The following is a 72,089-nucleotide window of genomic DNA, read 5'->3' as shown; positions in this document are numbered from 1 at the left end:
ACCATTGATGACATTGTGGTTCTGTATCTTCAAGAATAAACTGATCTCATTGCTTTACTTGAATTTCATTGATCCATATTTTATTGACTTGCTCAAATAAATTTATGATGTCTAGAAAACTGTTTCTACCATTACTTTTAGCATTATAATTTTATTTAATAGAGCTGTTTTCTACAGTGACCAGAAAAACTGCAGAAGAGAAATCCTAAGCATTATAAAATAATTCATATTTTGGGAAACTTAAATGAGGAAACCACAAAGAGATCACTTACCCTGATGGGCCTCAGAGAACAGTGGTTAAGAACATGAACTTTTGCTGGACCACCCAGGGTCAAGTCCTGGCTCCACCAAGCACTAGCTTGTGACCTTGGGAGAAATGCTTACACATTCAGTGTCTCAATTCTTCATCCTATTGATTTTTATAAATTTTACAAATCTTAGAGACTTTGTAAGTGTGGATGTTAATAGTTTTTTCCATTACAGGAATATGATGTAGAATAAATCAGATGATCAGAGCAACATGAATAGAATAGAGTTTATAATAAATGTGTCTCAACAAATATATCACTTTTATTCTTTTAACTTTTGCCTATGGATGTGGATGGCAACCTTCCTAAGACCTTGTTCTTGCCCTTTTTTTTTCCATCCCAAGAATTTTGATGATAAAGAGGCCCTTCTAGACACTAGGCAACCCAATAATTGAAATGTAAATGTACTGGCCACACCCTAGAAAGTTAATCTGGTCCTCAAGCAACTGAAAGCACACCTATAATAGCTCTATTTTTGCCTTGAAATGCTTTATTTTAAAAAATGTACTAACATTCAGCAGGGAAGCAATTACAGAAGCCAGACCTTCCACCTTCTGAACCCTGTAATTACCCTGGGCCCATAGTTCCAGAGGAATAAAGACTAGGAAAGCTATCAACGGAGGGGATGGGACATGGAGTTCTGGTAGTGGGAATTGTGTGGAGCTGTACCCCTCTTATCCCATGGTTTTTGTCAGTGTTTCCTTTTCATAAATAATTTTTTTTTAAAAAATGTACTAACAACTGAAATTCTGCCTTTAAAAAAATAAAAATCTGTAAAATAGAGAGCAGTACTGCTTGGTCTTTTTATTTGGTGTTGGGGATCGAACCCAGGTCCTTACAAATGCAAGGTGTGTGTTTGTGTTCTGCTGAGCCAAGTCTTTTACTCTTCAGCTGTAGACCTTGGGTTAGCTTTCATCTACTCTGGCACTTTTCCAAAGCAATTAAATTGAACATTAGCAAGGGTATATACTTGAGAGCACTAGTTTCACTTAGAGTCCTTACATCTTGTTTAAAGCATGCGTTTGAAATGTTTACTCTTACTAGTTGGCTTGGATTTTGTCTTGTTTTTCTTTCATTGTTGATTCTACTTCATTTCTACTCTCATTGTTATCTCTACTCAGCTGTGTTTTATGATTGGAGTCAAGGCCTCTTCTATATGCTTTGAGTATTTAATTCTTCTCTTTTTGTAAAGTCTCCAATTTTCCAGCTATCACAATGTTTTTTAGGCTTAATTCAGGTTAAAACATGAGATAGTGAGATAGTCTCATCCAAGAAGCTGTCAAAAGGCATTCCAACTTTATTACTGGACAGATAGTCCATTAATCGGGTCCTATAAGAAAGTGTTTTGAAAACTATGAAGCAGGAGGCAATAATTATGTAAAAAGTACCTACTCCATATCAGGCATCATCTAGGACAGCACGGATTTTTTTTTCTTTTTAAATTTGTGCTGCCTAATCCAGAAGCCATCAGCCCTGGGCGGCTGTTGAGCCCTTTAATTTAGCTACTGTGACTTAAGTGTTAACTGGGCTTAATTCATTTAAATTTAATTGTCCATAATACAATTATAGGGCATGTTGCAGGTGTTAAAAAATAAGTAAGACACCTTTTGGGCCAAGGATATTACAGTGGCAGAGCATATCATTTGCATGCAAATGATGTCAGGTTTGATTTCCTAGCAACTCATGTACCAGACCACAGTGATACTCTTATTCCTTTATATCTCTCTCAAAAAAAAAAAAAAAAAAGCAGAAAGAAAGAAAGAAAGAAAGAAAGAAAGAAAGAACTGGTAGAATAGCTACCTTAGATAGTGTGCTGCTTTTCCATGTAAATGATCCAGGTTCAAGCCTGATCCCTACTATACTGAAGGAAGCTTTGGTACTGTAGTCTCTTTCACTCTTAATAATAATAATAGTAACTAGTCTGGGAGGTGGTGCAGTGGATAAAGCATTGAGCTTTCAAGCATGAGGTCTTGAGTTCAATCTTTGGCAGCACATGTATCAGAGCGATGTCTGATTCTTTCTCTCTCCTCCTATCTTTCTCATGAATAAACAAATAAATAAATTCTTTAAAAACTAATAGTAATAAAAAGAAATCAGAGGTCCTTACAAGGTAAGTAGTATAATTCTATGTCTTATAAAGTAAGACCCTTTTAACTAAGTAGTATAAATCAGCTCTTTATGATTGAGGGAAATTCTCAGAAAAGTTAATGAACTTTCTAAGTCACAAAGCTAGCAAGAGACACATAGCCAAGCAGAATGTACTAGGCCTCCCTACTGTGTACACATGGGCTTTTTTCCTTTCACATCAAACTATGCACCTCTGTGCTGTAGGTGTTATATATCTTGTCTTATACTTCTCACATTACTATTACTCTTTGGGAATCCATTATCACATCAACCCAAATATTGCTATGTGAGGATAGACTCACTCTAACTCATCCCATCCAGCAAAACCAGGCTAGTTAAAACATCTTGTACCTAGGTAGAGAATTCACTGTTCCCTGTGGATAACCCAGCATCCCCTCCCTTTTGAAGACTCTTGGTTGGAGGTGGGGTTGAGGGGTTGGGGGAGGGTACTCTCACACTTGTTTTTCCACCCTGGCTGCTCAGACAATGGGCCATGACCTCAAAAGAACAGTCAGCTATCACAGCAAGTTGGTAGTTTGGCTCCAACAGCTCATTTCTTGCAGCAAACTTCCACTGCATTGATTTCCCAACACATGTTTATAGATGTGCTCTCCTGAGTTCCATACACACAGAGCCATTTCCCTTTTGAACAGCTTGTCTGGTTACATCTTGTAGTAATTTATCTGCATGCTCCCTGCCAACTGGTTCACAGGGAAAACATGTTTGATGCATAACAATAGATCATTTGGGGATAAATCAAACTCTTAATGAAGTCCTGCTTCCCTTCAGCCAGGCGTTTCACTCAGAGGAGCCTCTCTGGGGTTCCAGTGACTTGAGGAAAGGAATGTGGGCTGCCCTGATCTGTGAGATGAGTAGAGAGAGCTGATTTTCTCCACAATTGGACACATGGTACATCATGTCTGGGGTCCCCCGTCTCATGGAAGCCAGTTGAAATCACTGAAGTTGGATTGGAGATGAGAGCTTGGAGACAGTTCAGATTAGACCTATGTTTGGAAGAAATGAGAGTTATATTTTGCCCAAAGCCTCACACTTTCCTTGGAGGGATGCCATGGCTGCCCACACACCCTTGTCTTTTCTTGTTTCTGTAAAGAAAGAAAAAAGAAAGAAGAAAGGAAGAAAAAAGAAAGAAAGAAAGAAAGAAAGAAAGAAAGATTACAGGGAGATACAAAGGGAAAATAAGGAGAAAAGGAGAAAAGTATGAGTTGAACAGATAATATAAGAAGAAAAAGGAAGAAAGATGAATGAAGGACTAGTTGGAAAGCAGCAAACAGGAAGGATAGAAAAAAAAGGTAGTGGGGGAAATAACCCAAAAGCATCCATTTGAAACCATATGTATTGGGCCAGGGAGATGCAGAGCAGTAGCACTTAGGTCTTGCCTGTAGAGTCCTAGCTCTCATTCCCATCACCACTAATAGCCAGAGCTGAGCTGGACTCTAGTCACAGTGAAAAAAAAAAAAAAAAACCTGTGTATCACAAATATCACCAGGTACAAGTTCTAGTTGAGTGAGAAGACATGTGAGAAGACACAATCCTAGATGTTTCTCAACTCTCCCAGAGAACAGGTGAAATAAAATGATAGAGAAGCAATCCATGCCAAGGTGTTCACTGAGCAGTTAATTCCTGCCCAGCCCTCACTCTGACAATCTGCACCATACTCAGACTACCCAGCCAGTATGCCATCTGCTGCACAGTCATTTAGCTCTGAAGATCCAGGGATGGAGGACTTGGGGGCCTAGGAGTGGAGGAGAAAGGCACCATGAGAGAGTCAGCATCATACATAGAAAGATTATAAGCATGTTAGCCTGAGGAAATGCATCAACCATAGACATGTTTCAATGCCAAGGAAAACACATCGTGCACTTTTGAGTCTGAACTCATGAACTCCCACAAGGAGCTGGGAAGGAACTGGTATAGGCTTTTTCATGGTATTTTCATGGGGGTGGGGTAGGGGGTTGATAACAGTGAAAGTTGAATTCTGTGATTATTTTCTAAGAAGAAAATTGAGCTGTGCTGGTGCTTTTCTTTAAACATAAATGAGGAACTCTTTCATCAAGTCAATCCTTTTCCCCAGTCTTCTTTGGATCCTACTGCCTGCAGGATTAAGTCCAAACCCTTTGTCCTGAAATCCAAGGCCGTCAGCAGGCTGGCTCCAGACAGCCTTATCAACAGTGTTTTTTCCAGCATGCTCTGCTGTGAACAGTCAGCTTCACTAAGTCTGGTCTGCTCATGACCCCTGCACCCCAAGTCACATATACTGTCCCTGAAAAGACAAAGGCACACTAATTCAACTTCCAAAGTTTTTGCTCCCATAGTTTCCCTTCCTTCCTTCCTTCCTTCCTTCCTTCCTTCCTTCCTTTCTTTTTTTCTTTCTTTCTTTCTTTCTTTCTTTTTTTCTTTCTTTCTTTCTTTCTTTCTTTTTTGTTGTATGTTTGTTTCTTTCTTTCTTTTTTGTTCTATGTTTCTTTCTTTCTTTCTTTCTTCCCTTCTCCCTTCCTTCCTTCCTTCCTTCCTTCCTTCTTTTCTTCCTTCCTTCTTTTCTCTCTCTCTTTCTTTCTTTCTGCCTCCAAGGTTATTGCTGGGACTTGGTGCAGGCACTATGAATCTACTGCTCCTGGTGGCCAAGATAAGAATTGAAATTACATAGGCTGAATTACACAAAAGCCTGCAGGGAATACCTCCCAACACTTCATCTGCACGATTCCAGTCTTTAGGTCCATGGTCGTTCAACAATTTGTTTGGCTTTGTATGTTAACTCTCTTTTCAGTCACCAGGTCTGGATGCCAGCACGATACCGACCAGACTTCCCTGGACAGACGACCCCAACAATGTGTCCTGGAGCTCCACTTCCCCAGAGACCCACCCTACTAGGGAAAGAGAGAGGCAGACTGGGAGTATGGATCGACCAGTCAACTCCCATGTTCAGCAGGGAAGCAATTACAGAAGCCAGACCTTCCACCTTCTACAACCCACAACGACCCTGGATCTATACTCCCAGAGGGACAGAGAATGGGAAAGCTATCGGGGATATGGAGATCTGGTGGTGGGAATTGTGTGGAACTGTACCCCTCTTATCCTATGGTTTTGTTAATGTTTCCTTTCTTAAATATAATAATAATAATAATAATAAAGAATTGAAATTAGAATAGTAATTGGGAAAGGAGGGAGGAGATAAAGAGGGATAGAGAAAGATAGATACTTGAAGACCTGCTTCACTGCTTGTGAAGCTTCCCCACTGTAAGTAGAGAGCCAAGAGCTCAAATCCAATCCTTGCTCTTAGTACTATATGTCATAACCAGGTATACTACTAATTGGCCCTGATAGATCCCATGGTTTCTTCACTCTGAAATAGTTTTGTTGCTTTCTTCTTTTCTTCCAGATTCCATGTAAATGACACCTTCTATGGTCACCGGGTGTCTTAGTGCACCACACTGGGCACACACAATTTTCCAGTCTCTTAATGGCCTTTCTCCACCACCAAATTCAGCTCCCAAGGCTTTGGGTTGTTGTGATGCTGAATGATTATGTAAACTCTCCATTTTTCTCCCCCACTAGCTGGCAAGTCACTTAGTTTTCTAATTCCAACATTCTGAGTGAAGAACACAATTAGCTTTGCTTGAGATCATGTTTCCCTGTCAGGCCAGAAGTCTCTGGCAACCTTCAGGATAAACCCCCTTTGAATCAGTTATCATCCTGGGTGAAATCAGTCATGGCTGAGAAGTGGAGGGGTAGAGAAAGAGGTAGCAGCTTAGAAAACATGGCTATCTAAGCCTGTTCCCTGAGTAGAGGCTTTGGACAAGAACAGTCCCCCTCCCAATTTACTTGTCTATGGAGAAAGACATATTTTCAACAGGGTAGAAAACAAAATTCCTACAGGGATCAGATAAGCAGCATAAGTGAGTGGAGCCATCTGGTATAGAGAAATGGGAAATGGTGGCTTCAACAATTGCTAACATGGGATCCTTGCCAAATCTCTCTCTCTCTCTCTCTCTCTCTCTCTCTCTCTGTCTGTTTGTCTCTCTCTCTTTCTTTTTTAAAGAGAAGCCATAAGTATGGATTTTAATATGATGTTTCTGAGCTTTCAGAAGTTGTACAAGCCAAACCTGACTTATCTGTGGGCCTTGTTAGACCTGCAGTCTGTCAGTTCATGGAGCCTGATTTAAAAACCAATATATACAACACAGACTTCCTTGTAAGGTAAAGAACCAATGATGGGTTTATTACTGGAATTCATTCCATTTTCATCACGGTTATTTGCATGTTAACCCTTCATTAGTTATCTATTGACTGACATTAAAATATGTTGCTTGTTTTGTATGACTGAGATTACCACTGGCATTTGCTTTGTTTCAGAAGTCCTTTAATTTCTTGCCCAAGTTCACAGGAAACTACCTCTACTTATTCTCAGGGGCATTATAGTGGGTTGTTGGAAAAGTCATGGCACATTTTTGCCCAGAAAAATACATCATGACTTTTTAGAATCAATAGGTTGAAGCTTCATGAAAGTTCACTCTGGGGGAGATAATCCATTGTTAATGACCTTCTTCTCAAGTTTCTCAAAGACCACCCAGACCTCTAGTTGAATGACAAAGTCAGGACTAAAGCCGAAGAAAGTAAGCAGGAAAAACCAAATCCTTTGCCTGCAGAGTGATAGAGGTCAATTGTGTTAGTTTGGTCATAGCAGCCAGAGCATTGGGTATACTGATATGCACCAGGATTTGGTAGAGAGAGAGTGAGTACAAATGAGTGATCACTAAGTTGACCAAGTTTATTCACTGGATTAACTATATTTTAAGTTTTGTGATACCTGGAGAAAACATGTTGTACATATCCTTTTGTGTTTACTTGTTAGAATAATTAGTTCACTCTATTATTGTGTATATTGGCCTATACTATGAATACATCTACTTTGCATTTTACTAATAAGAGTAAGGTTTATTTTCAATTTGGAGCCACTAATAGTACTATTTCTCTGAAATTTTCATCGGCATTTCTACTTTTACATTTACAAATGAAATTGTTAGATCATAGGATATGCAAATGTCAACAAATATCATGAAATAATTGTCCAAAGTAGTTGTACCAATTTATACCAGTGCATAAGTATTCTTTTTAATTTGCATATTTTACTCACCCTCGTGTTCCTAAACTTTCTGAGCTCACCCATTCTGATGTGTGTTTGCATCAAACGATTGGGAGCAGACCAGCTTTATTTATTTATTATTATTATTATTATTGCCTCCAGGGTTAGTGCTAGGACTCTGCCTGCACTACGAATCCACCACTCCTTGAGGCTATTTTTTCCTTTTTGTTGCATTGTTGTTTATTGTTGTTGTTATTATTGCTGTTGTTGTTGTTGGATAGGACAGAGAGAAATCGAGAGAGGAGGGAAAGACAGAGAGGGAGAGAGAAAGATAAATACTCCCAGGCCTGATTCACTGCTTGTGAAGCAACCCCCCTGCAGTTAGGGAGCTGGGGGCTCAAACCAGGAACCTTATGCCAGTCCTTGAACTTTGTACCCTGTGTGCTTAATCTGCTGTGCTATTGCCCAGCCCCCTAGTTGTTTTTTTAAGGGTATCACACTATGCAAATTTCTGGGTACATGAGAACAATTTTTTTAAAATTAATTAATTTATTTTGTGAGCAAGGGTTTCACTCATGTGCAGTTTCACTGCTCTTGGTCTTCTTTTTATTCATATGGAGAGACAGAGAGAATGAAAGGGAGTAAGAGATAGATAGATGATAGATACATAGATATACAGCTGATAGATAGATCATAGTACAGGGGATTCCTCCACTGCCATGACACTCCCATATGATGTTGGGCTCAAATCTGAGAAGCACATGTAAGATACATGTTCTATTGGGTGAGTTATCCTCCTGCTTCCTCTTTCATGTCTTTTCTGATCCCATTAGGCTTTATTTATTATCACCATTTCCAATCCACAGCCCTTGAGATGTTTACAAAAATTATCAGATATCAAGAATCACTTAAACCTCATCCTGCTAAACCATCTAGGGAAGTTTCATGGCTTATAAGAGCCCCCAGCTAGTTCTGGTCATCAAGACATTTTGAGAAATAGTTGATGGCAATAGGATGTAAGAGAAACAGATAAAAACCATCTCAAATTATGACCACTCCATTGAAGAATAATGCCTAAAAACAGCCAATAACATTCAGTACCACTAAATATTCTCCTCTTGTCATCTCTTCACCTTGCCCACTATTAGTCTCAAGAATTCCAGAAAATGTCAAGGCTAGGGACACTTATGACCCAAGAAATCATCAGATCTGCGAGACCAAGGCAACTACAGATGGGACTCCAAATTCAACATATGTAGAATTTTTTTCTTTATTATTTTATTATTTTATTTTTTAAAATTTTATTTATAAAAAGAAAACACTGACAAAAACCACAGGGTAAGAGGAGTGCAACTACACAAAATTACCACTACCAGAACTCTGTATCCCATCCCCTCCCCTGATAGCTTTCCTATTCTTTATCCCTCTGGGAGTTTGGACCCAGGGTCATTATGGGGTGCAGAAGGTGAAAGGTCTGGCTTCTGTAATTTCTTCCCACTGAACCTGGGCATTGGCAGGTCGATCCATACTCCCAGCATGCCTCTCTCTTTCCCTAGTGGGGAAGGGTTCTGGGGGATCTGAGCTCCAGGACACATTGGTGGGTTGTCTGTTCAGGGATGTCCAGTTGGCATCATATTAGCATCTGGAATCTGGTGGCTAAAAATAGAGTTAACATATAGATTCAAACAAATTGTTGACAATCATAAACCTAAAGGCTGGAGTGGTGCAGATGAAGAGTTGGGGGGGGAGTCTCTGTTTTGTAGATAATTAATAGTCCTATTTTAATTATATTCCAAAGGGCCCATGACTATACTAGTTTTTATTTTGCCTGAGCCTGACATCTGATATGGAGGTGGATCTAAGTTATTGTCTAGGAGATGATGTCATGGCTGAAAAAAGGACTAGAAAGCTGGATCAGGGGAGAGAAAAACTCCCAAATATGGGAAAGGTATATAAATACTGTTGACTGTAAACCCCACTGATTTGATATGATCCAGGGCCCAAATTCAGCTTAAGAGCCTATGTGACCTCTGCATCCTTGTAGATCTTAGCTCACATTATGTGGTGGTCATGAGTAGGAATGTTCCTAGTTGCCCCAATATCAGGACCCATCTTTCTCAGGTATAGCATAGAGTATGTTGTCCAGCCTTCCTTTGGAGGATGGAACATTCTCTACCGTTGTTGATCCAAGTTGAGGGCAAGGTCCTGTGGGGGTCCACAAAGGGGTCCGGTTTATTGCTCCTGACAGAGATGACTGCTACCAGAGAGAGAGAGAGGAATTTATTTGAGGTCTAGGCCCATCATGTCTGTTTGGGAAACTCAGGACTCCCCAAATAGGACCCCAGCTGATGGGGTGGCCTGATAGTTACTAAAGAGTCATCTTTAAAGTATGCCAGTCTCTTGCCCTTATTCAGCTTTTGTAGTCTTTACTTTGATAAGGTTAGTTTTGAAGTGAGTGAGAGAACTTTAATAGGAAATAGGTGAGTAGGGTATCTAAGTTTAAGTAGATAACTATTTTATTATGAACTTTATGGTGTGTCTTTTTAGGTCTTTCTACTTGCTGCATATACTGAATCACTGCAGACTATTGTGCCCTATTACTTTCAGGTGTGTATTTTGCCCTAATCTGTGGATACATGTGAAGATATGCCCTATCTCATGGTTCCTGGTCTATACCTAGGTTTTGGGACTTTGTTAGGAAGTGAACCATCTGAAATGAAATTAGAGAATCCTATGAAAGGAAAAGTCTTGCCCTAGTAATGAGCCTGTAGAGTTGACATTCCACATCTGACATCTCTAGACACAGTCTTAAATGAAGCATGCTGAGGTCTTACTCATTGCATTGATTAGGTTGGGATCATCAGATGAAATATCATTTGGTATGAATTGAGAGAGTCATTCAGGAAAGTGAGCCCCACCCTAGAGGTTCGAGGACTGGGGGAAATACAGGCTCTATAGAAGAAGCAGGAGATTCCTGCTGTCTTAACATTAAAGAAGGCAATAGATAGTTATTGCTGTAATAAAATTATTTGGCAATTGGGTTAACTTTGAAAATCTTATTGTTAGGATTTGCTGTATCATACACAACATTACCATAATTTATGCCCTTTGACATTATTTGTGTATGGCTGTGACTTATAGCGTAATGCCACCGGTTGCTTCTGTTCTCCCTAGTCTAAACTTTTAAGAGAGAGAACATACCAAAGACTCAACCTATAGTTTGTGCATTTAAAAGTTTGAGACATTCAATCAATTTTTATCCCTCTCCTATTAATTAAATACTGATTTATATGACTACAAGTTAATAGTGTACATAAACACCATTCCCACCACAAAAGGCTGTGTCCTATCCCATTCTCCCCCCTCCCCATCCCCCAGTGAAGTTGAACATCCACCATCACCCTCAGTCCATAGATTTTTACTTTGATGCCTTACTCCAAATTTAGTCATATCTTGCTGTTAGCTCCCCTTTCTGTTCTTTCTCAACTTCTTTTTATGAGTGGGATCATCCCATACTCGTCTTTATCTTTCTGACTTATCTCACTTAACATAATTCCTTCTAGCTCCATCCAAGATGGGTCAGAGAAGGTGGGTTCATTGTTCTTAATAGTGCTGGGCCAGTCACTCGAGAGAGACAACCCAGGAACCAAGCTGGTGGTGGCAAGGCGGTTCAAAATCTTCATTCATTCCCACTCCCAAGCTCTTAAAAGCTGGAAAACGGAAGTGGCAAGTCAGAAACTAAAGTGGCTTGACAATACCATAATACATGGTTAGGAAAGGGGCAGAGAAAGGTAAAAGGGGGCTGGGAAATGTAGCAACTGTTGCAAGGGGTTTAACTGGTAGGATTAATAATACCCTGGAGACAGGGAGGGTCTTGAGAGTAGAAAAAGAATATATCAAATGAGCAGAATGGGTGGGGAAATAGGGAGGAGACCTTAAGTCATTTGTTAGACAAAGCAGAACACTGATAGGTAGATAATAAGAGAGTGGGGCATTGTATCAAGGAATGCAGGGTGAATCAGGGGAGCTAGCTTAATGTTTTAAGCAATGCTGAGCCCCTGGATGCAGAAAAATGCAGGTCTCTGGACAGGGAGTAAGCTAACAGGGAGGCAGAAAACTGAGGTCCATTATTCTACCAAGCTCAACCTCAGAAAGAGAGAGTCTGTCAGGGAGATTCATTTCCTCAGTTCCCCATTTTTCAATGGGAAAAACCTCACCACACTCAACCTGGCTCTCTCAGTACTCCCAGCATCTCCTCCTTTTTTCTTTATTTAATGGCAACTAGTTGCATAGTATTCCATTGTGTATATATACCACAGCTTTCTCAACCACTCATTTGTTGTTGGGCACCTGTGTTGCTTCCAGATTTTAGCTATTATGAATTGTGCTGCTATGAACATAGGTGTACAGATATCTTTTTGGTTGGGAGGAATTGTTTCAATGGCGCCATTAAGTACTGAGTTTTCAATGACTTTGTATTCAAATGGCCCTTGGCAGAAGAAAGATCCCCTATCCCTGATGTGGATACATTTCACATGCTCCCCAAACAAATGGACAGTCTTTTGAGTGGTAGGTAGAGAGAATAACGGTTATGCAAACAGACTCTCTTTCCTGAGGCTTAAATGTCCCTGGTTCAGTCCCCTGCACTACCATAAGCCAGAATTGGGCAGTGCTCTGGTTAAAAAAGAAAAAAGAAAAGAAAAAGAAGAAGAAGAAGGAGAAAGAGAAGAAGATTCTACAAATGGATAGCTATGTGGCCTGACTACTCTGTGTGGTCCCTGGACCAACAGCATGAGTGTCTTCTAGGAACTTGTAGAAATGCAGTATGTTCTGCCATCCGAGACATAGAGAGCTAGTATCTGCAGTAGATCAAGACATTCATGTGATTTGCATTTACATTAAAATTCAAGAAGTGTTGTTTTATTATGCCTGAATGCATTGAGTAATTGTACCACAGAGTCTGGAATATTCCATCACCTAAGTAACAGTCTAACACCTAAGAAAGAGTCTGAGCTTTAGAACCTGGCAGTCTACAAGTTCAGTCCGAGCTGGACATTTGACAGGGGAGTTAATTAATATCCATGTCATGAAGTCATCTGTTAAATAGACTAGTGATTTCTACTACATAGAAATCTGATGCCAGGGATGAATGATGGCTCATCTGGCAGAATGCACATGTTATAATGTGCAAAGACCCCACTTCAAATCCCAGGTCCTCATCTGCAGAGAAAGCAGAGTGGAAGCTTCCTGAATGGTGAAGAAATGCTACAGATGTCTTTTTTTCCCTCTCCCTTTCTATCTTACCCTTCCCTCTCCATTTCAATTCTCTCTGTCTCTAATATAAATAAATAAAATAAAAATGTATTTAAAAAAAACTGATGCCAGGGCTGGTGATGCACCTTGTTGAGCACACACGTTAGAGTGCACAAGGACCTGGGTTTGAATCCTAAGTCCCCACTTACTTCATGGGGGAAATCTTCATGAGTGTTGAAGCAGTACTTCAGGTATCTCTACGTCTCTCTTTCTCTATCTCCCTTTTCCTCTTTATTTATTTCTTATAAAATAAATAAAGATTATAATAACATTTAAAAAAAAACTGAAGCCATACCACCCTGAGTATCCATGGTCTTGTCTAAAGTATCTGTTTTATAGTAAGTGTTCATTCACTGATGGAAATTTTACTTTGCCTCTTCACTTTGCTTGTCTCAAAATAGATGCCTGAAATGATACTGTTTTTACTGGTTTGGAGATTGTCTTGTAACATTGTTATTATAATCCTTAAGGAACTAAGAACTAATAGAAGGAGATAAGATCAACACATAAAATGTTTAAAGCAGACAAAAGATAATAATGATACCAAGCAACTTTCTTCAAGTGACTTAAATTTATTTCAAGGAGAAGGAAACTGCCATGACTACAGTGAATTGGAGGGCCTCACAGAAGAGACTACAATTCACTTGGAGATGCAAAGACTGAGTAGAAGTAGGTAGAAAGAGTTGGAGAAAAGCACACACTTCTTGAATATACTGATGATATCTGGGATTGCAGGAGTTTGTCTTGATTCATAAAGCAAATAAACATTCATTCAGGGCTAACATAACTGCATACAGATAGTCTCTGATGATCTTAAAGCAGATGATTTCTGATTTAATCCTTTGAAAACCATAGGCAGCTGGTGCTTTCTCCATAAAAATAATAAAATGTTTATTTAATAGATGATTTTATTATTTTTATCCATGTTTTAAGAATATTTTATTTATTTTATTATTATAGAGACAGAGAGAAATAGGGAGTGGGGGTGGTGAGAAGGAGAGAGACATCTGTAGCCTGCCTCACTGCTCATGTAGCCCCCCTCTGCTGCTGAGGACAGGAGGACTTGAATCTGAGTCTTTCTCCATTTTTCTGATAAGGAAAAAACAAGTATTGTATGTAGTTTCTGTAAAGTAATGGGACTAAGAGGTAGTGCTCCTGGAATATAAACTCAGGTCTTCAGAATCTAAGGCAAGTCTATCATTACTCCTTTAGGGAGAAATTAGAGTTCCTCAGGATGTGGAACCTATGGGAAGGTCCAGGGTGAACCAGGATGAGTTGTCCAGTCCAATAGAGGTCTAAACACAAGATATATTCTTGCAGTAAGATGTCTCCTCTGGTTGAACTAAAGGGTATATTGCATTAAGATGGGACTCTTAAAAATCAGAAAGTCAGCAGTCCACTGTTTGACCGTGATCTTTTCCCCAGTGACATCATGACCACAGAGCATATTGTGTTTCTGTTTAAAATGCATATTCTAAGGTAGGAGAGACATCATAATGGCTATACAAAAAGACTTTAATGCCTGAGGCTCTGAAATTTCAGGTTAAATCCCCAGTGCCACCATAACCAGAGTTGAGCAGTGATCTGGTCTTTTTGTCTATATATTTCTTTCTGAGTCTCTTTTTTGCCAGGCTAGCGTGGGGGTGCCTCTTCTCAGTCATGTACTCTCTGGGTTGGAGAGATGGCAACCGGAGCCAGCCTGGGCTGCTACTTAATCAGCGACATGAGAGAAATGACCACAGAGAGCCAAGGCTTTTTAATAGTCAGACCCGGAAGTGGCAAGTCAGAAACAGAAATGGCTTGACATGGTCTGGAAAGGGGCAGAGAAAGGCAAAAGAGGACTGGGAAAGGTAGGAACTTCCTTAGCAACTGTTGGGAGGGTTTTAACTGGTAGGATTAATAATACCCTGGAGGCAGGGAGGGTCTTGAAGGCAGAAAGAAGATAGATCAAAGGAATGGAATGGGTGGGGATCTTTCAGGCAAAACAGTGATTATGTAGATAATAAGGGAGCAGGCCATAGTATCAGGAATGCAGGGTACTTTGTGATGCAGGGAGTCTGATAAGACGAGGCAAACCTTGAGGGGTTTTGTCCCTCCTTGTTTGACCTCTCAGTAGAGAGAGACTGACTGACAGGAGGGATGTCCCCTTAAGTCAAGCCCTGCCAAGCTCAACCACATCCTCACAATTTCCCGACAATTTTTCATTCATAAATAAACCAAAAGCTTTTTTTAAGGCATATTCTAGTGCTGGCAAAATAGCTCACTTGAATAGTGTGCTGTTTTGCCTTACGTGTGACCTACTCTCAAGCCTTGCCCTCACCACACTGAAGGAAGCTTTGGTGCTATGATCTCTTTTATTTTCTTTGCCTCTCTACTTCTCTGTCTCTATCACAAAGCAAAGCAAAGCAAAACAAAGCAAATCAAAGCAAAGGCAAAGGCAAAGGCAAAGGCGAAGGCAAAAGCAAAGGCAGATTCTGATTCAGGGAGGCTGAGGTGAAGTTTCAGAATTTGCCTTTTTAGCAAATGATCTGTGAGAATTCCACTGGCCTATGGAGCAAACTTTCTAGATTAAAGAACATCCATTTTGAAAAAGAGAACAAGACCCTTTGATCTTAACATCTATGTTGGTGGAACTCAAATAAAGTGCTGGTTTTGTGCTTCCCTAAGAACCTCACCTGATGCTTATAGGTTTAAGTTCAATCTTGCACGAATCTGGATTCAAGCCTACCATTTACTAATTGGCTTACCTTGGGAAAGTTATTTAATTTTTCTGGGCTTTAGATTCTTCAGTTGTCCAGTCATGTTTTTCCTCTTTTCATAGACTTACTGTGATGAATAAAGATAGGGTCTATCAAGTACAACACACCTCTTTCTCAAATAAGCAAATTGTTTTTACTCTTAGCAGAAAGACTGTGGTTAGTCTTTTGTTAAACATTTCTCTGGGTCAGAAGGATGAAGTCAATTTCTAAAGTCGACAAGGTCATGGGAAGGTTGAATATATTACCCATTTCTCAGATATATTTGCCTCAGAACTCTGATGACCCAAAGGAATAAATCTCCAAGTGAAATCACTTCTGGTTCTGGTTTACTTCATCTATTTGTTCAACAAGTATGTAGTATGGAATATGATGTGTAAACACAACGATGAACAGAACGGGATTTGTGCTTTCGCAGCATCTACCTTTTTGGCAGGGCTTAAATTTTAGGGGTGGGGGAAGAACTTGTGGAAGAGGGAAATGGCCTTGGAATCACATCACAAAGACCTCCCACCACCCAGGAATAAATCCTGCTTCTAACTTCGGAGCCACTCTTGCATAAAGAGACTTCCTCAGACTGCCTTATGGTCTGACAATAAAATGTTCCAGTGGGATATGGGATAATCAAAAGATTGGCCTGTACTCTCACAGTAGATCATGATATGATAAATGTTTAGGAAAATATAGAGCATCTTCTCAAAGCTGAAGAATCACTGCTTCCTGGGAGTGATTTTTTTTACATTATTGCAGGATTAATATTTTACATTAGATTATTAGATATTGTACTAGTAAATACAAGTTTGCCCATGCATAACATTTCTCAGTTTTACACATAACAATACAACCCCCACTAGTTCCTCTGTCATCCTTTTCCAGGACTTATACTCCCCCAACCCCCACCCTAGAGTCTTTTACTTTGGTGCAATACACCAACTCCAGTCCAGGTTCTGCTTAGTGTTTTCTCTTCTGATGTTGTTTATCAACTTCTTCCTGTGAGTGAGATCATACCATATTCATCCTTCTGTTTCTGACTTATTTCACTCAACATGATTTCTTCAAGCTCCATCCAAGATGGGCTGAAAATGGTGAAATCACCATTTTTAATAGCTGAGTAGTATTCCATTGTGTATATAGACCACAGCTTGCTCAGCCATTCATCTGTTTGGACACCTGGTTGCTTCCAGGTTTTGGCTATTATAAATTGTGCTGCTATCAACATGGGTATACACAAATCCTTTTGGATGCGTGTGTTGTGTTCCTTAGGGTATATCTCCAGGAGAGGAATTACAGGGTCATAGAGTAGGTCCATTTCTAGCCTTCTGAGAGTTCTACAGACTGCTCTCTAGAGGGGTTGGAACAATTTACGTTCCCACCAGCAGTACAGAAGGGTTTCTTTGACCCCACAGCCTCTCCAGCATGTGTTGCTGCTAGCTTTTCTGATGTATGACATTCTCACAGGAGTGAAGTGGTATCTCATTGTTGTCTTTATTTTCATTTCTCTGACAATCAAAGACTTGGAGAATTTTTTCATGTGTTTCTCAGCCTTTTGGATCTCTTCTATAGTGAATATTCTGTCCATGTCCTCTCCCACTTGTTGTCTTATTGTTGAGTTTGGTAAACTCTTGATATATTTTGGTTATTAAACTCGTGTCTGATATATGACATATAAAGATTTTCTCCCATTCTGTGAGGGGTCTCTTGGTTTGGGTATTGGTTTCTTTTGCTGTGCAGAAACTTTTTAATTTGATGCAGTCCCACTGGTTAACTCTTGCCTTAGTCTTCTTTGTAATTGTATTTGTTTCATTGAAGATATCTTTAAAATTTATGCTGACAAGAGTTCTGCCAATATTTTCCTCTAAGTATCTCCTAGTTTCTGGTCTAACATCCAAGTACTTGATCCACTTGGAAATTACTTTGTGTTTGGTGAAATATAGTGGTTCAGTTTCATTCTTCTGCATATTTCAACCCATTTTTTCTAACACCATTTGTTGAAGAGACTCTCCTTTCCTCACTTAATAGTCTGGGCACCTTTGTTAAAATTATATGTCCATAGGTGTGGGGGCTTACTTCTGGGCTCTCAGTTCTATTCCACTGGTCAGTGTGTCTATTCTGGAAGTGAATTCTTTTCCCAGTCTTCACTGTATGTGTGAGACAGAGAAAGAGAAGAATGAGTGAGGCAAGGAAGCTCTTGTTGTATACGTTTCCACAGACAAAACTGATTGCTAGGTAAGGTGGTATAGGTAAGGGAAAATGAAGATAACTTTTCAACAGAGAGGTCAAATTGCCTTGGCCTGACCCCCCCCCTCTCATTTTGTACTTGAAAATATGAGTCCCATAATTCCTTGAGAGAGCAGAACTGAATGGTCAAATACACGCATCACTAGCAGTGGCATAAGCAAACATCCCAAAGATTCATCCAAGTAAACAAGGAAGATACATTTCAAGTTCTTTGACCAACTAAGGCTTGGCTCTCCCCAATGAATGCATTCCATCTGGTTTCAATTCACATGAGGCATGGTTGTGTGTGCAGGCCTTTCTGTTCTTAAACCCACATGTTAAAGAACATGGATTCTTCAAGCAAGAGAACTCCCCCTCATCTTCCTTTGTTGAATAGTTATCTCTCTGGGAAGATTATAGCTCCAGGCAATCCAAGGGGGAAAAAAGTTAGGTAAGTGGCTTCTTCAGAAGGGAATTTAGAAGATTATCAGGACACCTAATTAGCAGAAGTTTTGTCAAACTCTCCCTGCCAACATTTCTATAGATAATTATCCAAGTGGGGGGCCCTGCACTGCACTGTGAGGAAGGCGGACAGCCAAAGCCTCCTCTTGCTATGACGCACCCTTTGAGTTAGGACTCTAAGTAAACAACTGATTTCACTAATCTCTGAGGCCTCCCTCTGGTGTCTAATAAGAACAGGCTTCCCACTCAGCATTTGCCTCTTCTCCATGGCTCCCTTATGAAATGTGATGCTAGCTGTTGAGTTGGAAGGACCAAGGAACTGAGTAAGTGTAATTTATTATCCAGGATTGTTTTCAACCTTTTTCCAATTATACACATTTTTCCCTTGACTTTGACTGACCAGGGTTTATGAGGCTGTTCTTCTGGTCACTAATGGGTTGAAGAAATGAGCATCAAGGATTTTTTCAGGGGCATGTTACTGGCCTGTACTGATTTGCCCATGGCATTAGCTCTCCTGGATGTAGTTAATTAAATGAGAAAACCAATACTGACTCCTGCTTCCCTCCAGTCTGCCCTCTCACCTTCTGCAGACACCAAGATATTTTTCTTTTCTTTTATTTATTTTTTTATTTATTTAAGCAAGGGACATTAACAAAATCATAGGATGGGGGGTACAACTCCACACAATTCCCGCCACCCAGTCTCCATATCCCATCCCCTCCCCAATAGCTTTCCCATTCTCTATCCCTCTGGGAGCATGGACCCAGGGTCATTGTGGGTTGCAGAAGGTGGAAGGTCTGGCTTTTGTAATTGCTTCCCCTCTAAACATGGACTTGACTGGTCGGTCCATATTCCCAGTCTGCCTCTTTCTTTCCCTAGTAGGGTGAGTCTCTGGGGAAGCGGAGCTCCAGGATGCATTGGTGGGGTCTTCAGTCCAGGGAAGCCTGGCCGGCATCCTGATGGCATCTGGAACCTGGGGGCTGAAAAGAGAGTTAACATACAAAGCCAAACAAATCATTGAAGAATCATGGACCCAAAGCTTGGAATAGTGGAGATGAAGTGTTGGGGGGTACTCACTGCAAACTCTAGTGTACTACTGCTTTCAGGTATATATTGGTGGACATGTGGCTTCCTGGGCCAGCGGGGGGTGAGGGTGGCGGTGGATGGGTGGGATGGAACACAATATTTTGGTAATGGGAATGGTGTTTATGTACACATCTATTAAATTGTAGTCATATAAATTACTATTTAATTAATATGAGAGGGGGGAAAATTGATTGTATGTCTAACAAAGGGACTTTTCAAAGTTAGCCCAATTACCAAATAATGTGATGATAACAGTAACTATCCATTGTCTTCTTGAACCCTAAGACAGCAGGAACCTCACATTTCCACTATAGAGCCCAAACTTCCCCCAGTCCTGGGACCCTACTGTAGGGCCCATTTTCCCGTATGCTTCTCCCAATTCTTATCAAATAATATTGCATTCGCTGATTGCAACCTTATCAACGCAACGAGTGCCACCCCAGCACGCTTCACTTCAGACTGTGTCCAGAGACTCCATGTGTGGAATGACAACCCTTCAGCTTCATCACTCGGGTGAGACCTTTCCTTTCATAGTATTCTCGAATTCCATCCCAGGTGGTTCACTTCCTAACAAAGTCCCAAAACCTAGATATATACCAGGTTCCAGGAGATAGAGCATATGTTCACATGTATCCATAAACTAGGGCAAATATATACCTGAAAGCAGTAGAACAACAAGATTTAATATGGGACAGTTTCATTTAGAGAACAAGAAGTGTTAGACTGATAGAGATAGAAACCGAGAAGGGGTGCGAGCGCTCTGCCAGCAGTTTATTTATCTATTCTTGTCTATTGGGGATGAAGAACAAACAGTAGGATTAGGGAAGGTAGAAAGTTTGTACCTAAGGTTATGGGAGCACAGAGCCATAATTAGTGGACAAAGACCATGGTTTATGGTTGTGAGTTGGATATTGATTTGATGTATGACCTTGATCAAGTAGTTCATCCATGTATTTCAGGTTCCAGATATATAAGGGGGACAGGCAGTGTGAAATTCCTCCTGTCTATTGGATCAACTGTGGATAAGAGGTTCATCCCCCCCCCCCTTTAATTCACCTACTTCCCTGTGGATACGACTCCATGATGCAGAGTTTGTGGTTCATTCCTTCTATGTCTTTTCTTGGTGGCATCATCTCTTCTCATGGCATCAGACTTGGCATTTATCACCAACGTCAACCAATCTCCCAAGTTCTGAACTCATATTAACTGGATATAAATGTCAAGTGGACCACTTGTCATATAGCCTTTCATTTTATGAAATATACCCGTCTTCTATCAAAACCCACCCAGGTTACACTTTGGCTTTTATGTAAGACACACACACACACACACACACACACACACACACACACACACACACCCCATAGTGCAGTATTCAAGTTTCAATTGACTACTTCAAACTGCACAACTTGGATGAACCACTTCTTCACATGAAACCAGAAATGGACATGACCAACCAAACTACTATAAAGACAGGGGAAAACCTCATCATACCATTTACTCTATAATACATTCAACAAATGGTATAATTCTTTCTGTTCCTAAAATCTTTTAAGAATTTCTATAATGCTTTTGGCTCCCAGGTTTCCTTTTATGTCAACTGCATCTTTCAAATATTAGAAGAAACGCACATAATATGTTGACTGTACATGACTTTTTGGACAGTCTTGAGCCTTGTGTCCCTGTTGAGTACCACTATTTTTGTCCAGAGATGAGAATGACTGCCAATTATTCTAAAATTCAATATATAAGTGTGATGCAAATCATTTTAAAGTACAGAACCCAAAACATGGCATGAGAAAATGCTTGTGAGTATGAAAAAAGTTCACCTTTCACTTAAAGTACATGGAAACCAAAAATATTCAAATTTTAGGAAAGCTGCAATATGGGAGGTACCCACTTCACATCATATTTGAGTATTTTTAAAGCATTTTTAGAGGTTTTATAGCACTAGTGACTTTGTAGGTAGTATGGCACACTTTTATGAACTTTTCTATTAAACTTCTGCTAATCATTTGAAATAATGACCTTTCTTCAGACAGTACATGTGTACTTTGTGGCCACATGATATAGTGGTAAAAAGAAAAGAGAACACACAAAAAACGTCCAAGGAGTGAGATCAAGAAACAAGAGACAAACACAGAGACAAGTAGAATTGGTCTAGAAGTATTGATTTAGGATAGTTGTTCAAATATGTTTAATAAAATTTCCCATCCCTAGGGGTTAGAAGGTTGCACAACTGGTAAAACTTACAAGTTATTATCTGTGATGAACCAGATATGAGCCCTCCCAATCCCCCCGGCCTTCCTGGAAAGTTGTCAGAAGGGGAAGCTTAAGTGGTGGAACAAGTTGCTAGTCTCTCTCTCACTCTTCCTCTCTCTCACTCAATTTCTCTCTGTCTCCATCATCATCATCATCATCATCATTAAAATTTCCCATCCTCCCTATAGCCAGTGCAAGAACAAATTCCTGCTCAGGCAACAGCCTTTGTTATTGCTATTGTCACCATTGTTGTCATTTTTTTGTGTCAATACATCAGTATTGTCAGAACTGTGAGAGTGAACATCCAAGAACAACTCTCTATTGTGTATGTAATGTTATAATGAAAATTTAGGTGCTGAAGTGAATGAATTAGTAGGGAAGGTGGTATCCCAATCTTTGAAATCTTTCTATAGCATATGAAGAATGTATTTTTTAATGTGGCACTGAGAAATCATCTGAGGACTTTGTGCATGCACAATACTAATGAATGGCCTTCCCGACTCAATTTTCTTTTCAATTCTATATCCCTAGAGAGAAGGAGAAGAAAAGAAAGGAAGGGGAGAGATGGAGAGACATCAATTCACCACTTCCCTGTCAATCCCCTTGCTGTCCATGATGCTTCTTTGTGGTGCTAGATATCAAACCCAGTGCCTCTTTTACAGTAAGGATTGAATTCTATCCACTGAGATATCTTTTACTACCTAGAGAAGATATTTGAGCTCTTTTTGTACTGATTGGAAAGGTATTAACCCCCACACACATACCATAGAGTGTAGTCTTCAAGTTTCAACTGGATATTTCAAACTGTACAACTTGGATGAGCCACTTCTTCACACCAAACCAGAAATGGTCAGGATGAACCAAACTACTGTAAAAGTAAACTTTTACAATGGCCTTTTCATTTTATTATACAGTGAAAGTCAACTTTACATGGTCTCCTTAACTAATATCTTGCCAGTAGTATTAAGTTAGGGGCAGGTAAAGCCATAGTAATTTTGTCATGAGTAAGAAAAGAGACATCACACACACACACACACACACACACACACACACACACACACACACACACACACACACACACACACACACATCTCTAATGTAGCTTAATGAAAAAAAAAACTGAGGGAATGAACCAGACTCTTAGCTTGTGGTAGATATCTTAGAAATATCTTTAAGAGATGAAAGAACTTTTTAACACTGGATTCTTCTAACCTTCTAGTGGGCAGGAGAACCATTCAGTATTCTGTAAACAGACTAGAACCAGAACCTCTATGTCCAGCATAAATGAGTAGGATTTACAAAACCTTGTCCATATGGGACCAGGTGGTGGTGCACCTGGTTGAGCGCACATGATACAAAACTTTCTCTATTTATTTATTTTTATTATTGGGTAGAGTCTGAGAGAAATTGAGAGGGGAGATGGAGATAGAGAAGGAGAGAAACAGAGAGACACCTGAAGGCCTGCTTCACCACTCGTGAAGTCTTCCCCTGCAAGTGAGGATCAGGGGTTTAAAGCCGGGTCTTTGTGTACTGTAGAGTGTGTGCTTAGCCAGTTTTGTCCCCACCTGCCCCCTCAAAACCTTTTGCAAACATCCTTTATAGACTAGGTAAAGTCTGGGAATCATTCCTTGTATTTACAAAAACAACAAAAAAGCATCCACAGAACTTCATACTAGAAATCTGTTTTTTCTCACGGTTTCTCTTTATATATAGTTACCATTGCCAGTGTTTTTTGACATTCTTGAAAAGTAGTTGAATATTTGCCCACTGGAAGACAGTGTGATTCTATAACTTCCTCTACTTCATTCATCGGTGCTAACAGCTTTCATCCTTCCACACTCTAGAATGCTATTCCTCATGGACCATGGCATATGGGAAATATATTTGCATCGATATAAACAACATTAAGTAGAAAAACATAGAACATTTACACTCATGGGAAAGTTACTGAGAATAAACCAATTTCTTTGATTGTCAAACATTCAACTTCACAGGACACTGTGTATATTTAACCTTACCAATATTACCTAATAGTCTCTGTGTCCAAAATCATGCAAACAAAACCAACAATATCTTTGCATTTAGAAAAAAAAATAAAGACTAGGTAGGTAAGAATCAAAAGCAAAGATACAGGGTGGGCTCTCTGGCATTTATGTTCTACAATTTATGTCCTATAGGTCTCTGGGATTTATGTTCCACAATTTTCTCAGTAGACTCTACTTAATATTGTACTAATACTTTGATTTCTTGGCAATGATAATTTAGGATCCAAGTTCTAAACTATAGAAATGGTCACCATGGCATGCAGGAGCCCAGGACAATACAAGTGCTAACTGTTAATACAGAAGAAAGGAGACAATCTTGAGTCTATTTCAGTGTTGTTGTTTATATTTTGTCCACAAGAGGGTAGCACACACTTTCCATTTAATGTTAAGCGGGTCTGCGTTCCTCATTTCCTATAGAGAATAGTTTGTGTTGAACTGAAGTCAGCTACTTTGGATACCATCCTGTGTTTTTTATTTTATTTTATATCATTGTGATGAATTGTTGATTTGGAATACATTCAGGTCTGTTGTAACAAGCTGGGGATTTATCTGAAATAAAGAAAACCTAGAAATGCACCACATTCCTGCTTCTTTAAAGAAATTTGAGAAGTGGGAATACTTTGGACATTGAAAAACCACACACTAAGGATCAGATCTTGACATTTTTCAAAAACACTACCTTAGTACATCATGCAAAAGACATTCAGAATGTCAAATTCAATCAATCGTGGGTACAAGTTTGCACAGTAACAAAATTCCATTCCATGGAACTAGTTTAAGAGGGATATAGGTTGTTTTCTCCCAAATCTACTAAGGGTAGTCAGAACTTAGATGCTATGAAATTACCATGAGCTTAATAAGAGGGCAGCATCAGCTAGTTGGCTGGCTCTTCTGCTATGTGTCTCCTTCCCTCATCTAGCTCCTATGACAGAAGAGACAAGACACAGATGGGAAAAACATCTGGACCTATCTGCCTCCATTGACTAGAGGACTTTCTTTGAGGTTCAGGTTCATGCTGTCTCCTTTCTTTCCTTCTTTCTTTCTTTCTTTCTTTCTTTCTTTCTTTCTTTCTTTCTTACCTCTTGTTTTCAAATGAGAAGCTCAAGTGGGATTTTCTTTCATCTTACTATATTATTTTCAAATTAAATTAAGTCTTATGCTCTGCATCAGAACCATAAAAGCAAAGCTCTAGGGCATCTAAATTACTTTCTTTGTTGCCCAGAACAGCTGAGCTCCCACCTAAGAAAGAGAGAGGGCAAAGAGCCAAAGCTGATGTTAGGACAAGACAACAGACAGGAGGGAAGCCCTTCCTGTAGCAACTGACGGCTATTTTTCCAAAAGGCTCCAGAAGGGCTCCTCAACCCTCCACATTCTATTCTATCCATCTATTTCATGCTTTATACTGGCATCCTATGATTTTATCTAGAAAGATCATCTCACTGTCTTTTTGATTCTCCCTTGCTTTAATTTTTCAAATATATCTATAGATCTATCTATCATCTACCTATCTATATCATCTACATATCATCTATTTATTTAGAGATATATTGTGAAGACCAGAATGTCACTCTGGCATATTGAAGTATTAAGACTCGAACTTGGACCTCACACATGCAGGTCCTGCACTCTAAAACTGGGTCCCCTCCCTGGCAACCCTGCCTTCTCTGTTTTTAATGTTATTTATTTTGAATTGGTGATGATATGATGATGATGTGTTCTGATCTCCATAAAACAGAGAAAACCTAAAAGATTTTATGTTCCTTTTATTCTTGATAGGGGTTTATTTTTTTAAACTATAAATAATAACTTATATGTGATGAACTGAATACTAGCTAAATATTAAACCTCATTTACGATCTGTGCTGAGTCCTGTGAAAACCTACTCCTATGTAAAGTTCTAGAAATGTCAAGGTGGAGTTAAGAAATGTGTAAGAGGATGGAAAAATCAAATAAGAAGCAGAGAAGGAGGGAGACCAGAGGAGTCAGGGTGCCCACTACTACTATCAGTGTTTCAATGATCCAGCTGAAAACAATGGTGTTGTACCATGTCCTGAATTCTCTGCATTTTGTTTCTGAGTAACAGTAATAGTCCTCCTTCTACATAGCACAAGACAAAATAAAAGGACATAAAAAAATTGCTCCTTAGAGTTGGAGTTAAGAGTTTTGAGGCATTTATCTCTCTGGCTGTCCTTCTCTGTGCCTGCATGTGTGTGTGCATGGTGTCTCTGGATTATGTTATATATATTATGTGACTATTTCCTTGTTTCATTTACTAATATGTCATCAACTATTTCATGGATAGTTGAATTTCTTTTCTTAAATATTATATTTAGTAACTGCATTGAATTCTACCCCATGGGGACATCAGTTTTTTTTTTTTTTTTAGCCATTGATCATAGTTGGACATGTAGAGTTATTAATAGCAGCTTAATTGGACTGCCACTATCTAAAGATGGAGTGGGAGATCTCAAAGACATTATCATCTCCATGCTCTTGGAGAAGGGAAAAAAGGTGGCTCACATAAACTGAGGAGGAACATCAGCAGTGGATGAATGATGAGACCATACTGTCTGGTACAGAGCCTGAGATTCCACTTGACTGAATACATTTCTAGCCACCTAAGATGAGGCTCACTATATGAGGGAATGTGGATCTTGGTTCCATATTCAAAAGGGCAACATGTTCTTGACCTCACAATCACCTATGAAGGCAAATGTCAGTTGACCTAAGTTACCATAAAAATTTATATGTGGGGAAAGTGATAATGCAGATGTTCTGCACATAATATCATTCATCTGTGGAGTAGAAAGGAAGAGAATGTCTCATTCTCATTTGAGAAGTGAAGTGGAGTTCTATGGAAAGATAGCTGTGGGAAGGGGGCCAGTATTGCTCTGTCATTTGTGATGTTGGGAATCAAACCTAGGTACTCACACACGCAAGGTCTGTGCTCTACCTGCTGAGTCACCTCCCTGGATGCTTAAAACAATAATGATACTTTTTAAAACAATTTATTTATAAAATGGAACTACTGACAAGACCATAGGATAAGAGGGGTAGAATCCCACACAGTTCCTACCACCAGAGCTCTGTACCCCAACCCTCCATTGAGAGCTTTCCTATTCTTTATCCTTCTGGGAGCAGGATCCAGGATCCTTATGGTTGCAGAAGGTGGAATGTCTGGCTTCTATAATTGCTTCTCCACTAAACATGGGTGTTGGCAGGTTGATCCATACTCCCAGCCTATTTCTATCTTTCCTTAGTGGGGTAGGGCTCTGGAGAGGTGGAGTTCTAGGACACACTGGTGAGGTTGTCTGCCCAAGTCAGGTTGGCATGATGGTAGTGTCTACAACTTGGTGGCTGAAAAAGAGTTAAGATATAAAGCAGAATAAATTTTTAAATAATCAGAAACCTAAAGGCAAGAATATAGCAGATGAGATTTGGGTCTCCATTATAGAAAAAGCTAGTAGGTCTATTTTAGGTATGTTACAAGGGGCCTATGACTTTACTAATTTTTGCCCGAGTCCAACAGCTAACATGCATGTGGACCAAAGGTATTGTCCAGGGAGATGGTGTTATAGTTAGTAATAGGATAAAACTGACCAGTCAATGCCCATGTTCAGTGGGGAAGCAATTACAGAAGCCAAACCTCCCACCTTCTGCAACCCACAATGACCTTGGGTCCATACTCCCAGAGGGATAAAGAATGGGAAAGCTATCAGGGGGAGGGGATGGGATATAGAGATCTGGTGGTGGGAATTGTGTGGAGTTGTACCCCTCCTATCCTATGGTTTTGTTAATTTCTCCCTTTTTAAATAAATAAATAAACAAACAAATAAATAAATAATAAAAATAAAAAAGAAATAGGACAAGAAAGCCAGATCAGGGAAAAATGTAGCTCCCAAATATGAGAAAAGTATATAAATATTGTTGATTCTAAACTCCATCTATTTGATCTGGGTCCCATATTCAGTGTGGGAGCCTGTGTAACCTCTGCATCCCTGTAGGTCTGAGCTCACATTCTGTGGTCATGACTAGGAACATTCAAGGCTGCACTAATTTCAGGACCCATCTTCCTTGAGTGGTAGAGTACTTTGGCCCAACCTCCCTTTGAAGAATTGAACAGTCCTTACCATTGTTGATCCTTACAGGGGGCAAGGTCTTGTAGGGGCCCACAAAGGGGTTTATTATGTTTTTTTTTTTTTCTGATGGAGATGACCAGTGACAGTGGAGACAGAGATCTGTTAAAGGTCTAGGTCTACCATGTCTGTGTTGGAATACCAGGATTTCCTGACTAGAGCCCCAGGTGATGTGGTGGCCTGGTAGTAACCAAAAGTGCAGTCATTAAAGTATGCCAATCTCTTGCCCTTATCCAGCCTTTTTAGTCCTTACTTTGGCAAATTTAGCCTTGGAGTGATTGAGGGAAGTGAAATAGGAAGTAGGTGAGAGGATCTCTAGGTCTAAGTAGAAACTATTTGATTAGGTGCTTTATGGTTTCTTTTTTTTATATATTTACTTTTCTACTTTACTTCTATTGACTCACTGCAAACTATTATGCACTTTAAAGTATATATTTCCCCATAACTTACAGATACATGTGTACATATGCCCCATCTCATGGACCGTGGTCTATATCTAGGTTTTAAGACTTTGTTAGGAGATGCACTACTAGAAAGGGAATTAAGGAGTCCTATGAGCTAGGAAAGATCTCATCAGATTAATGAAGCTGGAGGGTGGACATCCCATGCCTGGCATCTTGGACATAAGCGGAAGTGAAACATATTGAAATAGTAATGGTTGTACTGCTCAGACTGAGATCAGCAGATGCAGTATCAGTTGGTATGAACTGAGAGAAGCATGCAGGAAATCAAGTCCCACCCCAGAGGTTTCAGAACTGGGAGAAATATGGCTTTTATAGAGAATGACAAAGGTTTCCACTGTCAGTGTTTAAGAAGGCAATAGATAGTTGTTGTTATAATGAAGATATTTGGAAATTTGGTTGACTTTGAAAATCCCATTGTTAAGATTTGTTGTATCATACAAGACTTCACCATAATTTATGTCCTTTAGTGTTATTTACATATAGCTGTATCTTATATAGTGGCACAACCAGTTGCTTCTATTCTCCCTGGTCTAAGATTATAGGTGATTTAATGTCTCAAAGAAAATGTCGTTATTATAAATTTATTAATAGTTTAATCCTATTGTTAAATTCAATCAGGTAACACATATATATTCCATTAGAGAAATTCAGTTCATTATTTATTTATTTTTAAAAATTTATTTATTTGGAACTGGGGAATCTCATGCATGTGTGATTTTACTTCTCCTTGGCCAGATTTTTCATTCAGACAGAGAGGCAGAGCAAGAGGGAGAGAAATCACAGATGAAACTTCCCTAGATGCTGCTGAGACTTGAACCCAGGCCACACATGTTAGAATACACACCCTACCCAACACACTATCTCGCTAGACTTAACAGAATAATGTTTAAGTCTTCCACAGACAGTGAACTCTTCAAAGCATTAAGAGCACTTTAGCCTACCATAATTTTCTTGACATCTTCCCCAGGACATAACCCAGAAACCCAAAGACTGGCTTCCACCTTAATTCTACATTATTGGGATCTACATCCCAGAAACTCACACTGGAAGTCAACAAGCATCTATTTCACAGGCCTCACAGATTTCTGGTTGTCCAGAAGTTGCCCTTTGAAGCTCTGATGGAGGTAGTGTGAAAGGAACAGGACCAAGTCTGAATAAGTTTAGAAGTCTTAGTTATATTCCAAAGGGCCTGTGGCTATACCGGCTTTTTTTTTTTTCCTGAGCCTGAAATCTGATATGTAGGTTGATCCAAGTTATTGTCTGGGGAGATGATGTCATGGCTGAAAAAAGGACCAGAAAGCTGGATTGGGGAGAGAGTAGCTCCCAAATATGGGAAAGGTGTATAAATATTGTTGACTGTAAATCCCGTCAATTTGATGTGATCTGGAGCCCATATTCAGCTTAGGAGCCTATGTGACCTCTGGATCTCGAGCTCACATTCTGTGGTTATCAGTAGGAATGTTTCCAGTTGCCCCAGTTTCAGGACCCATCTTCCTCAGGTGTAGCATAGAGCATGTTGTCCAGCCTTCTTTCAGAGGATGGAACATTTTCTACCGTTGTTGATCCAAGAAGAGGGCAAGGTCTTATGGGGGCCCACAAAGGGGTCTGTTTTGTTGTTCCTGATAGAGATGACTGGTAACAATGGAGAGAGGGAGTTATTCGAGGTCTAGGCCCATCATGTCTGTTTGGGAAACTCAGGACTCCCTGACTAGGGCCCCAGCTGATGGGGTGGCCTGATAGTGACTAAAGAGTCATTGTTAAAGTATGCCAGTCTCTTGCCCTTATTCAGCTTTTGTAGTCCCTGCTTTCATGAGGATAGCTTGGAAGTGAGTGAGGGAAGTATGATAGGAAAGGTGAGGAGGGTATCTAAGCCTAAGTAGACACTATTTCAAAATGGAGACTCCCCCAACTCTTCATCTGCACTACTCCAGCCTTTAGGTTCATGATTAATCAACAATTTGTTTGGCATTATATGTTAACTCTCTTTTCATCCACCAGGTTCCAGATGCTACCATGATGCCAACCAGACTTCCCTGGACAGACAACCCCACCGATGTGTCCTGGAGCTCAGATTCCCCAGAACCCCGCCCCACTAGGGAAAGAGAGAGGCAGGCTGGGAGTCTGGATTGGCCTGTCAACACCCATGTTTAGCGGGGAAGCAATTACAGAAGCCAGACCTTCCACCTTCTGCATCCCACAATGACCTTGGGTCCATACTCCCAGAGAGTTAAAGAACAGGAAAGCTATCAGGGGAGGGGATGGGATACAGAGTTCTGGTGTTGGGAATTGTGTGGAGTTGTACTCCTTTTATTCTGTGTTTGTGTCAGTGTTTCCTTTTTATATATAAAAAAAAAGTTTAGAGGTCTTGATGAGGAATGAGTATAGACAAAATGAAGTTGCATGTCAGGTCCTTGCAGTTAACTGGCTTCCTCCACTGAGCAGGAGGATCATGTCTCTCTGACTGAATCTATTCAGTTAAAAGAACAAAAAAGGTAGAAGGACATTACAGAAACAGCTTATCACCCTACTGGAAATCCTTCCATATTACCCCGTGCTTGTAAGTGCTTATAATTATAAAGAGGTAAGCCCAGGGCATAGTGGGAAGTCACATCATGAAAATTTAATAGCTTATTCCAGGGATGGGGAGTATGAACTAGGAATGTGTCTTGTTCTCAAGTTAATTCTTAGGGCCACTAATAGGGGGAGAGAGTAGTAAAACAATGAAGCTCAGTTCTGGACTAGCAAATAAATCATGTACATGGGGAATGAGGAAGAGAAAATAATTAGTACTTAGGTGTACTTATTTCCTGCTGTTCTTTTCTTATTAAACAAAAGACTTTTTTAATCATTTATTTAACAAGAATGAAAGAATAAGGGGGAGCCAGAGCATCAGTCTGTCATATACAATGCTGGTGATCAAACTCAGGACAACACCTGCACTCTACTGTGTAGTCACCTATATAGCCAATCTTCTGATCTTTTTCTCTACCTTTCTTCCTTTCTCTTTATTTCTTTCTCTCTTTCTTTCTTTCTTTCTTTCTTTCTTTCTTTCTTTCTTTTCTTTCTTCCTTTCTCCCTTCCTTCCTTTCTTCCATCTGTCCTTCCTCTCTTTCTTTTTAAATAAATTCAGTTTTTTAAATTTTAGTTTGTTTCTTCCTTCCTCCTTCCCTCCTTTTCCTTCTCCCATCCTCCCTTTCTACCCTCCTCCCTTCATTTTTTTCTTTCTCTTTTTATTTCCTTTTCTTTTTTCTCTTCTTTCTTTCTTTCTTTCTTTCTTTCTTTCTTTCTCTCTCTCTCTTTCCCCCAACAGGGTTATTACTGAGACTCATTGCCAGCAATACAAAATTACCTCTTTCAGTGGTCATTTTCCACTTTTTTCCTTCTATTTAATTTGATAGGACAGACAGAAACTGAGAGGGGGGAGGTTAGAAAGGGATAAAGAAAAACAGACACCTTTAGACCTGCTTCATTACTTGTGAAGTGACACCCCCCCCCCCGCAGATGCAGATGGGGAGTGGGGACTTGAACTTGGTTCCTTGTACTTGGTCACATGCATTTAACCTACTACACCACTGCTGACCCTTTTCCCTTCTTTCTTTCCTTCCTTCCTTCCTGCCTGCCTTCCTTCTTGCCTTCCTTCCTTCTTTCCTTTCTTCATCTCTCTCTCTTATTGATTTATTTTGGATAGACACAGTGAGGAATTGAGAAGGGAGAGGTAGAGAGGGTGAAAGACTCTTGCAGCAATGCTTCACCACTCAAAAAGCTTCCCCCTGCAGATGGGGAGTAGGATCCATGCACTCATGTGCACTCATAACATATGCACTCAGTCAGGTGTACCACCACCCAGCCCCTCATCTGCATCTTAAAATATACTTCTTAATCTTGTCCTGTATAGTATTAAGAAGTGAAGTCGGGTAGAGACTGTCTCCTTGTTGCTTCAGTATGAGAATAAAACAAAGATTTTATTCATCTGAGGGTCAAATTCAACATCTGCATATTTGGGGGTTTTGTATTTGGGTTTTTAAATTTTAAAACTTTGTTGTCAGAGAAACTACCAAATCAGTTAAGCTTGACGACATCACATAAACACAATCCTAAATCTACCCCCTAAAGTGCAAACACATCTGAAAAGACTTTTGAAAAACTGGTTCTTATTACAAAATTAGTGCTTGCTGGTTACATATTTTAGAAAATGCAGAAGGGTCCCACCACAGGAGCTCACCCATGGTTATCACTTTGATGTGCTTGCTTCCTTGCTTTGACTTATTTTCTCCCTCTGCATGGTATTCATTTTGCTTTCTTAGTGGTTTTGCTTTGTGTGCATAACCAACTCTTGGTTGTCTTCAGTGAAGCAACTAATTGGTGGATTGGTTGTCACTAAATCTCAGACAAACTGTGAGGAAAATATTAAAGCTATCACCAATCACTGAATTTACCAGTTAGCTCAGCAGCTATCATCTCTCAAGTTTATACTTGCAGAACTACATCTGTCACTCTGGAGTTCACTGCCATGTGAGTAGGTGAGGAAAGCCTCATATGCCAGGGAAGGCATCACCCCAGAACAGGCATCCCTTGCCCCCATAGGAACACTCCTGCCAGTTAAAGGTCAGTGATCTAGTGAGGAAAAGGCTAGCCATGGCAAGGTTAGGTGCAAAGAGGAAAGAAGGAAGAGGGTGAACATCTCTTACAGTTTGTAAACAAAGAAAGGCAACAAATAAATAAGACTCCCATTATTTCATTGGCCATGTCTCCTAGTGATACCTAGCTGATCCTATGATCTGTAATGTTTCAGATAATGATAACTAAGTTTCTACATACATCATGGAATTCTAATGAAGTAATTTAATATGCAGTCCATCTCCAATATTATAAGACTGCCATCAACCCTGACTTGGGAATTCCCAGGAGGATTACTTTCATACACACCCACAAGTCAAGTTCATTAGAACTTGCTTGCCAATATTTGACAGGGTTTTTCTTAACTTGGAGTACTAGAACAGGAGCTGGGCAGTGGTGCATCTGGTAGACTGCACACATTATCATGAGTAAGAACTTGAGTTCAAGTCCCCTCTTCCCACTTGTGCTTCACAAGTGGTGAAGCAGTGCTGTACCTGTCTCTCTTTCACTTTTCACCTATCTATCTCCTTTGACTAAATTTATCCCTGTCTCTATCAAAAAGAAGGGAGGGAAAAAATGGGCTTTAGGAGTGGTGAATACACAGGTGCTGATCCCCAGAGATAACATTAATGTCAATAAAGATAAAATAAATACAATTAATAAGTAATATATAAAATAATTTAACATTATTACAGCAATTTAAGGTGCTTTTAAACTTTAAATTTTTGAGATAATTTAAGAAATAATGTTAATATTATGACTAATGCCAAGGTATTATTGACTTCATAAAGATAACCTTGGAAAAATCAGATGTAGTGGTGTGTCCAGTGAGACAAGAGTAAATTTTATTAAATATTTTTTCTCAAGTGAAAATGTGAATGATTTATTGACCAGAGAGATGGCTTACCAGTGCAACATTCCTTGCACATGTGAGGCCCCAGGTTCAATAATTAGCATCACATACTATGGAGTGGTGCTCTGGTCTTTCTTTCCCTATCTTCTAATTTATTAGTCTTTTTTTTTAATTTCTAAAAATATTTCTTTACTTATTTTCCCTTTTGTTGCCCTTGTTGTTTTTTATCATTGTTGTAGTTATTATTGTTGTTGTTACTGATGTCATTGTTGTTGGATAGGACAGAGAGAAATGGAGAGAGGAGGGGAAGACACACACAGAAAGAGAGAAAGACACACACCTGCAGACCTGCTTCACCACCTGTGAAGCGACCTTCATGCAGGTGGGGAGCCGGAGGCTTGAATCATTATCCTTACGCCAGTTCTTGTACCTCGTGCCATGTGTGCTTAACCCTCTGTGCTAATGCTCGATTCCCTTATTACTCTTTTTAATGTGGGTATGTAGAGGCTAAAAATGAAAAATTCTGTGTAAAAAAGATCAGGATCACCTCAACTTTGTCCTAGACATCATGATAATTTATCAGGGCAGACCAGAAAGCCTCAGATTTCTGAAAGTAGTCCAGGAAATATGGGGTTCCAGACCTTTGAGCACTGACTTCTTGTCAACTAGCAAGATGCTTGCACGCTGTAGGACTTCCAGGACTACCCCTTTTAATTACACTGCATTTTATCCATACACACCCCGCCAAATCTCATTTTGATATTTTTCTTTTTAAAAAATTTATTTATTGGGGGATTAGTGGTTTACAGTCGACAGTAAAATGCAATCATTTGTACATGCATAATATTTCAACATAACAATACAACACCCACAAAAGTTCTCCTCTGCCATCATGTTCCAGGACCTAAACTCTCCCCCACAACCCCAGAATCTTTTACTTTGGTGCAATACACAAAATCAAATGCAAATTCTGCTTAGTGTTTTTCCATCGGATCTTGTTTTTCAACTTCTGTCTATAAGTGAGATAATCTCATCTTCATCCTTTTATTTCTGACTTACTTCACATAACATGATATCTTCAAACTCCATCCAAGATGGATTAAAGAAGGTAAATTCACTATTTTTAATAGATTAGTAGTATTCCATTGTATATACACACATATATATTTTCCCTACAACTTACTCAGCTACTTATCCGTTGTTAGACACCTAGGTTGCTTCCCAGTTTTGGCTATTACAAATTGAGCTGCTATTTGTGTATAGGTATACACAAATCTTTTTGGATAAGTATGTTTGATTTCTTAGGATATATCCCCAGAAGAGTAATTGCAGGATCAGAGGGTAGATCCACTTCTAGCTTACTGAGAGTTCTCTAGATTGCTCTCCACAGTGGTTGGACCAAATTTCATTTCCATCAGCAGTTCAGGAGGGTTCCTTTGTCCCCACAACCTTTCCAGCATTTGTTGCTGCTACCTTTTCTGGTGTATGACATTTTCACAGAAGTGAATTGATATCTCATTGTTGTCTATTTGCATTTCTTTTACCATCAGTGACTAGGAAAGGTTTCTCATATGTTTATTGACCCTTTGGTTCTCTTCTATGGAGAATATTCTATTCCTAGCCTCTCCCCATTTTTGGATGGGGTCATTTATTTTCTTCTTGCTGAGTTTGTTAACTTCTTTATGTACTTTGATTATTAGCCTCTTGTCTGATATATGGGATGTAAAGATCTCTCCCATTCTGTGGGAAGTCTTTTGTTTGGGTGGTGGTTTCTTGTTCTTTTTTTTTTTAATTGTCTTTATTGGGGAATTAATGTTTTACATTCAACTGTAAGTACAATAGTTTGTACATGCATAACATTTCTCAGTTTTCTATATAACAATACAACTCTCACTAGATCCTCTGTCATCCTTCTTTGTGGGTGGTGGTTTGTTTTGCTGTACAGGACTTTCAAATTTGATGTAGTCTTCTTTGTAATTGGATTTAGTCCAGTTTTTTATTGATGTGGTATGTCACTTTGATTGATTTACATGTATTAAACCAACCTTTAATCCCTGGGATAAACTACACTTGGTCATGATGAACAATCTTTTTAATATACTGCTGTATCCGGTTGAATAGAATTTTGTTCAATATTTTACCATCTATATTCATCAGAGATAATGATCTGTAGTTTTCTTTTTTGGTTCTGTCCCTGTCTGCTTTTGGTATCAAAGTGATGTTGGCTTCATAGAAGCTGGATGGGAGTATTCAATGTCTTCAATCTTCTGGAAGACTTTTGAAAGTTAGAGGTATTAACTCTTCCTTGAAGATTTTCTAGAATTAATTTGTAAAGCAGTCTGGTCCAGGACTTTTATTATTGGGGAGGTTTTTGATAACTGTTTCAATTTCTGTTTTTTCTTTATTTCCTTTTGTTACCCTTGTTGTTTTTATTGTTGTATTTATTATTGATGTTGTTGTTGTTGTTGGATATGACAGAGGAAAATGGAAAGAGGAAGGGAAGACAGAGAGTGGGAGAGAAAGACGGACACCTGCAGACCTGCTTCACCGCCTGAGAAGCGACTCCCCTGCAGGTGGGGAACTGGGGGCTTGAACTGGGATCCTTATTCCAGTCTTTGCGCTTAGTGCCACCTGCGCTTAATCTGCTGCTCTACAACCCAACAACTGTTTCAATTTCTTTGACTGTGATTGGACTGTTCATATTTTCTAGTTCCCCTTTGTTTAGTTTAGGAAGTTTATAGGTATCTAGGAACTTGTCCATTTCTTCCAGGTTCTCTAGGTTGGTGGCATATTGTTGTTCATAGAAGCCTTGAATGATATGTTATATTCCTGTGGTGTTTGTTGTTTAAATCTTATTTATTTGAGTCTTCTCCCTTTTTTGTTTTGTGAATCTGACTAAAGGTTTGTCAATTATATTTACTCATTCGAAGAACCAGCATTTAACTTCATTGATCTTTAGTATGCTTTTCTTATTTTCAATGTTATTTATTTCTGCCCCAACTTTAGTTATTTCAATCCTTCTGATTGCTTTAGGTTTCCTTTGTTCCTCTTCTTCTAAGTCTTTAAGGTGTGTAATCAGGTTTTTTTTTTAATTTTTTTTCTTGTTTCTTAGTGTGTGCTTGTTTTACTATGAACTTTCCTCTCAGTACTGCCTTAGCTGTGTCCCAAATATTTTGATAACTTGTGTCTTCATTTTAACTCAATTGTCAAAACATTAATATTTATTCCTTAATTTCCTCTTTGACCCAGTAAGTTGTTAATTAGTATACTATTGAGTTTCTATATTTTAGGACTTTTACTAATTTTTTGTTCATTGTTAAGTGTTGATTTAATTCCACTGTGGTCTGAGATGATACTTGGGGTGATTTCAATGCTCTTGAATTTTTGAACACTGTTCTTGTGGCCCAACATATGGTCTATCCCTGAGAATGACCCATGTGAACTTGAATAGAATATGTATTCCAGTATCATGATGTGAATGACTCTGAAATATCTAGTAGTTCTATTTTATTATCTCTTTATTTAGTTCCCTCCTTTCTTTATAAATTTCCACCTAGATGATCTGTCAAGTTGAGAGAGTGCAGTGATGATGTCCCCCACTATTACTGTGCTATTGTTAATATATTGCTGTAGCTCTTTCAGTAGATGTATTTAGATGGCCTCTCATTGGGTGCATAGATGCTAAAAATCATTAAGACCTCTTGATTGACTTGTCTTCTGAGCATTATATAATGTCCATCCTTATCTTTTTAAATTTTATTTAAGGTCTATCTCCTGCCTTTTTTGTGGTTCATTGGATTATATGATAGTTTTCCATCCTTTCATTTTGAGTCTGTTTGTCTTGTTGAGTTAGGTAGGTGGGATTCCTGCAGACAACATATGTTTGTGTTGTTTTTTTCTGATTCATCTTCCTACTCTGTACCCTTTAATATGTAAATTCAGGCCATTGAAACTATTGATATTATACACTGAAGATATTTTATGCCATTATTTCAGACTTTTAGAGTGTTCTGATATATGTTATGTTTATGGTGATGTAGTTCCTTATAAGAGAACTTTCAGTGCTTCTTACAGTGCAGGATAGTTGATTTCTTCAATTGTTGCTTGTCTGAGATTTTTTAATGCCTCCATCTAGTTTGAATGACAGTCTAGCAGGATACAGTAGTCTTGGATGAAAGCCTTTCTCATTGAGAACTTGATATGTATCTTGTCATTACCTTCTGGCCTTTAGTATTTGTGGAGAAATCTACTGCTAAAAGGGCTTTCCTTTGTAGGTGACTCTTTGTTTTTCTCTTCCAGTCTTCAGAATACTTTCCCTATCTTTATTCCCTTTAAATCTAAATATGATGTGTCTTTAACTCTGGGTTAATTCTGTTTGGGACCTTCTGGGTTTCTTGAACTTTTATGTCTTTTATCTTATATAGATTAGGGAAGTTCTCATTTGTTATGTCCTATAGAATACTTTCTTCCCCTCCCTTTCTCTCTTCCTCTTGTAAGCCAATAATGTATATATTACTTCTATTGAAGTTATCCCATATGTCTCCATTGTTGAAGGTATCTCTTAATATCATTTTGAGGGCTCTTACTTCTTTCTTAGTTTTCTCTAATTCATCCTTAATCTTGCTCATTCAATTCTCTGCCTCAGTTAATCTGCTCTCTCTCCCCTCTATTGTTTCATGAATGTCAACTATTTTTATACTGTTCTGATACTGTATTAATTGTTCAGCTAGTTGTGGTCTTAGCTCAGCTATTTCATCTTTCAGATCTCTACCTCAAGATAGTGTTTTCTTTCAGAGACTCCTTTGCTGTCTCCCCATTTCTGATTATACTACTTTAAACTTTTTCCTCACTCCTGTGCTAATGCCTCAGTGTTTGAATGTTGTCCTCATTATGTGCTTCTATCTTTGGGGGGCTTTTAGCTGGCCTTTTGTCTTGGTACATTTCTCAAATGTTTTTTTCCTGGTTTAACCATTGTATATGATGTGTTATGAGGCACCTCCCTCAGTTCTTTTCAATCCACTAATCACATTTGCCCAGGTTGATATGTGTCTAAATAAGGTACCTAAAGAGTTAACAGTTAACAGTGAAATTAACAGTTATTTCAATTGTATCTCAGACTTTGAGGTGAGGCACAGTGGCTGTTAATCCCTCTGATGTTCTTTATCTTCCCTGTAGGCTATAGGATCCTGAGATTTTTTTAAAACTGTAGTTAAGATGTTTTAGCTTAATCATTGAATCCTGACCAAGAGATATAACAGGGTGGGCAAGAGATAGCACAATGGTCGTGCAAAGAAACTCCCATGCTCCAAGGGTCCAAATCCTCAGCCCAATTTGCTATACTGCCAACATCAAAGCTAAGCCATACAACAGTCTTGGCCCTGTGAGTTTCTTTCTTTTTTTAAAAATTTTTTATTTATGAAAAGAAAACACTGACAAGACCATAAGATAAGAGGGGTACAACTCCACACAATTCCCACCACAAAAACTCTGTATCCAATCTCCTCCCCTGATATCTTACTTATTCTTTAGCCCTCTGGGAGTATGGACCCAAGGTTATTGTGGGATGCAGAAGGTGGAAGGTCTGGCTTCTGTAATTGCTTCCCTACTGAACATGGGTGTTGACAGGTCAATCCAAACTCCCAGCCTGTCTCTCTCTTAACCTAATGGGGAAGGCCTCTGGGGAAGCACAGCTCCAGGACACATTGATGGGATTGTCTGTTCAGGGAAGTATGGCCCTGTGAGTTTCTAAACAAATCCTGTTTGTACTCCAAAGGTTCTGAGGCAGTTATTCAACATGTCTCCCAATACATCAGAAGAATAATGTGGAAAGGCTCCCACAATACAGTCTCACCTCACCTCCAGACCACTGGGAGTGTAGATCTTCTCCTGAGTTTCCCAGTCAGTTCTCTGCACCCTAATCCCACTGCCCCCCCATCCAAACGTTGTAAATTAACTTAAAGAGAGTTATGGGGGTTGGGGCTGCTTGTGGTGCATATAGAAGAATTCACAGTGGGAGCTGGGAACTGGTTTAATCAATACACGGTTTATTAGGGTGAAACAGGTAAAGGGAAAAATCATCAATTATCATCAAGGGTTAAGCATATGCTAGGTCTATAAAATCTGAATATGGTTACCAAAGTCTAGTCCCATAAGATAAACAATTATCAGCTCTGGTAAAGGTTGCTCATGGCTGTAGAGGGAGATAAAAGTTTACTGGCTAGCAGAGTCACATGTGCTCAGTTCCCAGGAGAAGTAAACATGGCAGATGGATGCCTGGAGCACCTCCGCTGAGAGCCATCTGACCAGGAGAAGCCGCAGGCAAAGAGGCCCCAGAGTTATAGCTGCTGTCCTTTTAAAATCTATTCAACTTACCCACAATGCTTTGCACACCAGCACAGTCTGGATTCACCTACAGTCCACCATGAGCCTGCACAGATCACTGCATTCTGTCAGCCTTCTATTGCCAAGGCTGACATCAGCACTGTGTCAGGGCATATAGCGTCACCACGCCCAAGTCAGCACAGGGCCTCCCTGCTTCTGCTTTCAGCTTCCAAGGGACAGTAGTAATGGTGACTCACAGTTGCAATTGCTGATCCATGGGGGAGGTCTTCTTCTCCATTCATCAGTCATTTGTTGATAAATCTCAGACTGGAGTTGACACCTCAACTGGTAAACTGACAGGCTTTTACCAATTTCTCCTGAGTAGATATGGGATGTTAGCCCTAGGAATCTTTCTTTAAACTCCTCTATGTTCATAAGCCACAGTTTTGCACTCACCCATAACTTGGTGGGTTCCCAATGTAATCCTCATCTAGTCTTGTTACCATTCTCAGGTGATCCTCTTTGTTATTTCCAGGAGAGTAAAACTCAGCTGCTGCTACTCTCTATTTTTTCCTTTTTAAAAAATGGAGGCAAAGAAATTGAAGGTGAAAAGGGTATACAGAGGGACAGAGAAAGACACACCTGTAGCATTGCTTTAGAGTTCATGAAGCTTTCCTCCTGCAGGTGAAGACTAGGGTCTTGAACCTGGGTCTTTGCATATGGTAATATATGTGCTCTGCAGTGTATGCTTCCTCCTGGTCCCACATATTTATTTCAGTAAGAGTTGTGTTAAAACTATACACTGAGCTATTAAGTAGCATTTTCACTTTCAGGTACTCAGTTGCTCCTCGCTCAATTTATTCAAATATTTTATGGTGATATGGGAGACTGAACCTGGGATTTTGGAGCCACAGGCATGGGGGTCTCTTTGCATAACCATTATGCTGTCTACTCACACCTTATTCAAATCTTTTATATCTCCCAGTTTGAATGTACTATTTTCTTCGTATAAATCCCTATTAGTACATGAATAATAAAATATTAATATTTCATTTTTCAGTATTTTTCTTCTTTTTAATTAGTGATTTAATAATGACTAACAGGATTGCAGGATAAGAGGGTTACGATTATACAATTCCCACCACCAGAGTTCCATATCCCATTCCCTCCCTTGGAAGCTTCCCTATTCTTTATCTTTCTGAGAGTATGGACCAAAGATCTTTATGTGGAGAAGGTGGAAGATCTGGCTTCTGTAATTGCTTTTCCACTGAACATGGTCATTGGCAGGTCAATCCATACCCCCACCCTGTTATTGTATTTTAATTTTATTTATAAAAAGGAAACACTGACAAAAAAAAAAAAAACAGGATAAGAGGGATACAAATCCACACAATTCCCACCATCAGAACTCCCTATCCCCTCCCATCCCCTGGTAGCTTTCCTATTCTTTAACCCTCTGGGGGTATGGACCCAGGGTCATTATGGGGTGCAGAAGGTGGAAGGTCTAGCTTCTGTAATTGCTTCCCTGCTGAACTTGGGCATTGACAGGCCAATCCATGCTCCCAGCCTGTCTTTCTCTTTCTTTAGTGGGGTGGGTCTTTGGGGAATATATCCCACCATGTTTTTATCTGAAGAGGTGGGGTTCCAGCACACATTTGTGAGGTCTGCCCATAGCAATGATCAGGTTTGGTTTATGTTGGTGTAGGGAGTTGAACCTGGAACTTTGAAGCCTCAGGCAGGAAAGTCCATTTGTATTACCATTATGCTATGTCGAGCTGGCTTCGCAGGCGGAGACAGACATCCTGGGACACATGGCTGAGCTGTACACAGAATCTCTTTATTCATGCAGAACACAGCACAATCTAAACCAAGCTATGCTAAAACTAAACTAAACTGAAAACTCACAAACCTGTCCTTATATAAACTTGCCAAGTAGGGTGTAAACAGGATGTGATGTAGAGAGGGTGGAGCGAAAAGAGAGTGGTGGAAAATCAGGGTGTGACAAGGAGAGGGCGTGGAGCAGGTGAGAATTCTACCACAGAACCACCAATGCCCTGGAGGGAGGGTGGTGCTTAGTTAGTGATTTATGTAAATAGACTGCAGCTTTGAGTGGGATCAAACCAATGCCATACAGGCATGCCAGTGCTTAGTTAAGCAGGATTAGAGACAGAAGCCGGGGGAGCTGGCATACTACCCAACAATGCTATCTCCCCCCACCCAATATTTTATGATTTTACAAGTTTTTTCTATATATTTTATGTTATCTTAAAATTTAATTTAATTAATTATTATTATCTTTATTTATAAAAAGGAAATACTGACAAAACCATAGGATAAGAGAGGTATAATTCCATATAATTCCCACCATTAGAACTGTGTATCCCATCCCCTCCCCTGTTAGCTTTCCTATTCTTTATCCCTTTGGGAGTATGGACCCAGGGTCATCGTAGGGTGCAGAATATGGAAGGTCTGGCTTCTGTAATTGCTTCCCTGATGAACATGGGCATTAGTAGGTCGATCCATAACCCCAACCTGCTTCTCTCTTTCCGTAGTGTGGTGGGGCTCTGGGGAAGTGGGGCTCCAGGACACATTGTTGGGTTTGTCTGTCTGGGGAAGTCTGGTTGGCATTATGGTAGCATCTGGAACCTGGTGGCTGAAAAGAGAGTTAACATATAAAGCCAAACAAGTTGTTGACTAATCTTAAACTTAAAGGCTGGAATAGTGCAGATGAAGAGTTGGGGGGAATTTTACAAATTTATAGGTATATATAGATATTATGTTGGGTTACTAGAGTCTATGTATACATGTTTCTTATATCCACATCATTATATATATAATATTATATTATATACCAATACAGACACATATGGTAATTTTCATTAGTTATATTGTGGCCACTTTCCATTAATTGTTTCTTAAATTTATGTGTGTGTGTGTGTGTGTTTCTTAGGTAGAGTATCAAGTCATCTGTACATAATGGCTTTTTTTCTCCTTTTCCAGTCCTACTACTGCCTTTTACTTCTGTCCCATGTAAGCATCCCCAATAGAACTCTCAATAAAAAAATATTTATATTGCATCTAGCATAATTTGTAATAGCAGACAATTGGAGAGCATCTAAAAAACTAGTTAGAGGGTCAGGCGATAGCTCAGCAGGTTAAGCACAGGTGGTGCAAAGGCAAGGACTGGCCTAAGGATAATGGTTCGAGCTCCCAGCTCTCCACCTGCAGGGGAATTGCTTCACAGGTGGTGAAGTAGGTCTGCAGGTGTCTATCTCTCTTTTCCCTTCTCTGTCTTCCCCTTCTCTCTCCATTTCTCTCTGTCCTATCCAACAACTATGGCATCAATAACAACAACAATAGTAACTATGACAATAAAAAAAAGAACTGGTCAAACACAATATATGGAAAATTTGCAAGTGATGAGGGAATAATTGTTTATATGATTCTATAGCCTTGAGTGGAGTGTCTCTCAAGGTTTTTCATCATTCTTTTCAATGCAACGCTGTTGTCAACAGAATATCAAGGTGTTTGAGTTCATTGCTGACCTGAATTCAGAATTCAAGGGAAAAAATACAGATTTTAAGAGCAAGCAATGCTGAAAAGGAGAGCATCTTTCCTATATGCTATGTAAGGAATAATTTATCCAGATTTCTCAGTGAAAATAAAAGTAAATCTATTTTTAGGACTTCACCTTGTACAAAAATAAATAAATAAAAATGATAGGCCTTTCTATAGTTTCTCCAAAATTCATTTACTTATCATGTTTACATGCCTATGATGTAGGCAGCAAGAGTTCTCAGGCCATTTTCCCCCTTTTCTTTTTATTAGAGACTAGAGGTCTCTTGTATTGTCCACATTGTATTCTGAAAATATATTCTTACTGTAGTGAAGGGAAGTAATTCCCAAGAAGGAGTTTTCATAGTTTCCTTGCCATGGAAACATCTTTTCAAAGACATAAATTTGGACACTAGTGTCATGATGACCAGATACATCTCCCAAACTCTCCCATTTTTAAATAGTTAGAGATAATAGAATCGGTTGTTAAAAAAAAAGTGAATCATCCAGGAAGTTGTAGCAGTTCTGATGAAGGTTACAAGATGAATTCCCATGTCATATTTTTTTTCTTTCCTCCCTTGGATCAACCCACCACTAGAATAACTCACACCACCTGTCCCCCCACACAGCAGATGTTACAGCTGCATTGGGCAATTTCATGAGTGATTCCCAGGCTTTCTGCTTATTCTCCTGCCTCTTTCAATCAGACTGCATTATATTGATGATACTGCATCTTTGTCTAAAATACTGCTTTCTTTTCTATAGAGCAAAACCTCACATGTTGCAAAACTCAACTCAAATTTTATCTCCTCCTCAAACCTGTTAAGACAACTTCCTTAACAACGACAAATCACATTCTCCTCATTCACATAGTCAAAGAGAATTTCTCACTATACTGGACTGCTGTGTACTTCATACTTCACCTTAGTGAAGTTTGAACTCTTAGAGCAGACAGAGTGATGCATGCATCTTATTAACCAAAGTATACAGCAGAAAGACAATCACACTTCTGCTATAAATGGTTAGATTATAAATATTGCCTGCTTTCTGGTCCATATGATATCTGTTTTTTTAACTGCTGACTCACTGTTAGAACGGGAAAGTGACCAGTGTGTGAACAAATAAGTATGGCAGATGATATTTTCTGATACACTGGGCAATCAAACCAACCTACCCTGGAAGCAACCCAGGTGTCCAACAACAGATGAGTGGTTGAATAAGTTATGGTCTATATACAAAATGGAATATACTCAGCTATTACAAATGGTGAATTCACCTTTTTCACCTCATCTTGGATGGAGATTGAAGGAATCATGTTAAGTGAGATAAGTCAAGCAAAGACAGAATAATATTTTATGCTCCCATTCATGAACAGAAGTTGAAAACTAAGAACAAAAGGGGAAAAAACAAGCAGAACTTGAACTACATCTGGTGGATTGCACCAAAGTAAAGGTCTCTGGGTGAACATGGGTGTTTACTGGCCAATCCATACTCCCAGCCTACCTCTCTCTTTCTCTAGTAGGGTGGGGATCTTGGGAAGCGGAGCTCCAGTACATATTGGTGGGGTCATCTGTCCAGGGAAGTCTCGTTGACATCATGGTAGCATCTGGAACCTGGTGACTAAAAGAGAGTTCACATACAAAGCCAAACAAATTGTTGAACAATCATGGACCTAAAGGCTAGAATAGTGCAGATGAAATGTTGGGGTGCCCTCCACTTTATAGATAGCTAGTAGACAATAGTTATATTACAAAGGGCCTGTAGCTATACTAGTTTTTTTCTCTCTCTCTGAGCCTGAAATCTAATATGCAGGTGGATCCAAGTTATTGTCTGTGGACGTTATGTCATGGCTGGACAAGGGATAGAAGCTGGATCAGGGAAGAGAGTAGCTCCCTAGTATGGGATAGGGGTATAAATATTGTTGACTGTAAACCCCATCGATTTGATTTGATCTGGGTCCCATATTCAGCTTAGAAGCCTATGTGACCTCTGCATCTCTGTAGATCTGAGCTCACATTCTGTGGTCACAAGTAGAAACATTCCAAGCTGCCTCAATATGGACCCATTTCCTCAGATGTAGCATAGAGTATGTTGTCCATCCTCCCTTCAGAGGATGGAACATTATCTACCTTTGTTGATCCAAGTTGAGGGCAAGGTCCTGTGGGGAGGGGGGCACAAAGGGGTCTGTTTTGTTGTTCCAGTAACAATGGAGAGAGGGATTTGTTTGAAGTCTAGGCACACCATGTCTGTTTGGGAATCTTAGGACTCTCTGAATAGGACCCCAGCTGATGGGATGACCTGATAGTAACTAAACAGTCATCATTAAAGTATACCAGTCTCTTGCCTTTATTCAGCTTTTGCAGTCCTTGCTTTGCTAAGGTTAGCTTTGGAGTGAGTGAGAGAATTGTAATAGGAAGTAGGTGAGGAGGGTATCTAAGTCTAATTAGATACTATTTCCTTAGGCTTTATACTGACTCATTGCAGACTATTGTGTACTTTTGCTTTCAGGTATATATTTTGCCCTAGTTTATGGGTATGTGTGAACATGCTCTGTCTCACAGGACCTGGTCTATATCTAGGTTTTGGGACCTAGGAAGTGAACCTTCTGGAATGGAATCAGAGAATACTATGACAGGAAAGGTCTCACCTGAGTGATGAAGCTGAAGGTTTGTCATTCCACACCTGAATTCTCTGGACACAGTCTGAGCTGAAGCATGCTGAGGTGGTACTTGTTGTGTTGGTTAGGTTGGGATCAGTGGATGCAATATTATTTGGTATGAATTGAAAGAAGCATGCAGGAAAGTGCGCCCAACCCTAAGGTTCCAGGAATGGGGGAGATATAGGCACCATAGTGAAAATGTGAGGTTCCTGATGTCTTAGGGTTCAAGAAGACAATAGATAGTTATTATTATAATCACATTATTTGGTAATTAGGTTAACTTTTAAAAGTCCCTTTGTAAGGGATCCCACCTCCACCACCCCCCGCAGCCCCGGGAAGCCAAATATCCACCTTTGCCCTCACCCCAGGGTTTTTACTTTGATGCTCTACTCCAGATGTAGTCAAATTCTGCTTTTAGTTTCCCTTTCTATTCTTCTTTTACAACTACTGTTGATGAGTGGCATCATTGTATACTCATCTTTATCTTTCTGACTTAGCTCACTTAACATAATTCCTTCTAGTTCTGTCCAAGATGGGTCATAGAAGGTGGGCTCATTGTTCTTAATAGCTGCGTAGAATTTATTGTGTATATATGCCACAGCTTTCTCAGCCACTCATCTGTTTCTGGGCACCTGGGTTGCTTCCAGGTTTTAGCTATTATGAATTGTGCTGCTATGAACATAGGTGTACACATATCTTTTTGGTTGGGTGTTATGGAGTCCTTGGGGTATATCTGCTGATAGTCTTATGGGTTTTCCCCTGTATGTGACTTTTTGTTTTTCTCGTGCAGCCTTTAGGATCATTTCTTTATCCTTACTTCTTTTCTTTGTAACTATGATGTGTTTTGGTGTCTTCAGGTCTGGGTTGATTCTGTTTGGGACATTCTGGGCCTCTTGAATCATAATGCCCTTTCTATTGTTTAGGGCTGGGGGGTTTTCTTTTACTATTTCCTCTAGGATGTTTACTTCCCCCTATTCTCTTTCTTCCTCTGGTACCTGCCAGGCCAATTATGCGAATGTTTTTTTTTTAGATCTTCTCATATGTCTCTGTTGTTGTTTCCAGTGTCTCTCAACTTCTTTTTTTTTTTAGCTCTTTTACCTCCTTTGTTTTCTCTAACACATTCTCTGTCTGGCTAATTCTGTTTTCTGCTTCTGTTAATCTGCTTTCCCTTCACTCAGTTTCCTTCTTCAGTTCAGCTATTTTTTTTTTTACCTTGATCAGTTACAGTACTAGCTTGTTTTTCTAGCTGGCTTCTTACCTCAGCTATTTTGGCTTTTAGTTCTCTAATTACCTTGAGTCAGTTAGTATTTTCCTTGAAGGTGTCATCTGTTGTTTCCCTATTTCTGATAGCCTTTTACCCAGTAGCTTTCCTCATTTCTGTGAATAATAGGTCAATTATTGTTTGGATACTTTCCTTATTTATAATTGCTTCTGAGTTATTTGGTGTCTCTCCTGGGCTTCTGTCCTGATTCATTGCAGTAGCAGTTTTATTTACTCTTGATTTAGCCATCTTTAAAAATGTGACATGTATTTTTCTATCCTGTTGTATTTCAGTTGTTGTGTGTTGTGAGTACAAGCCACACTGAAGTCTTTTCACAAAAGAAGCCACAAACCTCAGCAAGCAAAATAATTGCAAATGAAGCAAAGATTGATGCAGGTCAACCAAAACCAATTAGCCAAGCACCACTTCCACTCCCAAAATAAAAACAAACAAAAGAATGAGAACAAAAAGAAAATAAATAAGAAAAAGCAAAAATTGACAATTACACATATCAACGGTTAGCTATAAATTCTAGAGATAGTGGGAAGAGAAAGGAAAGGAGAAAAGACAGACAGACACACACACACACACACACACACACACACACACAGAGAGAGAGAGAGAGAGAAAGAAAGAGAGAGAAAGAGTCCACTCTGAGTCCACAAGATAATTCACAAACTAGTGCTAGTAAATACAGAAAAACAAAACAAAACCAACAAAAAACAGTGAAAGGAAAGAGATTTTTTTTTTTTTTGGATTATCTAGGAGGAAAACGAAAAGTAGAGAAAAGAGAGATTGAAAAGCAAGTTCCTCCCACAATGTATAGTCACCTTTTAAGTCACCTTTTAGTAGAAAAAGCAACAAAAGTTAATTTTGGTCAACCTGGAGAGGAGGGAAAACAGAAAAGTACAAATAATAATAAAATAAATTAAAATAAAATATAAAAATCCCTAACAGTCAGTCTGTAATTTAGAGAGCTCCAGATTGGCAGCACACAGCCCAGTAACCTTCCTCAACCAAGGAAAAATAAACAATTACAAAAAGCAACTATCAAACAAACTCAAGAGGTAGGTGAAGAAAGACAGATAATCTAACCTAGGCAAGGCCTAGGCCCTGATAGGTCCAGCCCCCTTCAAAAAGAGAGAGAGAGAAAAAAGGGTTTTGCTTGGGGAGATATCCCCCTTCCTTTTGATGACACCCCTGCTGAGCCAGGATTCTTGATGAGGATATTAGGTCCACAGGAAACCTTCCAGAAGTGGCTGGTGTGGGGTTCTTCTTGGGGCAGGGGGAGTGCAGAAAGAAATATCTAAGCCAAAACCCCAACTGAACCCCTGTTCCCTTTTTCCTTTTCAGATTATGTTTGCAAGCCCAAGAGTGGAATATAGAACTCATTTTTTTGTTACTGCCCTGACCACGCCCTGCTCTCCTCTCCACCACTGGCCCCCAAATCCTACCCTCACCTGAGATTCCCAGGTTGAAAGCAGCTTCCTTGCAGAGCTCACACTGGTGTTGTTTCCAAGCCACCATCTTGACACTGTCCCAACAAGTGTTTTTATATGAGAGAGAGAGATAAAGAGAGAGAGAGAGAGAGAGAGGAGGGGGAGAGGAGGGGAGGAGAGAAGAGGAGAGGAGAAGAGAGGAGAGGAGAGGAGAGGAGAGGAGAGGAGAAGAGAAGAGAAGAGAAGAGAAGAGAAGAGAAGAGAAGAGAAGAGAAGAGAAGAGAAGAGAAGAGAAGAGAAGAGAAGAGAAGTAGAGTTTGTATGTCCAGGAGTGAGTGCTTGAAATGATGTGGCCATAAGCCAAAGAATGCTGACAGGCACCAGTATCTGGAAGAAGCAAAGATGTATTTTTCCCTAGAGTTTTCAGAGGGGGTGTGACCCTGTCAACATCTTGACTTTACAATTACAGTTCCCAGCACTGTGAGAGAATAAATCTCTGTTGAAAGCTACCCAGCTTGTGATACGTTGTTCTGGAAGCATTGAAATCTAACACAGAAACATCCCATTTCTGCTTCTTACTTCCTGCAACCATTTGTGTAAGCTACAGGAACAAGAGCACAAATGTTGGTCTCTAATTTGAAGTGTATATTGCCTTATGTAAAACAGAACCTATTCATTCAGAAGTTGTCTCTCATCCAATTCTGAGTCTTCATTAAGTCAACTACATTTCAGTTACATCAACTGGATCCACATGATAGAAGTACACTATAAAATCAGCTAATTTTATAAGGATGATTTCATTGTTGTATTATTATCATCAATATATATTTTTCCTATGAAATGAGGTTCTTGGTCAGACATAATTCTATATAGAACACCATGATATTCAAAAATACAACATTCTGTTATTTCATGAATGGTGATAAATAGTGGAATGGAATACATGTCCTTATCTAGACTATATATCTATTCCAGTTAAAATGAATCTCTTCTCAGGATGAGTGAGATATTATTAACCCTGTCTTTCAGACATAGTAACTTTTTTTTGGGAGCTGAAATGAGATACAGATTTTTTTTTTGTAAAACATAAAAACCATCAGACTTTTTATGAACACATAAATATCTCCTCTCTCCACAAACATTTCTAAAGTTACAAAGGCCAAATAAGAAGCATCTTTTCTTCCCTGCTCCAGTTCTAAACCACTTAAGAGGTAAAATTATGGGCCAGAGAGGTAGTGCAATGTCTACATACAAAAAAAATTACTTGAAGACAGGAACTACACCTTGTTTATATCTTTGTGTTCTCTGAAGAAGAACTGCTGTGGGTGGTCGTACTGGTGGCAGGGGGTCCTGCTCTCCAAGTTCTAACACATTGCCTTCACATTTTTGCACTTGCTCAATAATTTCTAATAAATGAATGAATGAGAATGATTTGCTATTGACTTTCCTCACAGTGTAATGAACTCAGAACGTCAGAACTTCAGAGGAAGAAATACATAACAGAGGTCACACTAAATGGGATGTAAATCCTTCATCATATGAATTGTGAGATCTTGGATTTTTTCCTTAGAAAGGAAGTTAATGTATTCAGCAATGAGAACCTGCCATGCATGCATGAACCCCTGTATTTAAATCCAGGAGCGCAGCAGAGTAACAAAAGCAAAATGAATTTACTTCCATCAGTGATGTGGCAGTGATTTGTGCTCTCTTTCTGTCTCTTTCTATCAGTCTTTCATATAAGAAATAATGAATGTGTCCCAGGAGATCTCTCAGTGTGAGAGCACAGGACTTAGAAGCATGAGTCCCTGAGTTTGATCCTGGACACTGCATATGCCAGAGCAATGACCTGATAATCTGTCTATCTATATAGTAAATAGACAAATGAATAACTAGCCAAATATTCTAAAAATTCTTTCTTACTACTTTATGGGGGAAGGGTAATGGTTTACAGTACAGTTGTTGATACATAGGTACAAACTCTCTTCTCCCCATGAAAGGTCTCTAGATGTTTGCAAGATACTTATTCTTCCAACCTCAGTCCTTTCCCCCAATATACACCAGGAGCCCAGTTCCCCTCTATCTCACCCCTTCCTCCCATTCCCCAGAGTCCTTTGCTTTGGTGTAATGCACCACACCCAGTCCAAGTTTCACCTTACCCTTTCTGTCCTTCCTTTCTTAGGTTATAGCTTTGAGTGAGATAAAATAAAATAGTGGGCTCAGGCACAGAATGTATGCCTGAGATCCTGAGTTTTGATTTTTGGCAGCCATATAGATAAATAACTAAATAAATAAACAATGCAAATATGAGGATAGCACCTCTACACACACACACACACACACACACACACACACACACACACACACACACACACACACACACACACACATCTCCTTGCCATACTTCCCTTGATGGAGGCCATACTTCCTGCCATCTGCCCACCAAAACAGCTGTGTCTGATCAGGATAGGCTCCCAGTGACTGTTGGGTGGACCTGTGCCTATTTTCTCTGTTGTGCTGATTTCCACCTCACTGCCACCACCTTCCTCTTACCCCCTAAGACCCTGCCAGCTTTCCTTTAGACTGAGCTTATCTTTCCACTTAGTTCCTGCTATAAATACCAAACTGCTAACTGAAGCAATATCCAAAGCCATGTATGTGAAACTTTTTGATTTTGTGAAGAGGGAGTTAGGACAGTAATAACCTTGGGAGCTCTCATAGCTGAAATAATAGATTCTGAAAAGTTGATTCTTTCTTTCCTTCTTTCTTTCCTCTTTCTTTCTTTCTTTCTTTCTTTCTTTCTTTCTTTCTTTCTTTCTTTCTTCCCTTCCCAGAGTTATTACTGAGGCTTGGTGTTGACATGACAAATCCATTGCTCTTGACACCCAATTTTTCCTTTTTCCTGTTTTTTTCCCCATTTTATTTGATAGAACAGAGAGAAATTAAGAGGGAAAGGGGAGATAGAGAGGTAGATAGATACCTGCAGACTTGCTTCACCACTCACAAAGTGTCCCTCCAGCAGGGTGGAGAGAAGGGGATAGAACCAAGTCTCTTGCACATAGTAATGTGTGTATCCTACTGGGAGTGCCATTGCCCTGTCCCAGTTGGCCTGTTTTTGAGCTGGCTAATTGCCAGGAATCTTGGCTCACTAATTCAGCACAACTTCACCTATAAATAGGACAGAGATGATAGACCAGAGTTTTCCAGGTGGAGCCAAACTCTATACTTACACAACCAACAGATAAATGAGGGAGTCTTGACAGGGTGTGTGTGGTGTCACTCCACACGCAGCTGGCCTGAACTGTTAGTGCTCTATCTCTTTGTTCTCTTATTTACCACAGGGTCTAGATTTGGGACACACTCCATAAAGACAAGTCACAGATTACCTAGGATGAAAGATGATTCTACTCAGCATTGCAAAAAGGCAGGCTAGGGCTGCATTGAATATCTGAGCCACTGCTCACAGGGCAGTTTAATTTTCACACTTTCTCATTCCACTTTGGGGGATGAGTCACCTTGCAAAGTGAGGCACTAGGCTGATATTTCCTTCTGTGAACACCAGAGAAAGCTGTAGTAACAAGTTCTTATTCTAGAGCTAGACATGCCAGCCCTGACACTTATCTTCTCTTAAGTTTCAGCTTTCTGATATGTAAAATGGAATAGCTTGTAAGAGCAATGAATTCAGAGATTTACTGTCATGGCTGACTGTAGTAGTGCTGGTAAAGAATTTGACATAATGTCCATGTTCAGCGGAGAAGCAATTACAGAAGCCAGACCTTCAACCTTCTGCATCCCACAATGACCTTGGGTCCATACTCCTAGAGGGTTAAAGAATAAGAAAGCTATCAGGGGAGGGGATGGGATACAGAGTTCTGGTGGTGGGAATTGTGTGGAATTATACCCCTCTTATCCTATGGGGTTTTTTTAGTCAATGTTTCTTTTTTATAAATAAAAAATAAAAAAAGAAATACAGAAAAAAAAGAATTTGACATAAAGTAAGTTCCCAATCAAAGTAGATAATGATTAAATACTACAAAATAGGAAAAGGACACCTAATTACATTTTCTTTCCTAAACACTATCAAATTAGAATCCAAATTAAACTGATGTTCTCTGCTATTCTTTTCAACCAGCAGTTTCTTAGTCTAAACAGCAATTTTCTTTTATAAAATTCTGCTGTGCAGATGTCCCCTCTGGCTAGTGCCAGTTCCCCCGAGAGTTGGGATATTCTCAGAGAGCCTGTTCCGCCATGTTGTCCCCTCAGGCTAGTGCCAGTTCCTGTGAGAGTTAATACGATATTCTTTTTTTTTTTTTAATTTTTTATTTAAGAAAGGATTAATGAACAAAAACATAAGGTAGGAGGGGTACAACTCCACACAATACGATATTCTTGAAGTGCCCTTCCCAGCCAATCCTGTCCTGGCTGGTCACTCCCGGTTTTTGCCCTATAAATTCCTTCTTCTTCTGCCCCCTCTCTCTTACCCTCTTTCTTGCCTGGTTTTCACCTCAGTGGTTAGATGCAGAAAAGGGTGCTGTGTGAGGCGGCCATTTTGGTTAGCTCCACATGGCCTGAACCACTGTGCTCTCACCCAATTCTGAGGTGTCCGCATGAATAAAGAATTGTGTTCACTCTCTGCTCTGGATCTTCTCTCTCTCTCTCTCTCTCTCTCTCTCTCTCTCTTCCACGTTGCAGCATGACAAAATTCCCTTTCAGCTCATGTTTAGGTACATATTATGGGTTTATCCAGGCAATGGAGTCTCTTTTAGTCCTCAGTAGGGTTATGTATCTGAGGTAGATAATGATATGTTTACCTATTTATTAATTTACCAAAGCACTGCTCTTTTCTTGCTTATGGTGCTTCTAGGAATTGAACCTGGACCTCAGAGCCTCAGGCATGAAAGTCTTTTGCAGAACCCATATGCCATCTCCCAATTCTGTTTGTTATTATTTTTTAAATTTATTTATTGAGGAATTACAGGTTTATAGTCAACATCAAAATAAAATACAATATTTTGTACATGTGTAACATTTCTCAGTTTTCCACATAACAATTCAAACCCCACTAGGTCTTCCTCTGTCTTCCAGGACCTGAACCCTCCCCCAACCCCAGAGTCTTTCACTTTTGGGCAATATACCAACTCCAGTCCAAGTTCTGACTTTTTTTTTTTTCCTAGACAGGACTTAGCCCTAGTTTATCAGGTGGTGCTAGAGAATGAACCTGGGACCTCTGAGTCTCAGCTATGAATTTCCCTGACCAAACTCAGAAGGCTTGATTTTGAAGTTCCCTTGGTGTCTAAAGCCAATTTATGCTCCAACTATCAAATGGGGATCAGAATACAGACTTTACTAATAACACCCCAAAAAGCAGAAATTGAAGATATCTGTAAAAGGCACTAAGGGACACAAAATGAGAATGTCTATTTTCTAAATGCAAAACTAAAGAACTTGTGTAACCCAAAACAAACAAAAAAGGGGTGGGGTGGGGGAGGGGGAGGGCCTGCAGGTAGGCCAAAAACTCTACCTCTAGACAGTCACAGTCATGAAATGTTAGAAATCTTGCTACACTTCTGTAATCTCTGCATGAAGACAGGAAACCAGGGTCAAAGGCAGGACATATTTGGTGCAAGCACAGAACATATCACAGGAACTCCACTTAGTAAAAAGACAAGAAGACTGAGGTTTTCCTCTGCCAGTTTGCCACTCTTCTCCACCAAAGAATATATAGCTCAGGATAAGCAAAGGCAGGAAACAAGTCTTCCATCAAGACTTGCCATTCCTCTGGAATCCAGTTCGAGGAGTAAGCAGAGGTGAATTACTTCTAGAAGTAATTCCCATTATAAAGCTTGCTTCAGGCCATCACATCTGTATGTTTTAGGACTGTATAAGTACTGCGTGCTAACCGATTGTGCCACTGGAGCTCCTATAGGGCTATATTTTCAACAGATATACCATACCCCTATTATAGTTTATACAGCTTTTAGTATGGCAGCCAATAGGGTCAGTCTACCTCAGGGGAATGCCATCAGTTTCTTGAAGAAACCTTTCCAAGGAAAGGAAGGGAATGATGACTTAGAAACACACAGTGGTATTTTTGACTGACACACACACACACACACACACACACACACACACACACACACACACACCTCCTTTAGGCTTAGCAGATGGGAGCCCTGTTATCTTAAAAATGTGGGAGCTAGTCCTCACTGCAAGCTATGCCCCTTTCAGTCTGGCAATTAAAATTTATTCCTAATTCTTCCCTGTCACAGTCTGGTTATATGTCTCTTGCTAGTAGTTTGTAACTGTGCATGTTAGACTATCCATTTATTTTCATAGTGCATTTAGACTTACACAAACGTCTTTCATAGAGATAGAATAGTCTAGAGATAAAAATAGTTCTCTCTTCTGCTACAAGCAACAGGAATCAGCAGCTCTGCTACATAAATACTACTTTACTTCCTACATCAAGAAACCAGGAAAATGTTTGTGATGGACCTGCTCACCAATGCTGAATATCAAGCTTTCTATCTGTTTGCTGTTCTACTAGATGAGTAATCATACCATTGTTGTTGGCCCAGGGAAGCTATTGCTCTAACACAAATGAAATTCATCTGACTTGAAAATTTATTCTGAGGGCAGAGGAAACAGCTTAATGGTTATGCAAATAGACTTTCCTGCCTGAGGCTCTGAGGTCCCATGTTCAATCCCCCAACCATCATAAGCCAGAGCTGAGCAGTGCCCTGCTAAGGAAAAAAAAAACTTTCTGGGAGTCGGGCGGTAACACAGCGGGTTAAGCACACATGGCTCAAAGCGCAAGGACTGGTGTAAAGATCCCAGTTTGAGCCCCAGCTCCCCACCTGCAGGGGAGTCCCTTCACAGGCGGTGAAGCAGGTCTGCAGGTGTCTATCTATCTCTCCCCCTCTCTGTTTTCCCCTCCTCTCTCCATTTCTCTCTGTCCCATCTAACAATGACAACATTAATAACAACAATAATAACTACAACAACAAAACAACAAGGGCAACAAAAGGGAAAATAAATAAATAAATTAAAAAAAGAAAAGTCATTCTGAAATAGTACTGCCTCATGACCCCACTAAAATCCCAATAATGGGTAAACTCCCCTCTCTTCCAAAGTACTTCAGTTAGCACCTTTTTGTTATCAGTGTAGTAGTCATAACTTCTGCCAATGTTTTAGAAGCATAGAATGAGAATGTATACATGTACCCATGCATTTGGGTGGAGGTGACATGCCTAGTTCTGTTCAAAGAGTTGTTAGTGAAAGAATAATTTATGACTTTCAGGCCAGGATATTCTATAGCTCTTTGGGAACCTAATGAGTTTATTGTCCCTTATTCACTGACAAACAACATTCCAAATAATGGCTGTCTGATTAATCTGGATTCTAAAGTGAACTGGTGTGGACAGCTGGCCTATAATTCTTAAGAAATAAACCACCACGGGGGGAGGGGGCAGGCGTTAGGTCAGCGGGTTAAGTACACATGGTGCAAAGCACAAGGACCGGCATAAAGATCACTGTTCAAGCCCCTGGCTCTCCACCTGCAGGGTGGTTGCTTCATAGTGTGAAACACGTCTGCAGGTGTATTCCCCCCCCCCATATTCCTGTTCTTTCTTGATTTCTCTCTGTCCTATCCAGTGAAAATGACAGCAATAAGAACAACAGTAACAACAATAACAATAAAGAACAAGGACAACAAAAGGGAAAAAAAGAAATATATCACTAAGACTTGAAGGTTCTTTGACACAACCCAGCCTAACGTGGGACACACTGGGTCATTCATTCCTTTGTCTGTTTACATCAGTTGTAGGAATTCACAGGTTGTATATAATGTATGAAGTCATTTGGTCTGGCACTGCCAAGGCAACTATAGTCTAGAAATTCAATAAATCTAGGAGCATTTTTATTCATAGCAACATTGTTATTTATTTATTTATTTTAATTTAATTTAATTTTTTTTTAACCGTAGCACTGCTCAGCTCTGGCTTATGGTGGTGCAGGGATTGAACCTGGGACTTTGGAGTCTCAGGCATGAGAGTCTGTTTGTATAACCTTTATGCTATCTACCCCCACCTCTAAGTGTTAATTTTTAAGCTGAAAATTTTGTATGGTCTCTGAATGATGTTATAAACATCCAAGTGGCTTTGCCACTTTCCTAAACACACTTGATAAAGCAATACATTTCTTAAATCCTTGCCTACATATGCTAATCAAAGAATCTAGACACCACACTTAGCAACTCCATTCTAGTAACAAAGGACTTACAAGAGAAGGAAATACATTTTTCTCTTTGAAGACAAAGATCTAATTAGGAAATTCCATCCTATGAAATATTTTCAACTCTCTTATCACAAGACTAGTCCCTCTGCTCCTCCCTTAAGATAGTAAAGGAGACTTAACATATAAAGCCAAACAAGTTGTTGACTAATCATGAACCTAAACGCTGGAGTAGTGCAGGTGCAGAGTTGTGGTGGGGGGAGGCTCCATTTTGTAGATAGCTAGTAGGCATATTTTAGTTATATTTCAAAGGTCCTGTGGCTAGACTAGTTTTTTTTCCCCCTAAACCTGAAATCTGATATGCAGGTGTATCCAAGTTATTGTTTGGGGAGATGATGTCATGGTTCGAACTTGTTTGGCTTTATATGTTAACTTTCTTTTTTTTTTTTTAACTTTTTTTAAAAATTTTTTTATATTTATTTTATTTATTCCCTTTTGTTGCCCTTGTTGTTTTATTGTTGTAGTTATTATTGTTGTTGTTGTTGTTAGATAGGACAGAGAAATGGAAAGAGGAGGGGAAGACAGAGAGGAGGAGAGAAAGATAGACACCTGCAGACCTGCTTCACCGCCTGAGAAGCAACTCCCCTGCAGGTGGGGAGCCGGGGTTCGAACCGGGATCCTTATGCCGGTCCTTGTTCTTTGCGCCACCTGCGCTTAACCCACTGCGCTACAGCCCGACTCCCGTTAACTTTCTTTTTAGCCACCAGGTTCCAGTTGCTACCAGGGTGCCAAACAGACTTTCTTGAAGAGACAATCCCATCAATGTATCCCGGAGCTCCACCTCCCCAGAGCCCCACCCCACTAGGGAAAGAGAGAGGCAGGCTGGGAGTATGGATAGACCTGTCAACGCCCATGTTCAGCAGGGAAGCAATTACAGAAGCCAGACCTTCCACCTTCTGCACCCCATAATGATCCTGGGTCCATACTCCCAGAGGGTTAAAGAATGGGACAGCTATCATGGGATGGGATAGGATATGGAGTTCTGGTGGTGGGAATTGTGTGGAATTGTACCCCTCTTATCCTATGTCAGTGTTTCTTTTTTATAAATAAATTAAAATAAAAAATAATAAAAATGATACTAAAGGAATGCTAAAATGCTATTCCTTGAATTTTCAAAGTAAATCATTTCAGAAGTCTACAAGAAGTGATCCTTGAAGAAGTAGGACAGAGCAGAGTGTGGAGGTGTGGAAGTGACTACCATATTGCAAAATCTTAGAAGGCACAGAGTTATAAAAGTTAAGTTACTTCTCATTCAAACTGAAGGGATTATAGAAGTATCAATTGGTAGCATGAACTAATTCACCAGCATCAACTTGAGCTCTTGAAAAAAAAAAAACACATAATTTTATTTTGTCTAAGACCCAAGATTACTCACAGAGGGATGATCATTTCCCACAGGGCAAAGCCCGTTTTTTCCTTGAGAGGAATCCTGAGCAGATACACAAATAATTAGGCTGAAATGGACCATTTTAACCCCCACTGCAGTTCAAACACCCCAACCATCAAAGCTGGCCAGCCAAAACCAGCTGCTTAAGATCATCCTTTGAGGTTCAATGAACTGGGGCTTTGTTAGACCAGGAGTGAGAAAGGATTTCAAAGACAAGGGCCCTCCTTGGGAAATGATTTCCTGATGACCTCTTTGAATTACATGCTTTTTCTCATAATACAGTTAGCCCGCTAATCCTTCTTCCCTCCACTGTGAATCTCTTCTAAACCTCTCAGATGGGCTAGAAGAAAACAATGGGAAGAGTAGCTGCATCTCCCCAACTGATGACAAAATTTCACTAGTTCACATTGCAACCCATAATGAAAAAAAAAAAAAAAAAACAAGTTTCCCTCTGTTTCTGGCTCTGCAAATTATGGATGACTTGATTAAATATCTTTATGTAATGGTTTGATTTAAAAAATGCAACAGGTCACTAGACTTTAAATGTGCCAAATCTATAACTTTCAGACCCCGTGGCCACCATCAACTACCTGCTTTAGTAGTTCCATTTACAGCTATTTCTGAAAGTTATAAATATTTTGGCAATTAGATATGGATTTTTCATTTAACACAAACACACATATCAAGTTTTAATTTTTCAAAAAGATTTATATATACTTCCTGTATATAAAAGCAAAGAGAGAATGGACTCAAGTTCAACAGCAATATTCTGTACAAATCATATGGTAGGGTTGGCAGGAAGGATATGTGACCATAGAACCATAAATGAAAAAAAAAAAATCTTTCATAGATGCTGCATTTTCCTGTGGAATTAAGAGTACAATCTCAAAATGTTACATATTATAAATTTATCCGCCTGACTTGAATCTAACACTAATATAATTTATCAGAAGTTTTCAAGTGATTTTCTATCTAATAAATCAATATTATTATTCCAGAAAAAAAGAAAATCAATATTAATCCAATTCCTAGAAGCAAATACATATGCTGGGATTCAAGTATCAATTAAATTGAAAGCACTTACAATACTCTTTTATTTTATTTTTTAATTTGTCTAGAAAGCAGACTTGGCAGTGAGAATTCTGGTTTCTGACATTAGTACATTAGATGCCCTCAGGACAGTAACTTCACTGACTGCCTCCCAAGCACAGTATGAAGTGTTTTTCATAAACATCAAGGACATCTTTAATGAAACAAACCCAACTGCAAGGAAAGGTGAAGCAGAAACAAACCAATGGGACTACATCAAGTTGAAAAACGTCTGCGTAGCCAAAGAAACTATCACACAAACAAAGAGACCCCTCACAGAATGGGAGAAGATCTTCACATGCCATACATCCGACAAGAGACTTATCACCAAAATATACAAAGAGCTCAGCAAATTTAGCAACAAAAAAGCATATGACCCCATCCAAAAATGGGCAGAGGGTATCAACAGAACATTCACTACAGAAGAGATACAAAAGGCTAACAAGCACATGAAAAATTGCTACAGGTCACTGATTTTCAGAGAAATGCAAATAAAAACAATATTGAGAAACCACCTCACACTTGTGAGAATGGCATACATCAAAAAGTTCAACAGCAACAAATGCTGGAGAGGCTGTGGGGACAAAAAAACCCTTTTGCACTGCTGGTGAAAATGTAAATTGGTCCAGCCTCTGTGGAGGGCAGTCTGGAGAACTATCTAGACATACACCTTCCATATGACCCAGTAATGCCTCTTATAGGGATATACCCCAAAGACTCCATTAATACCCAGCCAAAAAGTTATGTGTACACCTATGTTCATAGCAGCACAATTCATAATAGCTAAAACCTGGAAGCAGCTCAGGTCCCCAGAAACAGATGAGTGGCTGAGAAAGCTGTGGTATATATACACAATGGAATACTATGCAGCTATTAAGAACAATGAAGCCACCTTCTCTGACCCAACTTGGATGGAGCTGGAAGGAATTGTTAAGTGAGCTATGTCAGAAAGATAAAGATGAGTATGGGATGATCCCACTCATAAACAGAAGTTGAGAAAGAAGAAAAGAAAGGAAAACTAAAGCAGGATTTGACTGAATTTGGAGTAGGGCACCAAAGTAAAAACCCTGGATTGAGGGTGAGGGTGGATGTTAGGCTTCGGGGGGGGGGGGGGCAGGAGAGGGGGGATGGGACACAGTTTTTTGGTGGTGGGAATGGTGTTTATGCACACTCCTATCAATTTGTAGTAATATAAATCACTATTTAATTAATATGAGAGGAGAAAATTGACTGAAAGTCTCAAACTTTTTAAAGCACAGACTGAGTCTTTTTAATACATAGGCTGAGTCTTTGATATGTTGACTCTCTTGAAAGCTTAGACCAATAGCGACCATTGTCATAGCTATATGCAAATAATGTCAAAGGGCATAAATTATGGTGATATTGTGTATGATAAAGCAAATATTAGCAAAGGGATATTTCAAAGTAAAGCCAATCGCCAAATAATGTGATTATAGTAATAACTATCTATTATCTCCTTAAGCCCTAAGACAGCAGGATCCTCCTGCTTCCTCTATAGAGCCTATATTTCCTCCAGTCCTGGAATCTCTAGAGTGGGGCTCACTTTCCTGCATGTTTCTCTCAATTCATACCAAATGATACTGCATTCTCTGATCCCAACCTAATCAACACAACGAGAAACACCTCGGCATGCTTCACTTCAGACTATGTCCAGAGACATCAGTCATGGAATGTCAACCCTTCAGCCTCATTACTCAGGTGAGACCTCTCCTTTCATAGGATTTTTTTTCTTTTTTATTCATTTATTTGTTTTTATTTATTTAAAAAGGAGAAATTAACAAAACCATAGGATAAGTGGAGTACAACTCCTCACAATTACCACCACCAGATCTCTGTATCCCATCTCCTACACTGATAGCTTTCCTATTCTTTATCTCTCTGGGAGTATGGACCCAAGGTCATTGTGGGATGCAGAAGGTGGAAGGCCTGGCTTCTATAACTGCTTCCCCACTGAACATGGGCATTAACTGGTCGATCAATACTCCCAGCCTGCCTCTCTCTTTCCCTAGTGGGGAAGGGCTCTGGGGAAGCAGAGCTCCAGGACATATTGGTGGGGTCATCTGTCCAGGGAAGTCTTGTTGACATCATGTTAGCATCTGGAACCTGGTGGCTGAAAAGAGTGTTAACATACAAAGCCAAACAAATTGTTGAACAATCATGGACCTAAAGGCTGGAATAGTGCAGATGAAGTGTTGGGGTGCCCTCCATTTTGTAGATAGCTAGTATTTTAGTAATATTTCAAAGGGCCTGTAGCTATACTAGATTTTTTTTTTCTCTCTGAGCCTGAAATCTGATATGCAAGTGGATCCAAGTTATTGTCTGGGGAGGTGATGTCATGGCTGGAAAAGGGACAGAAAGAGTAGCTCCCTAATATGGGGAAGGTGTATAAATACTGTTGACTGTAAACTGCATCGGTTTGATTTGGTCTGGTCCAGGTGGTTCACTTCCCAACAAAGTCCCAAAACCTAAGTATAAACCAAGACCCATGAGATAGGGCATATGTTCACATGTATCCCTAAAGTAGGAAAAATATATACCTGAAAGCAAAAGTACACAATATTCTGTAGTGAGTCAGTATAAAATTGATAATGAAATAGTGTCTACTTAGATTTAGATACCCTCCTCATCTACTTCCTTTTTAAAATTCTTTTATTATTATTATTATTTATTTTCCCTTTTGTTGCCCTTGTTGTTTTGTTGTTGTAGTTATTATTATTGTTGTTGATGATGTTGTTGTTGGATAGGACAGAGAAAAATGGAGAGAGGAGGGGAAGACAGAGAGGTGAAGAAAAAGAGAGACACCTGCAGACCTTCTTCACCACCTGTGAAGCATCTCCCCTGCAGGTGGGGAGCAGGGGCCTCGAACCGGGATCCTTATGCCAGTCCTTGAGCTTTGTGTTATGTGCGCTTAACCTGCTGCACTACCACCTGACCCCCTCCTCACCTACTTCCTATTATACTTCCCTCACTTACTCTAAAGCTAACCTTATCAAAGTGAACACTGCAAAAGTCTTTAGTCACTATCAAGCCACCTCATCAGCTGGGGTCCTATTCTGGGAGTCCTGAGATTCCCAAACAGACATGATGGGCTTAGTCCTCAAATAAATCTTTCTCTCCATTGTTACCAGCCATCTCTCTATAGAACAACACAATAGACCCCTTTGTGGGTCCCCATAGGACCTTGCCCTCAATTTGGATCAACAATGATAGAGAATGTTCCATCCTTTGAAGGGAGGCTGGACAGCATATTCTATGCCACACCCAAGGAAGATGGGTCTTGAAATTTGGGCACCTGGGAACGTTCCTACTCATGACCACAGAATGTGAGGCCAGATCTACAGGGATGCAGAGGTCACATAGGCTCCTAAGCTGAATATGGACTCCAGATCACATCAAATCAATGGGGTTTACAGTCAACAATATAATATATCTTTCCCATATTTGGGAGCTACTCTCTTCCCTGATCCAGCTTTCTGGTCCTTTTTCCAGCCATGAGATCATCTCCCCAGACAATAACTTGGATCCACATGCATATCAGATTTCACGATCAAGGAAAAGAGAGAGAGAGAGAGAGTGAGAGAGAGAGAGAGGAGAGAGAGAGAGAAACTAGTATAGCCATAGGCCCTTTGAAATATAACTGAAATATGCCAACCAGCTATCTACAAAACGAAGACCTGCCGCCAACTCTTCATCAGCACTATTCAAGCCTTTAGGTTCATGAGTAGTCAACAATTTGTTTGGCTTTATATGTCAACTCTCTTTTTCAGCCACCAGGTTCCAGATACTAGCCTGATACCAGCCATACTTCCCTGAACAGACAACCTCACCGATGTGTCCTGGAGCTCTGCCTCCACAGAGCCTTGCCTCACTATGAAAAAAGAGAGGCAGGCTGGGAGTATGGAATGATCTACCAATACCCATGTTCAGCTGGGAAGCAATTACAGAAGCCAGACCTCCCACCTTCTGCATCACATAATGACTCTGTGTCCATACTCCCAGAGGGTTAAAGAATAGAAAATCTATTATGGGAGGGGATGGGATACAGAGTTCTGGTGGTGGGAATTGTGTGGAGTTGCAACCCTCTTATACTATAGTTTTGTTAGTATTTCCTTTTTTAAAATAAGAGTGTAAAAAGAAAATGGAAACCAGGGGGTCAGGCTGTAGCATAGCAGGTTGAGGCACATGGTGCAAAACAAGAATCCCTGTTCGAACCTGGCTCCTCACCTGAAGGGGGGTAGCTTCACAAGCAGAGAAGCCAGTCTGCACATCTGCAGACTTTCTTTACCCCTCTCTATCTTCCCCTCCTTTCTCCTGCAACAACGACATCAATAACAATAACAATAATAACCATAACAATGATAAAAACAATAAGGGCAACAAAAAGAAAAAAAAATATTGATAAAATGGAAACCAAATGAAGCTGGCGGTGTTGGTGTAAGGAAGAATCTGGGAAGACTATTTTGGTTATATTCCATGTGGCCCATGACTTTACTAATTTTTGCCTGAGCCCAATAATTAACATGCAGAAGGCCTAAAAGTATTGTCTAGGAAACTGGTGTCAGAGTTGAGAATAGAACCAGAAAGCTGGATCACAACAGAGAGTAACTCCCAAACATGAGGAAAGTATATAAATACTATTAATTGTTAACCCCATCAATCTGGCCCAGGGCCCTTATCTATTCATATTTAGCATGGGAGTCTGTGTAACCTTGCATTCCTGTCAGTTTGAGCTCACAGTTTATGGTCATAGCTAGGAACAGTCTAGGCTGCATTCATTTCAGGTCCAATTTTCCTTGAGTAGCAATAGGCTGACCCAGCCTCCCTTCAGATAGCGAGGCTCTCCCTATCATAGTTTTTCTATAGTGAGGGAAAGGTCCTGTAGAGGCCCACAAGACAGCTTATGATGGTATTCCTGATGGAAGTAACCAATGATAGTGGAGAGAGGGATCTATTAGAGATGTAGGCCCATCGTATCTTTATAGGAATCCAAGGATTTCCTGACTAGATCCCCAGATGATGGAGTGGCCTAGTAGTGACCAAAAAGGCCATCATTAATGTGAGCCAGTCTCTTGCCTTTAGCTAGCTAAAGCTAAAGCTTTTGTAGTTCTTACTTTATCTGATGAGGTCAGACTTAAAAAGAGATTGAGGGAAGTGAAGTAGGGGGTAGGAGAGGAGGGTATCTAGGCCTAAGTAGTCAATATTTCATTAGGTACTTATGGTGTCTTTCTTACATCTTTCTACTTGCTTTCTGAACATACTGCATGTAAGTCTACTCACAACACGCTTTTACTTTGAGGTGTATATTTTCCTTTAACTTATGGAGACATAAGTTCCTGTTTATTGAACAATTTTCTTTATATCTTACCACTTTTCAGCCACCAAATTTCAGATACTACTGTGACACCATCCTAACTTCCCTGGGCAGATGACCTCATCAATGTGTTCTGGAACCTCATCTCATCAAAGCCCTACCCCACTAGGGAAAGATAGAAACAGGCCGAGAATATGGATTGACCTGCCGACACCCATATATCACAACATATCCAGCAGAGAGGTGATTACAGAAGCCAGACTTCCACCTTCTGCATTCCATAAAGAATTTTGATCCATAGAGGATCCAGAGAGGATAAAGAATAGGAAAGTTTCCAATGGAGGGGATGGGACATAGAACTCTGGTGGTGTAACTGTGTGGAATTGTACCCCTGTTATCTTACAATCTTGTTAATCACTAGTAAAAAATTAAAAATATAGAAGATGGAAACCAACCACAGCATAACCACAGAAGTACTTATTCAACCCTTTGTATCATTACTTTGGTTTCAGTAGGGGAAATAGTGATTTACAGGACAGTTGTTGATGGGTGTTGTTTCTTATCACCATGCTGTGGGTATATGCACACCACACCTACTACCAACTGACAGCTTCTTCCACAACAGTGCACTGGATCCCTCATCTCCTTTCAAGCCATACCTGCCTTCTGACTTTTGTGTTCTTGGATCTCTGTCATAGACTAAAGCTAGTCTACATTTCAACTTTGTAAGCAAGAAAGATATCATAGCATGTGGCTCAGCTAAAAAACTAGGGAGGCAAAGACCTTCTTTAAACTTACCTACTCTACTTGTTCAGAATATAGGACTGACATTTAATGTCTCTGTGCCTCAGTGAACTCATATCTAAAATGGGGACTTTGGGACTGTGCTCCCAAGGTTGTTTTGAGGGTAGCACACCAAGAGGTATCTGATAGGTGCACATAAAAAGATGTGATATTCAGAGTCTGTCTAAAAATTAAAATAGTTATTTCATATCTAATGTCTAGAACAGGCCTAACTATGATTAAGTTCTCTGAAGATCAGCTCTTATCATGGTAATTTTCAAAGCCCTTTTATTCTGAGGGCAGAGTGAGAAAGGGACTAGATATGTCTTACTGCATGTATAATACAATGGGATAGGGAGCTATTTGGCTCAATCGTTATAAAAATCTCCATTTTTTATAGGTCAGAAGTTGTTTGAAAGATGAAATTTTATATGATGCCATTTTAAATGCTCCGAGGATACAGAGAAGGTGGAATAGTGCTGGAACTGTTTGATGGCACAGATCATGACTCTACACTTTAGTCCTTTGTGTAAAGAGAAAAGGTTTATTTCAAATATTGCACAATAGTGAGAATGTCAGTCTTCCCACAAAGAATTCAACTTTTTCCCCCCTCTTCTTTGCTTTTTAAAATCCCCAGGTGGGAAGTGGAGCTGAAAATTTGGGCATTCATATTTCTCAGCTTTTGAGGTTTTCTCCAGCCTTCTTTCACCAGAAGATAGGTGATATATACCCACCCCAACATTTACCCTAGAAATTCAAACACTGTACTTTGGTTTGAAAGAGAGCAATTAATCTTGCCTGAAGAAGTTAAGAAGGGGGCTGAGAAGATAGCAGAATGGTTATGCAAAAAATATTTTAGTACCTGAGACTTTTTATCCAAGTTTCAATCTCTAGCACCACCATAAGTCAGAGCTGAACTATGCTCTGGTAAAAAAAAAAAAAAAAAAAAGTAAAGAAATGCTTCTTAAATATATAACATGTTTTAAATTTATTTTTCTCTTTTACATCACACATTTTTAGGAAAAGAAAAAAATAACTATTTCATTTTTATCAGAGATACAAGAGCATTACTCAGTTCTAGTATCTGATGGTGCCAGGAACTGGACACAAGACATCCAGGATCTCAAGATACAAATATTTTTTTAAGTTGAAGTTTATCTCCTTTATATATATACTTTTTTTCTTATTTATTTTGGATAGAGACAGAGATAAATAGAGAAGTAATGGGGATACACACACACACACACACACACACACACACACACATATCCGCAGCACTGTTTCACCACTAGTGAAGCTTCCCCCTCCCACAGGAGGGGACCAGGAACTTGAACCTGGGTCCTTGTGCACTGTAATGTGTGCATTCAACCAGGTGAACTACCATCAAGCCCTCTCAATCTGCAAATCTTGTGCTCCAACATGTTGAGCTATCTCCCCACTTCAAGATGTTGCATGTTCATGGAATTCTATTGGGTAAGTGCAAACAGAAAAGGGGAGATTGAGGAAAAACAACAGCAAGAACAAACAATGATGGGGAAAGGATCTTGAGAAAGAGAAGTCAACAGACTTTTATGTTCTCAGTCTAGGAACTCAGTTTATGTAAATGCCAGGATTGAGACTAGAAGTCAAATTATAGCTGTAATACTTTTTCTCACTGTGACCTCAATATTACAAGGGATACTAGTGATTTTTTAAAAGAAAATAAAAGATAGGCAAAGGAAAAAGAAGTACACATAGGATATAGTGCTAGCTAGACCAGTTTGAATCCTAACTCCCACTACTCCTTAAGTGAGTGAAAATGGCTAAATTGTTCAACTTCCTTGAGCCTTAATTTCTTTATCTGTAAAATGGGCTTAGTCCAACCGACCTTGTACTGTTTTTGTACAAGGTAGGTGTTTAACATAAAGTGTTTAACAGATTTTAATAGATTACTGATACATTATTGGTTTACAACAAAGGCTAACTCATAAATAGTACTGATTCAAAATAATTACTAATAACTATGCCAAAGAACATTTGCATATCAATTTCCATATGTGATATATATATATATATATATACTTTTTTTTTACCAGAGCACTGCTCAGCTCTGGCTTATGGAGGTATGGAGGATTGAACCTGGGACTTGAGAGCCTCAGGCATGAAAGTCTCTTTGCATAACCATTGTGTTATACCCCCACCCTGTGGTATACTTCTTGTAGATCAATTCATCACATCTCAGGGGCCTTGTCAGTAAAGTCAGTAGTAGTCTTCACTTCAAGAGAAATATGCCTCAGAGAAGTACTTGCTTCACAGAAAGTCTCATAGTTACAACTGGCAGAGTTGGGAGGTTCTACTTAATTGAAAATATAGACTTTATCTTAGTGTTTCTTAATAACTGGACACAGAATTTTTTTCAAAGCTAAGTTTAGGAAGCTGTGACATGATGGTCTCAGTTAATATTGATAAGATTTTTGCCTGAGGCCCCCACTCACAATCATCTCTCTTCATCTTCTCATATTTTTTTCAAAAGAAATAAAGGAAGAAAATTGAGAAAAGAACAATTAGATGACTGTCCTGTAGTCACTTTGAAAATTCATGGTCATGTTTCTAGTTAAAGATGGCAGATTTAACATATGCTTTACATTACACTCATCTCCCAAACCCACTAAAAAGAGAGTAAAGGGATCGATTTTAAAGATATTAACCCTTAAGGACAAAAAAAAGAATGAGAAATAAAACAACTACAACAACAACAACAACAATATTTAGGAATATAGAAAGCAGATGGTTTCATGGTAACTGACTTAGTAGACCCATGAAACTGGAATTTAAGTTGACAGTGTGGGACACCCAGGACCAACACAACTGCAAATACCCTGAAAGTCATAAAAGTTGGCAGCAAGAACACTATCTGAAAGTGAAAATGCAAACAAAGTTAATTTGAGTTGATAATAGAGGTATAATACTCATGTGGCAGAAGAGCTTTTGGTTAGTTTTGTTTTTGTTGTTATTTGTTTCTCTGAGTACTACTCATCTCTGGCTATCAGCGGTTCTGGGGATGGGACCTTTGACCTCTTGAATACAAATTTCACAGCTATGCCTGTGCTGTCTCTCCAACTGACTAAAGATTTAGCAGAAAGATTCTAGAGAGTGAATGAAGGCAATATTGAAGGTAGGGATACCTTTTTAACAGTGAGAGTCACTGAAAATATACATTCTGAAGATAAAGAACATCAACCTTCCATCCAGCCTTGTCACTTAGCCAACACTTATACTAATAGTTATGCTTCTAGTATCTGAGGCTGAAGACTGAGTGATTCTGGTCTGAGGATTATGATGAGTTCAGTGATAAAGATCTACAGATGTCACCTACAGAGGAAAACCTATAAGATCAGCAGCAGACTTCTCCACACAAACACGTCAGGCCAGAAGAACATGGCAAGATATCTATCAAGTCCTCAGTGAGAAAGGCTTTCAACCAAGAATACTGTATCCTGCTAGACTGTCATTCAGACTAGATAAAGGCATAAATACCTTCTCAGACAAGCAACAGTTGAAAGAATCAACTAGAACCAAGCCTGCCCTGAAAGGTCTCCTATAAACAGTCAGACCACCATAAATAGTCCATATATCAGAGCACTCTAAAAACTACAATAATGGTGTTAAAATATCTTCAATCTGTGATGTCAATAAATGTCAATGGCCTGAATTCACCTCTTAAAAGGCACAGAGTAGGAAGATGGATCAGAAAACACAACCCAACAATATGCTGTCTGCAGGAAACCCACATAACTCAACAAGAAAAACACAGACTCAAAGTGAAAGGATGGAAAACTATCATACAAGGCAATAGCCCACAAAAAGGGCAGGAACAGCTATTCTCATACCTGACACAATAGACTTTAAAATCAATAAAATTAAAAAATATATAGGGATGGACATTACTTAATGCTCAGAGGATCAGTCAAACAAGAGGACTTCACAATTATTAATATCTATGCACCCAATGAGAAGCCATCTAAATACATCAAACATCTACTGAAAGAGCTACAGCAATATATTAAAAGCAACACAGTCATAGTAGGGGACTTCAACACCCCACTCTCCCAACTTGACACATCATCCAGGCAGAAAATCAATAAAGATATGATGGAGCTAAATGACAAGATAGATAAATAGATAAATGTCCAATAGGACATTTTCAGAGTCATTCATCCCAAGAAACTGGAATACACATTTTACTCAAATCCACATGGGTCATTCTCAAGGACAGACCATATATTAGGCCACAAAGACAGCATCAGCCAATTCAAGAACATTGAAATCATCCCAAGCATCTTTGCAAACCACAGTGGAATTAAACTAACATTTCACAAACAACAAAAGATTAGTAAGAGTCCCAAAATGTGGAAGCTCAACAGTACACTACTTAACAACTACTGGGTGAAAGAGGAACTAAAGGAAGAAATCGAAATGTGAGAGTTCAATGAAAATGAAGACACAAGCTATCAAAATATTTGGGACACAGCTAAGGCAGTACTGAGACGGAAGTTCATAGCCATACAAGCACACATTAGGAAACAAGAAAAAGCACAAATAAACAGCCTGATTGCACACCTTACAGACCTAGAAGAACAACAAAGGAACTCTAAAGAAACCAGAAGGACAGAAATCACTAAAGTTAGGGCAGAAATAAATAACACTGATAATAAGAAAGCCATACAAAAGATCAATGAAAGTAAATTTTGGCTCTTGAAAAGAGTGAACAAAATAGAAAATCTTTAGCCAGGTTCACAAAACAAAAAAGGGAGAAGACACAAATAAATCGGATTGCAAATGAAAGAGGAGATATCAAAACAGACACTGCACAAATTCAACATATCATGTGATGTCGGGAAATTGTGAAGATGTGGTTGAGCTCAGCAGGGCTCACAAAGTGAGTGTTGGAAGTTCTTGCCATAGCAATCAGGCAGGAGCAAGGAATTAAAGGGATACAGATTGGAAGAGAACAAAAGCAACTGGTGGCATAGCTATACGCAAATAATGTCAAAGGACATAAAATATGGTGATGCTGTGTATAATATAGCAAATCCTAACAAAGGGATTCTTCAAAATTAACCCAATTGCCAAACAATGTGATTATTGCAATAACAATCTATTGTCTTTTTAAACCCTAAGACAATAGAAATCTCCCGCTTCCTCTATAGACCCTATGTTTCTCCCAATCCTGGAACCTCTGGGGTGGGGCTCATTTCCCTGCATGCTTCTATCAAGTCATAACAAATGACATTTTATCTGCCCATTCCAACCTGATTAATGCAATGAGTACTATCTCATCATGTTTCACCTAAGAATGTGTACAGAGACGTAAGGCATGGAAAGTCAGCCTTCACCCTCATCACTCAAGTGAGACGTTTTCTTTCATGGTATTCTCTAATTCCATTCCAGGAGATTCACTTCCTTAAAAAGTCCCAAAACCTAGATATAGGCCAGGTCCCATAAGATAGAGCATATGTTCACATTTATCCATAAATTAGGGCAAAATATATAACTGAAAGCAAAAATACACAACAGTCTATATTGAGTCAGTATCAAGTTCATAATGAAACAGTGTCTACTTAGACTTAGATACCCTCCTCACTTACTTCCTATCACAGTTCTCTCACTCACTCCAAAGCTAACCTCATCAAAGAAAGGACTGCAAAAGCTGAATAGGGCAAGAGACTGGCATACTTTAACAATGACTCTTCAGTCAGTATCAAGCCATTCCACCAGCTGGGCCCTAATTGGGGAGTCCGGAGACAACCAAACAGACTTGATGGGCCTAGAACTTGAATAAATCCCTTTCTCCATTGTTGCTGGTCATTTCTATCAGGAACAACAAAATAGACCCCTTTGTGGGCCCCAAGTTGGATCAACAATGGTAGAGAATGTTCGATTCTCTGAAGGGAGGATGGACAAAACACTATATGCTACAGCTAAGGAAGATGGGTTGATACTGGGGCATCATGAAATGTTCTTACTCATGACCACAGAATGTGAGCGCAGATCTAGAGGGATGGAGAGGTCACACAGGCTCCTAAGCTAATTATGAGCCCCAGATCATATCAGATCAATGGGGTTTACAGTCAACAATATTTATACCCCTTCTCCATATTAGAGAGCTACTCTCTTCCCTGATCCAGCTTTCTGGTCCTTTTCCAGCCATGACATCATCTCCCCAGAAAATAATTAGGATCCACCTG

At 39.5% G+C, this 72,089-nt stretch overlaps 1 long non-coding RNA gene across 1 annotated transcript; it reads right to left on the bottom strand.

The window, feature by feature from the left end:
* Window positions 1-41,951: 41,951 nt before the first annotated feature.
* Window positions 41,952-49,042, bottom strand: LOC132539410 (uncharacterized). Its single transcript, XR_009550684.1, has 4 exons — window positions 49,004-49,042; window positions 46,271-46,498; window positions 45,127-45,243; window positions 41,952-42,721 (listed from the first exon to the last, which is right to left on the bottom strand). It is a non-coding gene; the product is annotated as an uncharacterized LOC132539410 (long non-coding RNA).
* Window positions 49,043-72,089: the final 23,047 nt, after the last annotated feature.

The sequence above is a fragment of the Erinaceus europaeus genome, chromosome 7, assembly GCF_950295315.1.
Source record: "Erinaceus europaeus chromosome 7, mEriEur2.1, whole genome shotgun sequence".
NCBI classification, from domain to species: domain Eukaryota; kingdom Metazoa; phylum Chordata; class Mammalia; order Eulipotyphla; family Erinaceidae; genus Erinaceus; species Erinaceus europaeus.
The sequence above is the reverse complement of the archived record's forward strand: the minus strand, read 5'-3'. Positions and strand labels throughout refer to the sequence as shown.